At 39.7% G+C, this 60,948-nt stretch overlaps 9 protein-coding genes across 11 annotated transcripts; 6 read left to right on the plus strand and 3 right to left on the minus strand.

The window, feature by feature from the left end:
• The first annotated feature begins 912 nt into the window (after positions 1-912).
• Positions 913-2,462, plus strand: LOC103970205 (UPF0496 protein 3-like). The gene is made up of 2 exons (XM_009383882.3): positions 913-1,127; positions 1,261-2,462. The coding sequence occupies exons 1-2, from the start codon at positions 1,076-1,078 to the stop codon at positions 2,370-2,372; spliced, it is 1,164 nt and encodes a 387-aa protein (XP_009382157.2). The 5' UTR covers positions 913-1,075; the 3' UTR covers positions 2,373-2,462.
• Positions 2,463-13,442: 10,980 nt separating this feature from the next.
• On the plus strand, positions 13,443-16,260 carry LOC135584457 (silicon efflux transporter LSI2-like). 2 transcript variants are annotated; one of them, XM_065175135.1, is made up of 4 exons: positions 13,443-13,599; positions 13,719-15,122; positions 15,223-15,412; positions 15,758-16,260. In XM_065175135.1, exons 2-4 carry the CDS (start codon positions 13,917-13,919, stop codon positions 16,024-16,026), a joined length of 1,665 nt encoding a protein of 554 aa, XP_065031207.1. In that variant the 5' UTR covers positions 13,443-13,599; positions 13,719-13,916; the 3' UTR covers positions 16,027-16,260. The 2 variants fall into 2 exon arrangements, with proteins under 2 accessions (XP_065031207.1, XP_065031206.1); XM_065175134.1 differs by having other exon boundaries at positions 13,448-13,604.
• Positions 16,261-17,485: 1,225 nt separating this feature from the next.
• Positions 17,486-19,127, plus strand: LOC135652306 (protein SENSITIVE TO PROTON RHIZOTOXICITY 2-like). Its single transcript, XM_065173145.1, has one exon. It carries the CDS (start codon positions 17,554-17,556, stop codon positions 18,640-18,642), a length of 1,089 nt encoding a protein of 362 aa, XP_065029217.1. The 5' UTR covers positions 17,486-17,553; the 3' UTR covers positions 18,643-19,127.
• Positions 19,128-24,418: 5,291 nt separating this feature from the next.
• On the minus strand, positions 24,419-24,982 carry LOC135652282 (glycine-rich cell wall structural protein 2-like). Its single transcript, XM_065173118.1, has one exon. The coding sequence runs from the start codon at positions 24,980-24,982 to the stop codon at positions 24,419-24,421; it is 564 nt and encodes a 187-aa protein (XP_065029190.1).
• Positions 24,983-26,331: 1,349 nt separating this feature from the next.
• LOC135652409 (glycine-rich cell wall structural protein 2-like) lies at positions 26,332-27,183 on the minus strand. The gene has a single exon (XM_065173300.1). The coding sequence runs from the start codon at positions 27,137-27,139 to the stop codon at positions 26,504-26,506; it is 636 nt and encodes a 211-aa protein (XP_065029372.1). The 5' UTR covers positions 27,140-27,183; the 3' UTR covers positions 26,332-26,503.
• A 5,689-nt stretch (positions 27,184-32,872) lies between these two features.
• Positions 32,873-33,747, plus strand: LOC135652325 (glycine-rich cell wall structural protein 2-like). Its single transcript, XM_065173168.1, has one exon. The coding sequence runs from the start codon at positions 32,917-32,919 to the stop codon at positions 33,574-33,576; it is 660 nt and encodes a 219-aa protein (XP_065029240.1). The 5' UTR covers positions 32,873-32,916; the 3' UTR covers positions 33,577-33,747.
• Positions 33,748-38,458: 4,711 nt separating this feature from the next.
• LOC103970208 (probable aquaporin TIP1-1) lies at positions 38,459-39,639 on the minus strand. Its single transcript, XM_009383886.2, has 2 exons — positions 39,437-39,639; positions 38,459-39,330 (listed from the first exon to the last, which is right to left on the minus strand). Exons 1-2 carry the CDS (start codon positions 39,567-39,569, stop codon positions 38,711-38,713), a joined length of 753 nt encoding a protein of 250 aa, XP_009382161.1. The 5' UTR covers positions 39,570-39,639; the 3' UTR covers positions 38,459-38,710.
• Positions 39,640-43,709: 4,070 nt separating this feature from the next.
• LOC103970209 (zinc finger protein ZAT5) lies at positions 43,710-45,335 on the plus strand. Its single transcript, XM_009383887.3, has one exon. The coding sequence runs from the start codon at positions 44,315-44,317 to the stop codon at positions 45,176-45,178; it is 864 nt and encodes a 287-aa protein (XP_009382162.2). The 5' UTR covers positions 43,710-44,314; the 3' UTR covers positions 45,179-45,335.
• Positions 45,336-56,735: 11,400 nt separating this feature from the next.
• On the plus strand, positions 56,736-60,552 carry LOC135652491 (protein SOSEKI 3-like). Of its 2 annotated transcripts, XM_065173452.1 has the most exons (8): positions 56,736-56,859; positions 56,970-57,217; positions 57,316-57,385; positions 57,487-57,602; positions 57,734-58,676; positions 59,441-59,723; positions 59,810-59,938; positions 60,153-60,552. In XM_065173452.1, the coding sequence occupies exons 2-7, from the start codon at positions 56,983-56,985 to the stop codon at positions 59,885-59,887; spliced, it is 1,725 nt and encodes a 574-aa protein (XP_065029524.1). In that variant the 5' UTR covers positions 56,736-56,859; positions 56,970-56,982; the 3' UTR covers positions 59,888-59,938; positions 60,153-60,552. The 2 variants fall into 2 exon arrangements, with proteins under 2 accessions (XP_065029524.1, XP_065029523.1); XM_065173451.1 differs by lacking the exon at positions 56,736-56,859 and having other exon boundaries at positions 56,866-57,217; positions 59,441-59,724; positions 59,812-59,938.
• The last annotated feature ends 396 nt before the right edge of the window (positions 60,553-60,948 follow it).

Genomic DNA, 60,948 nt, shown 5'->3' on the forward strand with positions numbered 1-60,948 from the left:
ATGATACAAGGAGGGGAAGAAGACAGTGGAAAATGAGTCGAGGAGAAAGGACAATTTGAATATTATTTGAATTAGGGGGTATGGTTTAAAAAAAATTAAAATGAGGGTAACTATTTAAGTAAAATCTAAAATAAAAATATTTTATAAGAAAATCGCTCAAATTATAATATAAATTCATAAAATAATTATATAATCTATCAGAAGTCCGGAGTCTACGTACTCCAAGGCCTGACAATCGATCGTAGATTTTTCCCTATTTTGATTTTCTAATTATGTTTATGTTTCTCTAGGTTCGAAAAAGAAAATACAAAGGGACGTTAAGAGGAGTAGCAGAATTAAGAAAGCCCACGAAGAGATAGCAGATTTCAATTATGCTAATAGAGCAAACAAATATGTTGCGGCCCGTTGGTATCACACTTTTGAACAAACGGAACACCGTCTGTCTACCTCCTCCCGCAAGAAAGGTCTTCTGAATCGAGATGCCACATGTCATCGTCCTCGGTTGACACGTATCGACAATATCTATCAGCTCCACAAGTAACGGGAGAAAGATTCTCTGGGCCCCATCAGGAGCAGCTTGCACAATCCACACACGATCGGATCAACGCACATCTTACATCTCCATCTGATCGTTGATGGCCGAACTCACGGTCAGTATCGAGAACATCACGCACGCCGGCCTAATTCCCTTATAAACGGACTCATACCTCAATACATGACACTCCCGGGTGTCAAACATAGGTTTCCCTTGAGTACGTGCCACCCTTTGTTCTTCCTTCCAAGCTTCCGCTGTCGATGTGGCCGCTCCTCCACGTCTCGTTTGATTTATGTGGATTGGATGGCAATCTTTCGTCATATAAATCTAAGCTTTGCCAACACCTCAGCCTTCGTCTCAAAGGCTGTTCAAGCAAATAGACTCTTTAAGCTTGCACCATCAGATCCAAAGAAGGCTCCTCGACGACCTAAACCTACAAAAGGATCATTCCCGTTTGCATCTTTCTTTCCTTCTACCTTTTTAATCCTCACTTGCCTTCCTTGTTGATCTTGATCTGACCACCTCGGATAGAAAAAGGAAATGCACATAAGGTTCGGTATCTTTCGAGACTGCAAATGCCAGGTTCGAAGAGGTAATGAATGCTACGTACAAGATCATATAAATAGTCATTCATCTTTATGCGACTTCTCAGTGGGTTTTATGTTATTTTCATTCCATGACACATCCTCCTCCTCCTTTTGACGTCGATCTTTTATGAAACGCAGAAAAATGTGAGGTTGTCGCACCGATCTCGTCTTCAAGCTTCAACCTGTCCGAGGAGTACACCAACGCCTTCCGCACCGAGTCATACCACGAATTCTGGGCACAAGTTTTGGGTCTCGCTTTCGACGACGGTGCAGCCCTCAACCCGAGAGGAAGTGGCACTGCTGCTCGGCTACCTTCTCACCGCCTCCTCGCGGAGCATCTTCTCCACCCCGACCAGCCCACCGTTACCAAAATCCTCGCCCACATTCGAACACGTTATCGCCCTGACATCCATGCCCTCCTCTCCGACTACTACGCCGAGACCGCCGACGCCTCGCTCCTCTGCGGCCTTCTCCTGAAGGACATCGGCCAGATTCGACGCCGGTACCGCCCGTTCAAAGCCGCCCTTCATTCTGTCGTCTACGATAGCCAGTCACATCATGGCCTCCAAACCATCATCGACTACCTAGTCGACATCTCCAAGACCGCCAACCCCTTCCTTTCATCGGCTTCATCTCAAAGTAAATTCCGAGCAGTCCAACAGGGCTGCGCAGACCTGCTCAAGAGGCTCGGTTCACGCCGTAAGAAGGTGACGGCGAAGCTTCGGTTCATCAACCGCCTGAAGCGAGCCTTGGCCGTATCAGCCGTCGTCGTCCTTGCGGCTTCGGCGTCGATAGTCGGTGTTTGTGTAACAATGCACGCTTTGGTGGCCTTGATAGCTCTACCGGTGTTCCTCTCGGCTTCGTCTCGGATGGCCTCGTCGAGGTGGCTGGGCCGGGTGATGGCGCAGCTGGACGCAGCGGCCAAAGGGACGTACATCTTGAACCGGGACTTGGACACCATCAGCCGGCTCGTGGCTCGGTTGGACGACGAGGCCGAGCACATGCTCGCCTTGCTGAGTCTCTGCGAGTGGCACGACGGCCACCGCCGCCAGTTGACGCAGGAGGTGGTGCGGCAAATATCGAAGAACCTCGCGAGCTTCAACCAGCAGCTGGATGAACTGGAGGAACACCTGTACCTCTGCTTCATGACCATCAACAAGGCTAGGAGATTAGTCATGAAGGAGTTGTTGGTGGCCAACGCTAGCAGAGTCGAGAAGAATTCAACGCGTTGTAGTCTTCCAGGCTATTAATGTACAGTGTCAAACTCATTCTTCATGCGCAATAAGTTGATTGGTGTATTCCTGCACTAAGTTTCTATCTTCCAAGGATTATATGAACTGCTAAACCACTCCATAGAGTAATTTGTCATAGCGGAATTCCTTCAATAGCTCGATCAAAGAGACAAATATATGCATACCACTACGTGAAATAGCGACATTTGTTCTGTTTTCAGAACCTTTCATTGTCCAGTGTTCAATCCCGTGCGAGATGTCTTAGAGAAATTGAACTACACGCACGAAACATACCCACATAAACACTCAGATGATCCAAACCATTGACTGCAGACGATCTCGTAGCAATGCCACAGGTTGTACTTACGAAGGTGCTTTTTGGGTGCTTAAAGTACGCTAGTAAATCTTCCACCGTAAGTCATAGTCAGGGCTGACCATATGCAGTCGGTTTTCCAACGGAGACCGTCGGCTGAATCAATTTCGAAATCTCTGAAACGAGTACCGATTGGTTTTCTCCTCCAAATTTTTCTTCACCTTGCGGGGCTTTTTTTGGGGATAAGAAGAAATAACTAACTCAATTTTTAGAGTATGAATTTAAGTAAAAAAAGAGATATTATAAAATATGCTAATTATATATATTTTTTAATTAATAATAAATATAAAAATATTTACTAAATTATTTTATAATTTAAGAGAACATGTTGAAATCATGATATTTATTATTGATATAATCATGATAATATGTTATCATAAATTTTATGATTTAAAATTATGATAATATAGTATCAAAATATTAAGAGAATAATGATAATCTTATAATTATTTTATTTTTTAAATAATATATTTTCTAATATGACCCCGTAAGATAGTGCTCCTATTAGAGATACTGATCTTGGACTAAAGTAGAAAAAAATTGATTGCAAGATAAAAGCTTATTAAAAGCATTTGTAAGTTGACTAGAAGATGAGACTTGAGAGACATGTAGTTCATCATTTTGAACCTTGTTATGAATAAAGTGAAAGTCGATAGCTATATGTTTTATTCGATAATGAAATATAAGATTGGCACATATATGTTGCTTCGATATTGTCACAGTATACAGATGAAAGATTAGAGATTGTGACAAATAGTTCATACGACAATGTTTGAGTCCAACAAAGTTCAATAGTTGTAAAAGTAATCACTTGATATTTGGCCTCTATAGAAGATCTTGCAATAGAACGTTGTTTCTTGAAACTCTAAGAAATTGGATTGTGACTAAGAAATATGATATAAACACTAGTATATGTTCTGCCATTCTTATTACTTGCCCAATTGACATCCGTAAATGCTTGAAGTCATAGAGGAGAATCTTTTATGAGAAATAAGTCATAATCAATAGTGATCTTTAAGTACCGAAGAAGATATTAATAGCTGTCCAACAATTGGAAGTAGACTTGTGTATAAATTGAGAAAATTTATTTACTACATATGCAATATTCGGATGAGTAAATGTTAATTACTATAGACTGCCAACAACTTGACGATACTCAATGGCATTGCTAAGGTTAGCACTATTAGAGAGGGTTAGCACTATTAGAGAGGGTAAACAAAACACATCAAATATTTTGGTGCAATCAAGAAGATCATGAATATACTTCTGTTGAGAAAGAAATAGATCATTTTCCATGTGGATTACTTGAACACTAAGAAAATAGCTAACAAATCCAAAATCTTTGACAAAAACTTATTTTCATGTTGTTGAATAAACTGATTAATAATTATTGATTAATACTAGGAGGAAGGTAAAACTATGTCTAGAACTAGAGTGGGCATGTGATTACTAAGATACGTTGATGTGGCAAATTCAATGATTTTAAAATTGAAGAGGTAAAGAAGCTTGAGTAAAGAGTATGAGACCAATTTGGACCATATGCTGATAATGATGTTTTGTAGTCTCATTATATTCAGGAGTATGTGGAGGGGTGAGAAAATGAGAGATTGGTTTCAAAAAATTTATGAAGTTTTTGATATTTACCACCATTATCAGAGTAATTAGAGTAAAATAAAATAATAGATCATTAAAAGAACCTTTTAATAATAAGCTTGAATTTTATAAAACTGATGAATAATTTAGATTTTTTACTTCATGGAAAATAACCATACTTCTTCGTGGTGAACAAAAATAATATAGTAGTTAAATCCGTCATAAGATTGTATTAGTGAAGGACCCCAAACATCATAATATATAAGTTCAAGAAGTGAATTACTTATGAGATAGGATATAGAAAATAGAAGCTTATGCATTTTATTACATTTGCATAAGTTACCCAAAAAGGAATAAGAAGAAGATGATGATAAAGGTAAATTGTAAGAAAGAACAATATGGTTTAGGACCTTAAAAGAAGAATACCCTAAGCAATCATGCCATTCTTGAAATGGTGCCTTAACGGTGGCTAAAGCAAAGATGGATTTGAATTGTGCAACTATTAGCTACTCGGTAAACTCTATCTCTATTCAGTTCTTCCATGAGATATGCTCCCGAGATCTTTCATGGCAAATGAAGATGATAAGAATTCAATAAAAATATTATTAGAAAAATATTATTTTGAGATAGATATTGGCTTCTTCTTCAAATCAGAAACACAAAGAACATTATAAAGTAAAAAAGATTTTGAAGAAGAGGAAAGATTTATGGAACCGAAATAATTTATTTTGAGACATTTGCTATCACTTATCATGATATCATATGAACTATCATAATATGAATGAAGAGACAGATTATTCAAGTCAAACATGATATGATAAAAAGCTCATGAATTAACAAGCTAGTTTGATGAAGGTTGAAAAGGTTGAAAAGATTGAGTAGCATAGTGAGCAAGCGGTGGTGGTAATAAAACCGAGTAGGTGGTGTAGTAAGATATATAGAATGAGATGAGCATAAAGGCTAAAATATCTATGGAATAATAGTTTATAAGCGAAGATATTTCTTAATAACATGACATTGTAAGTCATCTATTTGACATGTGATTTCGTTGTTGAATTATTGATTAGATTTGTTGATATTTTTATTGTAATATTATTGCAAGTTCTTTTTAGAATAATTATTTGAATGATTATCTTATTGGTCGTGGATATTGACTTTATTGCGTGAATTAGCTTTATTGTTAGAATTAGCAATGGCCGGAGGAGGCAAAAGAGGTGAAGCGTCGTCTCGACTACTTGTGACGTCGTTGGCCTTCTTCGCCACCGACTCCTCAGCGGCCCGTGTCACACCCCGTCCGCAATCCCTCGCCAGAGGTTGGTAGATAAATACGTACGCGAACGTGTATATGTTTGGGCTGGTGATCGAGACATCCTTAATCCCGTCTTCACGCTTTAGCGGTACTCACTGCGTTTGGGGCAAGGCCGGATGGGCCGGTGCTGCACATGCGTCCGACCTCTCAATTACCCACCTGCTCGGTGCATTTGCGGCGGCGTTTGGCAAGGCTCCTCCTGCCCTTCCGCCTGCACCAACTGCGAGTTTGTCCTCAACGAGTGCACTTGCGTCGATCGTGTGGACAACAAGGCCTGCGAGGCCGATTCCTGTGGCTGGCTTGATGGCTTCCCAAAACTAGAGCCGTCGCAGCAGTGGGCGATCGAAGAAACCGGTGGGAAATCAGGGACGACAAAATATAGGAGACAACAGTATAACAAATCTTGTTTAGTTCATCACTAAACTAATAATATATAGGAGATATAATATAGATGGTATGAGAGTTAATAGAAATTGATGTGTGATATAAGCTAATAGATTATTTAAACATCCATTAAAAGTCTGATTACATATAATCTAATAATTTATTGTAGTTGTAATGAGTCAATTTCTGCCCAATAGATGGTTGTAATTGACTGAAGTCACTGAACATTAAAGGGGTAAAAGCCATTCACATACTTTTTTTTTTTTGTTTTTTTAGGATCCGTTGAAAAATTTCAGTTAAGTGTTCTTTTAACAAAAACAAATCTTTCCGAAGGAACACTTCACACTATAAACGAGACCCATACACATACTCAGATGATTTGAATTATCAACCGTGATGACCTTATAGCAATACCATATGTTGTACTGATAGCAACTAAGCTCTCCCATTATAATAGTTGGAATAAATCTCAACTACAGAAGGAATATAGTTGTTCTGTTAAGGAAAATCTTTTCTCCTTACATGTATAAATAGAGAGCATCATATCAAATATAAACATATTTTTTGTTTCATTCTTAATATAGTGTCAGAGCCGGAATGAAATGCTGTGTTCTCTATTTACACACAAAAGAAGTACATAATTCGTATCGATAATTTTCTCTCTCTCAATTTGTTCGTGCTTTTGTCTTTTAAACTAAATGAACAATTGTATCATGCTATAATATCTTCTTATGTATTTACTATCTTGATTTGATCGTAGCCTCAAGACAACAGTTCGATTTATCCCAAGGCACCACATTGCACGTATGAGTTCTTCATGGATACGGAACACACCTAACTGATCTTCCCCTGGCTTGCTATCAAGTCAAATAAGGTAAAGTAAGGCCATCTTATACATGATCGAATCCTTTTTATGTGTGATTGCTTTCTCTCTCAATACGTGATGATTGCATTGTGCATTTGCCGGACTTACATTGCTCTTTACTTGAAGACACAGATCTTTAAATTGCTAGGCCAACAGTTGGTGCATGGAAGGGGCAAAGATGATACCATAGCTGCTACAGGGTGAAAGGATCCGAGTAGCGGTGGTCATTGAATCCAACCACCGGCTTCAATTACCGGCCCCATTTCGAACATTGGTCGGTTCGTAGGTCGGAATCGTAAAAGGCAAAGCCATCTTTTACCTCATAGCTAGGCTGATGTAGAGCATCTAACATCCTCGGTTTGGCATGTCTCGACGTGCTGTACGGACACATCGTCGGTCACACTCCAATAGATGAAGAACAAGAGACGGAAAAGATGGTAGCCTAGACGGCTTACCCCGCATCCATCAAGATCCATTATTCATGAGCTCTTCCTTGTCCGATTCGTGATCCCATAGCAGGTAGCCTATGTCGCATGGTTCAAATCAACACCCAGTACAGAGGTTAAAGACAGTGTGTCCTACGTCTGCTCCAGCTGAGCTTACTATTATGACAAGCTTTATCGTGTAGGTCTCCAAGTGTTAGTGTGGGTCTTTCTCGCAGATGCAAAGACTGCAAGCGGAATTATCACAGCAGTACTAGTGTCGTGATTCTGGACCTAACCCAACCCACCACATGGGAGGCTTGAAAGATTAGACACCAAACGTTGTTGGATATAGAGACTACGGCTTGGAGTGGACGCATCATTGGATATGTGACATCGTACGAGAGGCAAAAAGAAGAAGAAAAGAAGTGTGTTTGAAGGCGAACAGCTGGCCGGTCTCAGTCACTCCACTGAAGAACTTCTCCGGTCGATACTACACTCCAAGATTTCAGGACAATGACACAAGAAAATTGGTAGTCTGGTTGGGGGCGGAGGAAAAATGACTTCTCCTCCACCTCTTTTAATATGTTCTTTTTGTGTGGTACAACGATTCACTCACTACCATTAAATGTCTTATCTACACCTTTTTTTTTTCTTTCGATAAAAATAATTCAAATAGTTTAGATTAGACATAAAAGATAAAATTTATAATTAATTAAATTTTTAGTGCAGGGATAAGAACAAGGAGGTTTGTTTGTTTATGATTGATTTTTTTTACTTTAAAAATTTATACTTTACCTTTTTTATTGATATAAGTATGTCGTCTTAGATGAGTCCAAGATACTATAAAATATTTTTTATTATATATATATTTTTCTTTATCCTTCAAGTATTATAGGTTACCAGCAAATGCGGTATCAGAATTTAATTCGAGAATAACTAACAAAAGTATTTTAACTAAAAAGAAGGGGAGACCAATAAATCTAGAAAAAAAAAATGATAAGTATCGGAGTAAGTGTTTTTAATCAACTTCATCTACCTATCTTCGAAGATGAAAATTAACAATTTGGATAGTTAAAATAAGAACTTTATTTATTTCATAAAGATTATAAAATTTGGTAAAACATAATTTTATTGAGTATGATCTACAAACTAAAGTTTAAAATATGAACTTTATTTATTTTACAAGGATTATAAAATTTGGTAGAAAATAATTTTGTTAATTATGATATATAGGATCTTAAAATTACTAAAGATAAAAAAGATCAAATAAATGAGAACATGTAGAAAGATATAAGAGTACTTTACTTGCTACAATAAGTAATAGATGAATCTCTATTTCCCCGAATTATGTTGGCATCAACATAAATATAAGCATAAAAAAATATTAAAAAGTGTATTTCTAGGTACAAGGTAAAAACTTTAAAGCTTCAAATTAAATTTGAAACTCTTATGTTGAAAGATTCTAAATCTATCATTTATTTTTTTTATAAAAGTATTTTTTATTACGAACGAAATGAGATCTTTTGGTAAAAATCTAAAAGATCAAATAGTAATATAAAAAGTTTCATAGAGTTAATCTTCAAAATTTGATATGATTTCTATTACTATAAAAGCAGCTAATAAAATTAATGAATTAATAGGCTCATTTTTAATTCATAAATAAAAAAATAAATAGATTTTTAAATAAAACTTCAAAACATGCTTTTCAAATAAAGATAGAGGATGATTAAACGAGAGTCAAAAGAACTCCAATTGTGGTAACAAAAAAACCCATCAATATTTTTATTACAAAAAAATTAGACATATTAAAAAAATTATTTATATAAAAAATAAAAATCAAAATATTTCTCTCTGCTTTCATCGTAAAAAATATAGTTATCTTAAAAAAGATTATTGGAACAAAAATAATAGGAAAAAAAGATTACAAATATTTTTTTATGACATATGATGAAGAAGAGTATTCTAGATTTTGATTTTTGGATAATGGATACTATAATCATATGACAGGAGATAAAAATTTATTTTAAAGGCTTGATGATCTAATTAGATTTACAGATAAGAAATAATAGTAAAGTTTAGGTGAAAGAAAAAGGAATAATTATTTGAACTAGTAAAGAAATTTATTGATAATGTGATGATTATTCCTAATTTAAAATAAAATCTCATTAGTAAAGGACAATTGACGAGAAAAGAATATTATGCTTTTTTTATGATGAAAAATATTTGATTTATAATGAAAATGAAAAAAATTGATAACAATTGTGAGGATGATAAAAAAAATAAAATGTTTCTTTTATTATTTTTAGATTTCTCCTTACATCATTCATTATTATTATTATTAATGAATGGACATTATAACATAAAAGATACGATCATTTGAATTATGGTAGACTAGAACTTTTAAATCAAAAGAATATGATAGTTGGTTTGCCTAAAATAAAAAATAAGATATTATTTATGAATTTCATGTTTTTAAAAATAAGATAAAAGATTTTTTAGACAAATTATTCTTGGAGAGCCAAAGATGAAACTTATATACACAAATATTCATGGGTCTATGTAGATTGTTCCACATGAAGAAAATAAATATATATAAAAGCCTAAGATATGAATTTTTTTATTATTTGTTTGTATATGGATGATATGATTTTATTGAAAATTCATCAAATATGCTTATTGAATTTAAGAAAAATATGATGTTAGAATTTCAAATGACTGATGTAGGATTTTTACATTATTTTTTTGGAATGAAAATTATTCAAGATATAAATAATTTTTTATGTTAAGAAAAATATGCTAAAGATTTATTTAAAATGTTTCATATGATAGCTTGTAAGTTAGTGAATATTCTAATAAGTACAAATGATAAACTTATGTTAGATGACATGGTTAAAAAAAAAAGATGAGAAATAGTATAGAAGTTTAATTGGAGGGTTAATTTATCTCGTATATTTAAGGTCAGATATCATATTTGTAGTTAGTTTATTATCCAGATTCATACACAGCACTAGCAAGTATTATTTTGGAGCAGTTAAAAGAGTTCTTAGTTACTTCAAGTGAACTCTTAATTATGGCATCTATTATAAGCAAGTAAATGATTTTAAGTTATATTTTTATATTGATAGTAATGGGGTTGGTTGTGCAAATAAAAATAATAATTTAGGATTTTTGCTCATTCTTGATTCAAGGGTGATTCTATGGATAATAAAAGAGTAAGAATGCATTGCTATCTTAAGCTTTGAGGTGAAGAACGTTATGACTATAAGTACAGCCAAATCAAACAATTTGACTTTTAAGAATTCTTATAGGTCTAAAACAAAAAAGATGAACTAACTAAAATCTACTATAATAATAAGCCTACTATTATAATGACGAAGAATTCTATCTTGCACGGGCACACCAAATGCATCGAACTTTAATATTTCTTTATTTGTAAATTAGTTGATAAAGAAAATTTCAAATAAATTATTGTAGCATTGAAGATGAACTTATTGACATCTTTATTAAAACTTTAGCAAAGGAAAAAAAAATTATTTTTTCTATAGATAATTTCAACTTGTAACTATTTTGAAATAAGAGAATTAGATGCAATAAAAGAGGATTTAGATTAAAAATAAATAAATGAGTGATTAGTTTTTTGGTACATCGATAAGAATGAAAAGATTTATTGAACTATGATTAATTTTTATTATTTAAAAATTTATATTTTATCTTTTTAACTAATATAAATATATATTCTTAGATCAACCCAACACACTACAGATACTTCTCATTCCTTCTATTATTTTCCTAGAGTTTTGCAGAAAGCCAGCTAACATGCCTGTTGAATTCACCACTTAAACCGAAGAATGTGTTACATCATTTCCTTTCCCTTTCGTTTCTGGTCCACTTCTATTATGGCAGCTCAGAGTTACAATGGCACTGTGTATATGCTATTGCTGCTTTCAACCCGAAATGACTTGAGACACCGATTGTTTGTCGCCTGTGCTTAAAATAATGAAGAAAATGACCAGAAGAAATGTGAGTGGGTTAAACATAGGGACAACGTTGTCTTGTTCTCAAATTCACATAGGGAATTACATAGCTGTTCTCGAATTGGCAGTGATAACCTGACCCACAGATCGAATCTGTAATGCAAGTTTAACACCGATCAATTGGGACTTTCATTTAGCTCAGTCCTTTACAGCGTTTAGAACTTACTCCGTCAGTCATCTGCTGTAATTGTATCATTTGATACAAGTATTTGTTCTCGAAACTTGTCATTACTTCTCTCTTATCTTATATCATACTTATAAAAGGAGGTGAAGCCATTCTAAAGGAAGGATTGGACGTCACACCAACTACGATTTTGAAGGAAATAAAACATAAAGCAAAAAGAAATGTCTTCGATAATAGCCAAGTGATTGCATGTACTTATTCCTATTATTATTGTTTGGGGACTTCAAGCTGTAATATGTATTGTTTTGTGTTTTCTTCCTTTCTTATAATCATGCAAAGTTGATCATATCATTCAGTACTTTTATTGATTTGGACCCTTGGATGGATCACATTCCATGATTCCCAAATGCCTACAAAACAACACCCACATAATTGCACACTGTCGTTGTGTTGTTACCGGGGGCGAATGCTTATTGACAGCGTTCGATTGCGATACGGACCTTCGCATCGACATTAAAGAATACTACGTTTTGTAAGCTTACTTTTCGCCATTACTTCTTTACAGCTTTATTCCATCAGGTAACTCCACAATATGAGCTCGGTTGGATTTCTAATTTATCTTCGTATTAATCCACGTATGACATAAGTTAGATCATCACACTTTAGATATCAGACCAAATGATTTGGCGATGACTCATAACAAGTTATATCAGTACTGATTTGGGCACTTCAATATAGGCAGTTCTTCTGCCACTTCATCGTCGACTCGGCACCTAAATCAAACACTCAGTCGGTCTAACTTCTCCTCACTCGTAAAAATCATATTTTCTTCACAATTCTAACTTAATCATCAGAAGAGTGATCGTCAAACATACGTTGATATGATTTTATAGATAACCTATCTGAACTCACTTGATGCTACAGCCAGCCAAATGCTGCATTATTGTTGATGTATGAGATGGCCAATGAGTGGACCCCGTTGGTGACAAAAGCGAGCACATCAAGGGATGGGGGAACACCGGGAAGTCTCCCTCCAGTCCATTGGATGAAAACATTGCCTTGGTCTGTGGCTACTGTGTGTTCCGTGCTTCAATTGGAGGAGACCTCGTGGCACTGACGACGACCGACGATGGCTGTGCCGCAGCGGAGTAGGAGGATGATGGCTGCCATTGGGAGGAAGACAACGACCGGAAGGAGAGAACCAATAATTGAGAAGGGGGGAGTCATTAATTCACGTCTGGACCTCTTCCTACGGCTCCAAAAATGTCGTAAGAGTGTGGGGGCTGTTTGAGGTGCCTCTGCCTGACTCTTTATTGGACAGGTAATATATAATGACTTCGTAAGAGTTACGGTAAAATTATATATATATATGTATATATATATATATATGTATATATATATATATATGTATGTATATATATATATATATATATATATATATATATATATATGTATGTATATATATATATATATATGTATGTATATATATATATATATGTATGTATGTATATATATATATGTATGTATATATATATGTATGTATATATATATGTATGTATATATATATATATGTATGTATATATATATATGTATGTATATATATATATATATATATGTATATATATATATATGCAGTAAGACACTTTAAAATTCTCATTTGATATATTTATAAGTGTTGACTACTTATCTAATTATGATGTTGACGTATCATTACAAGTATCCGAATGTCATTTTCATCATTTATTATATATATATATATATTAATAATAAGTAACTTTAGATGATTTTATTATTGAGTTGGTCTTATTACTAAAAATCAATAGAGGCTCTAAATTTGGCGAATTACTTCATGATTGTTATGATATCAAAAGATGATAACAAAATCAATCGATCGATTCTACATATCTTGGGGTGATTTTTCATGTCCACATAAAAAAGAAAATAGAAGGCCGAAATTTATTGGATTCATTCCAATTTCCTTATAAGCGCTGCCAAACTTGCAATATCAATTCATGTGCCGTGGCCTCACATTCTTCCTCCTTTATGAGGCGTCTTTTGCATCGTCTTGCATGCTGCAACAGCAGGTGGCCCCTCTTCCTAATGCTTGCTGTGGATTTCGACCATTGCTGCTCGATTCAGTTGAGTGAGTGTTTGGATTTCTTTTCCTTTTTGTTTCTCTGGCTCTGAGTTGGCTCTGAGTTCTATGTTCCGTAAAAGTTTTCCTAATCGGCTGTGCTTGCATGGCTCGCTCTTGCAGGAAGACGGACACCCGATCAGCAAGCAGAGCCGTTCTAGTGCTTTGGTCATCATGGAGTGATTAGAATCCGCTTTCTTTTACAAGATTTCCTTTTTGGTAGCTTTGGGCGATCGAAATCGTAATCATGGGTGGCTTGAACTCCATGGGTTGCTGTTGACTGCTTGATCCTTATCTTCCATCTACTTCCCTTGTTGAAAGATGGCCATGGCAGCTCCGGTGAAGGTGGTTCTCGGCTCCATTGCCTTCGGCATATTCTGGGTTTTAGCCGTCTTCCCTGCGGTTCCCTTCCTCCCTATCGGGAGAACCGCAGGCTCCCTCCTCGGCGCCATGCTCATGGTGATCTTCCGCGTCATACCGCCGGAGGAAGCCTACGACGCGATCGACCTCCCCATCCTCGGCCTCCTCTTCGGGACCATGGTCGTCAGCGTCTTCCTGGAGAAGGCCGACATGTTCAAGTACCTGGGCAAGTTGCTCTCCTGGAAGAGCCGGGGCGGCAAGGACTTGCTCGTCCGCATCTGCCTCGTCTCCGCCGTCTCCAGCGCTCTCTTCACAAACGACACCTGCTGCGTCGTCCTCACGGAGTTCATACTGAAGCTCGCGAGGCAGAACAACCTGCCGCCGCAGCCTTTTCTGCTGGCCCTCGCCTCCAGCTCCAACATCGGATCTGCGGCCACTCCGATCGGCAACCCGCAAAACCTGGTCATCGCGGTGCAAAGCGGGATTTCCTTTGAGAAGTTCTTGGCGGGGCTGTTCCCCGCGGTGCTCCTTGGGGGGCTTCTGAATGCGGCCATCCTCCTCTGCTACTTCTGGAAACTGCTGTCGGTCGAGAAGGATGAGGAGGTGGCTTCCGCGGTCGGGGAGGTGGTGGCTGAGGACGACATGACCTTGCACCGGTTCTCGCCGGCTACCATGTCGCACGTTGCTTCTTTGAACTCCCAGGAATTTGGTTCTTCCCTTGAGGCATTCTTCCGGAGCCCATCCTTGTCCGGGGAGTTCGCCCATATCAGTAGCTTAAGGAGCAGGGCCAACAGCATCGACATCGATGTGCAGAACGCATCAAATGTTGGAATCGAGTCAATGAGGGCCTCGGCCGCATCTCGAGACGCAGCAGAGGGTGCTGGAATCGCTCACAGAGAGGAAGGTGTATCATCGAGGAGGGTTTCCAGGACCTACAGCAGCCAAAGATGCGTCTCGAGAGAAGAGGCTTCTCTCCAAGCCGCGGACTCCAAGGAAAGCTCCATGGAGATGTGGAAGAGCAGGATGTGGAAGGCCTGCGTCTATCTTGTGACTATCGGGATGCTCATCTCTCTTCTGATGGGGCTAAACATGTCGTGGACTGCAATCACTGCGGCTCTTGCTCTGGTCGTGCTGGATTTCAAGGATGCTTGCCCTTGCCTGGAGAAGGTAATTTGGATCGCGTTCGATTCGATTGATACAGTGCTTCTTGCAATGTTCATCTTGGGTTTGCCTGAGCCATCCTTGTCTGCTGCACAATCGGAAGCAGGTTTCATACTCCCTCTTAATCTTCTTCTGTGGGATGTTCATAACCGTGGATGGCTTCAACAAAACCGGCATACCGAGTGCTTTGTGGGAGTTCGTGGAACCATATGCTCGCATCGACAGTGCTAGTGGGATCACACTTCTCTCTCTGGTGATTCTTGTGCTCTCAAATGTTGCTTCCAATGTCCCTACAGGTATCTTCTTCTTCCTTTTTCTTTAGTGCCACCTAAGTACGTAGTCGGACTGAACTAAACGTCTCGATGACATTTACTGTTTGGATTTCTCAGAACCTAATTGAACTTAACATTTCAGAACTGAAATCTACATTCCTTTGCTCTAAATTAAGTTGAATGGACTTTAATGAAAGAAGTATTTGGAGAATGCGGCATCTTATGTTTACCGAAAACCAGATCGGCTCACTATAGTAATAGACCACCTCGATCATTTTAATCCATCAAGAATTGGCCGGCCAATCCATGATGAACTGCTGTCGTTAATGTTAGAATGGTTCTCCTCACCCTCTGTTCTGCTCGTTTCAGTTCTGCTGCTGGGCGGAAGAATTGCCGCATCTGCGGCACTTATATCACCCGCTGAGGAGATGCGGGCATGGCTCATACTTGCATGGGTCAGCACGGTGGCCGGCAACCTCTCCTTGTTGGGCTCTGCGGCGAACCTTATAGTGTGTGAGCAAGCTCGGCGAGTTCAGTACTTCGCTTACAACCTCTCCTTCCTCGGCCATCTCCGCTTCGGTGTCCCCTCAACCCTTCTCGTCGCGGGGATTGGTTTGTTCTTGGTCAGGAGTTACTAAATTAGTCTCGACCAGAGTAGATAGATTCTTCATGACTTCGGTGAAATTGGATCAAATCTCATAAGTAGTAGGCATCATTATTGTGAAGGGAAATAATTACGGTGCCATCTGGTTATGATGTGTAAAAGTAATTTGCTTGGTTTTGGTAGAACGAATAGCAGATAATGAAGATGGAAATCTGATTATTTCTGTAATTTTATTATGTTTCAATAATTTATGGTAATTTGAATTTTAGGTTCGTCACCTGCTCTTTAAATAAAATAAAATATAAATATAAATAGAAAGCGTTTCTCACTTGGATTTCCGGATGGGGTCGGTGTTTCCGCTCAGCAACCGTTGGGTCCCATTAGTGGAGCCCAGGACTGGAATAATAAAGAGCCGCCAGCTGTGCGTGAAATACCCTGGATCCTTGTCCGGGTCCACGTCAGCGTACCGTGGAATGCGCAGTAGTCCGCTGGGCCGCGGCACCTCAGGTGTCACGCACAACCGTGGCCATCACGGTTTCACCCACTCGTTCGTTGCATACAGGACGACATGAATCAACCACCGATCGAGATGGGGCCCGCACCGGATCCCAGTTGCGACATGAATGCGAGAGCCCAATGTCATATGCTAACATACCAATCAACAACGTACACCACAGCACAATTTTCCTACGGCAGTCACATAGCATAGTTTGAAATGGGTGTGCGTGTATATTATGATATTTTAGCTTTGTCACACATACGCAGCAAACCATAGATTTGGTTGGTATCTAAGATTGGATGAGTTTAGTACTAAAAGTTAAATCCAAGCATTTTTATTCATGTGACTAAAGATCTATCAAATCTTACTGATGTGAATTTTATGTAGGATGACACTGACGGATAAAAATTTCCGTTCGTCTCATCCAGGCGATGACGGAACCACGTGTCAGTGCATTATTGCTGCAGGTGGGCCATGGACTCGTAAAGTGGGCCCTGTCCCCCAGATCAGCAGCAAGCTGCCAAGCCGCCACGCTGGTGCGGTCGTCCTCACCCCGGAAGCAACTATTACTATATCCCAATCCAGTTTCCAAGTTGGTCTCGACAACGCCTCCTCTCTCTCTCTCTCTCTCTCTCTCTCTCTGCAGAAGTAGGTGTTCTTTCCCATGGCCGCCACAGATATGACCGAATCCAAGATGAGTTGTAAGAGGTTGAGATCACAACAGTAATGGAGAATGGAAATGTTGAAGGAATCAACAAGCCATGCGAGAGAACCTCAAGAGGGAGACACCACGAATGGAGAAAAAGGAAACTGCGCCCGGTCCTCTTTGTACGAGTATTCTAATGCTGCGGAACATAATAGTATATTTCCAATGTCTGTCGTATGTGGGATCGGTGGGCTTTGAGGAAGGCTCAAGCAGGGATGTTCATAACGTCTAAGTTGACTTCCACGCCGAATCCTTCTCTTATATCTTCCCCGTTCTTGCATCCTTCCTTCCCCAAGTCCCATTTCTCTTCTACTATACAAGCCTTGTAATTAGGAGGAGTTGCAGAAGCCCCGGCCATGATTTCAGACACCTCTTCGTGTTTGCAGAGAAGCCCGCAGGACAGCTTCCACATTTATCAAGGGATGGATGATATCCTCTACTCATCCGCCGGAGCCGCTGCTTCTGGCACGGATCAGATCACTTCCTCCCACGCTCTTCTGTATAGCCTCTCGGTCCTTAGAGAAAAGGTGCAGCAATTGGAATCTTGCGTGAGCATGATGACCTCTCCGAATCGAACACAGCAGGAGTCGATAGCCATGGGAGTCTCCTGTGCAGGAATCATGATACAGGAGATCATTCTTGCGGCATCATCACTGAGTTGCACGCTTCCGCAAGTGGGCCCAAGCACTGCCGTTGCATACGAGGAGCCGCCACCGAGTGACATGAAGGTCGAAAGCGCAACAGCATGGATGGATCATTCATCAAATAACAGCCTAGGAATCACTAGGAAGGACGATTTCTTCAGCAGCAATAATCCGAGTGCCAATTCTGCTATTGACGTCGACAATGGTAGCGCTACCAGGGATCAAATTAGAAAGGTGAAACCGCCCCTTGATCGTGCCGGAATGAGGAAGGAATGTTCTCAAGGTCTCTCGTCGAACGGATATACTATAATCGAATTGGATGCGGCTGATCTCTTAGCCAAGTACACGCACTACTGCCAAGTATGCGGCAAAGGGTTTCGGCGTGACGCAAATCTAAGGATGCACATGAGAGCGCACGGGGATGAGTACAAGAGCGCTGCAGCGCTGGCCAACCCGACGAAGAGCAGCAGGAGTAGCAGCTCAGGAGTGGCCCTGAAGTACTCGTGTCCCCACGATGGTTGCAGGTGGAACAGGAAGCACGCCAAGTTCCAGCCCCTCAAGTCGGTGGTGTGCGCGAAGAACCACTACAAGCGGAGCCACTGCCCCAAGATGTACGTGTGCAATCGGTGCAACCTCAAACAGTTCTCGGTGCTGTCGGATCTCCGGACGCACGAGAAGCACTGCGGGGATCTGCGGTGGCGGTGCTCCTGCGGAACCAACTTCTCCAGGAAGGACAAGCTCATGGGTCATGTGGCTTTGTTCGTCGGGCACACTCCAGAACCCTGTCGCTTGCGGGACTAAGTTGAAGTCGGTAGGAAGGTCTCATCTCTCCATCTTCTTTTGCTTGTGGTAGAAACAAAGACTCTGTACTAAATGATTTCATAGAGTTTCTGAAAGTTACTGTGCATAAGTCTGCTTCCAGCTTATACATGTGCTGCAAGAAACTGCTGCTGCTTGAGTTCAATCATATTGGGAACCAGGAACACAAAAGTGGGGAGATGAAAGTTTAGAATACTTCTTTCATCACTCTGATTCCTTCCCTAGCTTTTGTTTCAGTCTCTCCTTCTTCTTCTTTTACAGAAGGTAACTATTATATAAGTTAGAATAGCTATAAAGTTGATGGAAACATTGCCATCTAAATTAGCAACCCTCATCGACTTGCAATTGTAGCCTCTGCATCTCTCGTTGGCCTCTCAAAATATGTATCAAGAGGTAGATAAGTTTAGACATGGTCCTTGTGCTTTTCGTTACATTTTCGATCAATGCAAGTAATAATCTTCATATTATTCTAGTGAAACCACTTGCGAATATACAAAGATATTACCAAATTATCAAATTCTTTCGAAAAATCTATTACCACTGTCACTTTTGAGGTATACTGAATAAGAACGTCTGTGATGTTTCAATTGAGCTTTGCTTATTTTTCGAAGATCTTTGTGCTAAAGTTGTAAGCATTTATGAGTTATATCGTCAAGTTTGAAATGATGTTTCCTCCAACATTTTTTGTCATGATGGTGCATCTTCCAATTCACATAGCAATTGAGGCTAAAACTGGAGGCCTAGTGCTATATAGGTGGATGTATTCGACTGAGAGGTACTATAATCTTATAGTATATTTTTGTTGCATTAATATTTTAAAAAAATACTTATCTAATATATGCTTTCGTCATGTTAGATACATGAGAACATTGAAAAATTATGCGTGGAATATGGCTCATCCAAAAGGTTCCATTGTAGAAGGGAATATTGCTGATGAATGTCTCACATTTTATTCCAGATATATGCATAATATAGAAACAATATTTAATTAGATACCAAGAAATTATGAGGGTGAGATTAAGTTCAAACAAGGAATTGATTATATTTGCAAATTCTGGATGTTCTTTATGTTTAGGTAAAAAAATTAAGTAAGCTTGGTTTCAAGGAGTGGAATTTAGGTCATATATTTGTTTTGTAGGATTACGAAGAAGTTTATCTATTCTTTAAGCGAATAATAATTATAGATTATATATATATATATATATATATATATATATATATATATATATATATATATATATATATATATATATATATATCTTGTTTGGTATTTTCTCCTTATGTATTTAATATAGAGAATGTGAATAATGTAAAAAAGACCACATGAATGCAAAGGTCAATAAGATCCTTGTCATGTGGTTTGAAATATATGCAAGTATATTTATAAATAGTTTTTATTTATAAAATTATTAGTTATTAACTTAATTTTATGCCAAAAATACATTGCTAAGAAATCGATAATCTAACTTATGTCACTAGCGTATAGTCGGATGTCATAAATCACAAGCTTTAGTGGATACATCGTAAATGATTTTTGTTTCTATACGAAGGATCATGAAAATAGGAAGCATTATTTAATTTGTTAGGTTTTAGGTGATTTTATTGAATTTCATTATATAGGATGTTATCAAGTTGTGTTGTTTAAGTGTGATTAGTTTGATCTAGATTCTCCAAAAAGAGGAATTATTGTTGATGATTATAGTTTTACTATAATAGATTTATCTTTTACTCTAAGAGGAGGGATAACTGATCCCTTTGTTGTTGCAAGTCATGTTGAACAAGTTAATATCAATGATTCTACATGGCATATTGTTGTAAAAATTTTCTCTCGAGATTTTTATAATGTAATGACTTCCAATATTAAAAAAATGGAGAAAAAACAAGACAATGAGTCAATTCAACAAAGGGAGTCTTCAAACAACAATGGTTCATACTTGTAATATTAATGAAATACGAAGTCATATTAATGATTTAAATTGGGAGATAAATAATCTTCAAGGATTGACTATTGATACAAGTGAGTTCGAAATATAAGGCAATTGATGACGATTATAGAGAGTATGTATGATATTAAAGATTTCACTGATGATGATGATGATGACGACGACGACGAGGACGACACGGAAGATGTCCGTCTTGTTCAATAAGATTAAGATATTATTTAACTCCAAACATTTTATTACTCTTCAAAGGTCACAGATTTTGAACATATTATCTTTATCTTTCTTTTGAATTCTCTAAGGTCGGTCGTAATGATTTTGAATAGTGTAGCTTCTAATTGTATGTTTCCAACATCATCATTCTGTGTTGATGTTTTAGAATTAAATGCTCATTTAGTTCCGATAGACTCTATTGTTTTTTCTCTACTCATTCTGAAGTATTTTCTTTGATTTCAGCACTCGATCAACCTTTACTTCATGACTATTGGAGACACAACAGAAGTTCCGAATTTGATTGCTTTTGGTTACTGTTGGTCTCTAAGCCATAGTTTTGAGACAGAAAACAATGCAAAGGTCAAAAACTTTCTCTTGCAAGGTCACAGGAGGAAGAGGAATCATCAATGCCAAGCACAATGAGAACACGTCGAGCAAGCACTCGCCGGTCAACTAAAGATGTTTAGTCTGGTGCTATTGGTAAGATGTCTTTCTCTTTTGACATTTTTATTACTCAATGCTATAGTTTTTATATGTTATAAATTTATCATTTAATGTTATTCAATGTGATAAAATTTTTTTATTAGTATCTTATTCCAACGAAAAGAAAGGAATAGGATAAACACGTTAGATCAAACCGTTGATTGATTTTCTAATGGTAAACCTTTAGGGAGGACAATCCACTGCTTAATCACCCAAATTATCTTGAGGAATCCTTATTATACTCCTTTTAATGTCAAGAATGGTGATAACATCGAACAACATAAGAAGAATAAGATTTACAAATTAGTATCTTTGTGTGCATGATGATTTAATGTTATATTTTCATAATTTGATTCCTGATATTTATAATTTAAGTACAAAAGAATCAATCATAAAGAATGTGTATCATGATCCTCATACATAAATGAAGCATAAAACCGAAACAAAATACTTTAATGTGAATGCCACTTATCAAGAAAAAAAATATCTTCATACAATTCCGCATGATCGATCGAAATGATTCGTAAATTAATTTAGTTCTCAAATATTTCAGTGACGTCTTTGTATTCATGCCATAATTTCACAAAATAGGCCATGCTTCAAGATCCAAAAGTTATGAACGAAATTTTTTTTGTTATTATATTCGATACTAATATTTTAATTTTTTTAATGTTAGATAAGATGCATAGGTAAGGAACCATCCAAGAATTAATTTTTTTTTGAGGTAACACACAAGGACAAAATGAGGAATAAGTGGGTTGATGATTATGCGAAACAAGTTGTGGTATGAACGATTTATTATTGTTTATATTTATATTTAATCAGATGATACTTATTTAAAAATATTATGTTGTTAATGTAAGAAAAACACAATGAGATGATTGTTTATCATTGATTCTCATTTGTAAATGAAGATGAGATATCTGAAAGAGCCTGGAAATTACAAACAAACAAGAAAGGAAAAAATGTTGAAAGATATATACTTAAATGACATTGGCTTCACTACCATGTAGGATACAAAGCGAGATTAGATTATATATATATATATATATATATATATATATTCAGGTGTCTTAAATGCTTTATATTTCTGTATTGTATCTTGAACGGGCTTCTAGAATGTTGTATAAATCTATCAATCTATTCTCCATTGATAAACTTCAAAGTTAAGCACGTAATATATTTTGATTTGTGTTTGTATGGGGAAAGACATGTAGTAAAGTGTCGTAGCTACTAATTTATATGACTGAAAACGTTTCGTCTATCATCTTTGAGATAGCGGCGAGTGGTGTGATATAAGATGATCAAAAATAAAATGTATAACGAGAGGTGATAAAGTCAAAGAGACTTCAAAAAATAAAGTGGTAGCAAAGATGCTAACTCATTTTCTAAACAATGATTTGTTTAACTTTTTAATTAATTTAAATAATAGTTTAATAAATTTAGAAAAGCAAATGTAGAATAACAAAATAAAGAAAAACATAAGGGGTTAGTAGGCTAACTTTGGATGGATGGATCGAAAATGAAGTATCTTAAAATCTAGTCCTAAATAATATATAATCAAGGGACTAGATCAATTATATTTTCTGAGTTAATATATCATTTAAGTTTTGAGGATAAAGAATATTTCTCCCTTAAATATTTTTTAATATAATAGAAAAAGATCTATTACTCTCGACCGTAGATGATGAAACGATTATCGTACGGATAGTACGATAGAAGAAGTGACATGGTGGTGGTTATCAATGGGGGTGCATTGATGATGATGATGTTATTGCTGATTTAGGTGATGGTGCTACTATTATGATAGTAATTGTATTATTGTGATGATTGAAGATGAAGAAGAAGGATGACAACAAGGAGAAAAATGAAAAGAATAGATAAAGTTGGGCCTCTCACTCTCTCTTCATTTATGCATCTCACATAAGGTTATTGGCTACAAGTTTTCAACTTTTCATTCCCTTTTAAATTGTGGGGTTTATAATATTTTTATAAGAATGAATGTCTGAATACCATATGACTTATTCCAGAAAAGTGGTGGATAGGGATCCATAGGATAGGGTCAAGTTTCTACTTTTACATAAATGTCACATACACCATTCTAAAAAGAGAGGGGGTTAGAGATTCATAGGATATTTATTTCAAAATCCTCTACTATGTGCACTTTAAGATTTATGCATAATGTTCGATCACTTACGACCTAATACAAATATGTCTTACATAAATTCTATTACAATCTAATAAAAAATTATATATATATATATATATAAGATAAATATATATCATAATATTATTAGCTGAAATTGTTTAAGTCATGAGACACGTTTGTAGCAAAGTTATGGACTCATATTGAGTTGCCTAAGTCATGATGCACCCATACGCTAATTTTTCGGACTTAGTTGAAATTGTCTAAATCATGACGTACTCTTGTAATATGCATCCGCAAAGAGTCAGTTAATTTTTAACCTTTCTCAAGTCGCATAGGACTTATAAAAGAAAAAGTTGATTAGTTCGAAAATAAGCGACAGACGAGTTCCGATGTCTCACGAAGATGCATTACAAGTAATTTAAGTGAACATCTTAAGTGTAAGAGAGAAAAAATAAAAAAACTAAACGAATAGTTATAAGTATGTAAATAACTGCTCACCGAATGTCGAGCACGAAGGCATTTATGCTCATATGGTTTCACAAACTAAAATTTATCCTCTTTGACCCTTGTAATGATGTGACAGTGTTACGATTCCATCAGTCTTTCACTCATATAGCTTTATATGGTTTTATAAATGATGTATAAGATCGAAGTATACAGTTGATCCTTCATTCCTGCTTCACTCGTGGGTGTCTCCTCGTTGATGATCCTCTCTTGTTTCTATCTCATGATCATTTATCGTCATTCTATAATGGCAATGTGACTTTAGAAAGCTTGAAGATCATATTCCCTGTGAGGAACCTTTGCTTCTTTTTATAAATGATGAAGGTGAGATTAAGATCAAATAAGTATAAGCATAAAAATGTTTGTGCATTTTTATAAGCATAAGGTGAGATTGAGATGTTTGTTCATTCTTTAAGTAAGTAATAATTATTGCTCATATTTTTATTTATATATTTTGTTCGATATTCTCTCACAATATTTTCTCGCCGCCACCACCGCCGCCTCCGCCGCCCTTGCCGTATCCTCCAGCGTTCCCGGCACCAGCACCCTCACAATAACCGGAGCCATACCCACGCCCATAACCAGAGCTAGAGCCGGCACCTCCCCCTTTTCCCCCGCCACCGCAATCTCCGCCTCCTCCTCTGCCGTACCCTCCGGCACTCCCTCCACCGGCACCCTCATCATAACCGGATCCATAACCAGAACCTTCACCGCCCCCTTCTCCATCGCCCCCACCGGCACCCTCATCATAACCAGAGCCATACCCAGATCCATATCCGGACCCATGACCAGCTCCGCCACCGCCTCCTCCTTGGCCGTACCCTCCAGCACTCCCCCCACCGGCACCCTCACAATGTCCAGAGCCATACCCAGATCCATATCTGGACGCCCGACCAGTTTCACCTCCTCCACCCCTGCCCCCGCCACCTCCGGCGCTAGTTCCTGTAAGGGATCTAACAGCGAAGGTGAGCTTGAGGTTCAGAAGTACGATGAAGGCAAGAGTCCAAAGCCTAACACGAGTTCTGCTAAGCATTGCAGCTGAACTAGCAGTGAACTGAGAGATGAAACGTGGTGGTGGAGGGAGGTAGCCGAAGAGTACTTACAAGGCTTGGTTGCATGGGTAACAGTCCAAATCCGACGCCTTAATGCGCGTATAGTATTGCAGAGTCGTGTGAAACCGAGGGCCGGGAAGGAACTCTTTTTGACACTGCGGCCCCGACCTTCTCTTTTCCCTCCTTTCTTTCATGATCAGCTGGGATTTATTATCATTGGGAAGGCCAGCCATCGATGCATCACTTTGGACATTGTTTATATATATATATATATATATATATATATAAAATCTTGATTTTTCTTTCAAAGTAAAGGCTCGCATTATTTTCATTTACAATAATAGGTAAAGAGAAAATATGACTAAGCAAAGTGGTTAAAGGCCTTCGGAAGTGTATATTATTTAAAGACGAACAAACAGCGTTGTGGACTTAACCAAAATAAAACCCGACATCATCTGAAAATGACTCAAAAAAATAAAACGAGGTAAGGAAAAATTGCATACCCCAATTAGAAGCTACAACTACTAACATCACAAAACACAAAACAAAATAAATTCAGCTTACACATAAATTAGTGGACCTCATGTGTTTACTTTTTGTTCATCACTTAGATTAACGATAAAAGAAAACACAAAAAAAGACTTTTTTGTTTTTGCTTTTCCCATCTACTGCAGAGAAGCATGAATGGAGATAGAATCTGATACTAGGCATGACGGACCAGTTTTCTTCTAGCTTCTGCACGATAATTCATGTTCTTCTTTATAAGCCATACAAAACACTCCATCGAACAGTTGATCCTCGATGTTGTTCTCTAGCATGAGGCTGTAGAGGATTTGCAGTTGTTGATTTAGATAATTTGCACTAATATTCAACGAAACTAGTAATTAATTAGATTGAAAACTCTAATAAGCAACTTAACGGTATTGATATCAAAGTTTTGCTCTCTGACCGGGACTATTCATATAATAATAATAAGTGTGGGACGAGCAGAGGAATAAGAGACCACATAAAATACGTACATGCATGAATGATAGCAGTGCGTGCGTAAAGTATGCGAATCGGAAGATACATGCATGAGAAAGGGGATACGAATGATACGGCCAGAGTTCTCTATTCCGATGCAACACGGGATTTAATAGATAAGATACTAGATATGTTCAAAATCCAAGGAAGCGACTCAGATTACATGTAATTTTAGCTTTTATCTGTCTTTCATTTTTAGGAACTGAGGAACCCGTTCGTGATACTTGATATGATGAACATGCTGCTTAATTCAGTCTTGGCTTTGGCCAGTGTATTACTCCAAGCAAATTGGAACGAGAAACGAGACTTGCAATAAGCATTCTTTATATATTTATTATAAGCAAGAAAGCAAGTTCCACTTATACGGTGTTACACAAGCATCACTTATTTCATCATCTCCACGCATCATACTGTGCTTCTGCTGATACAACCTTAAAGCTCTTATTCCTGCTACCTTCCAACATCTGTATTGCGTAAATCTAGTGGTGGCCATTTCCTCCACCGCTACCGTAGCCAGAACCGGAACCGGAACCGTAGCCGGAGCCGGAGCCGGAGCCCGTGCCAGAGCCCGTTCCGCCGCCACCTCCACCGCCTCCGCCACTGCCATAACCTCCGCCCTGACCACCACCAGCGCCCGAACCGTAGCCTGAGCCTGAGCCAGAGCCATAGCCAGCGCCTGAACCATCACCTTGTCCACCGCCTCCACCGCCGCCGCCGCCGCCACCGCGACCCCTGCCATATCCTCCAGCGTTTCCGGAACCAGCACCCTCTCCATAACCGGAGCCATACCCACTCCCATCACCAGAGCCGGAGCCTTCACCTCCGCCTTCTCCCCCGCCACCGCCACCGCCACCGCCGCCACCTCTACCTCTTCCATACCCTCCAGCACTGCCCCCACCGGCACCCTCACCATATCCAGCGCCGGAGCCGGAGCCGGAGCCATATCCGGACCCCCCATCACCACTTCCACCACCTCCACCTTCACCTCCTCCACCGCCGCCGCCACCACCAGCGGCGCTAGTTCCAACTAGGGATCTAGCAGCGAAGGTGAGCTCGAGGCTCAGAAGAGCGAGGAAGGCAAGAGCCCAAAGCCTAACACGAGTTCTACAAGCCATTGCAGCTCAGATAGCAGTGAACTGAGAGATGAGATGTGGTAGCGACGAGGGGTGGAGGGGTATTTATAGCAGTCTTGCATGGCTAGGCTAACAGTCCAAACCCGATTTCACAATGCACGTAGATTTAAGGCTCCGACCCGAAGAAAGTCGTGTGAAATTAGCGACTTTGGAAAGTCGTCGGGCAGCCGGTGGGTGGTTTCTTTTTTGACACTTGAGGTCGCAGCACATGTCACCGGCCTTTCTTTTTCCTCTTTGTCTTCTTCAAGTCTCATGCTCACTATGTTGGAGGCATTCTGGCCACCGGACTGCCTGATCCGATGCATTATAATAATCGCCCGATGATACTGATCCCGGGTAAAAAGGGATCGTCATTGGTATGCGTAACATACAGGTAGTGATGGAACGAGTGATCCATGGTAATTTTAGATGATGGGTTGGCGTCAACCAAACAAAGTCGCTGACAAATACCAGCACTGATCCTCCATCACTCATTGTAGCCATGTGGACAACCATGTTGAACATAACACCTAAAGGAAGTCAGTCTCTCGAGGAAACCGTGCCGACGCCAAGAAGAAGAAGAAGAAGAAGAAGAAGAAGAAGAAGAATAAAAGAAAGCATGAGTCCGGGTTTACTATTTGCGTTCGTTTGTGTTCCAAGTGGCCAACTGCACCACCTACCGACAGAATCCGAGTCGACTGCGTAGTCACCAGCGAGCTGCGTGCATTTCCGGTTGCACTGCTGGCCGAATTCCTGGTTTTCTATGGACATGTATTCCAAATCGGGTTTCAACTCTCCTCCTTTGACTCACTCAGCTAACCGGAGACAGTGGGGATAATGAATGCTTCGCTTGGGAATCATTATTCTTCGCTTTACATGTGATAAATAGATCAATTAGAAATTAAAATATTCATACTAACAAATAACAAGCTTGTGTTAAAATTAAGGAGAATTAGTATTTCAGACATAATAACAGATCAAAAAAAAAAACACAGTTATTCTAATAATATATGTTCTAAACCTTTACAAAGAATTTTACTCATGCAGGCTTTATTTCGAGGAGAATGAATAGTGATTCAACATTAATCAAGATCACTGGACACAATCTGACAACCGGCTAATCGAATTAATACAGAAATTATAATAGCCATGCTTTAATATTTATCGCGGCAAAAAAATCTATTTGCCTATCATGCTTCCATGTCAACCATGTCTTGCATTCGGATCTCACGCTATTGCCTGTGATGCTTCTCTGTCTCTCTTGCATCGTAAGTTCATAATCAAGACGGATCGCATACACTTGTCATTTAATTTATACTGAACACCAAGACCATAGCAGAAGATAGCGAGAAGTCATGATTCCCACCACCATAACTTTCACCACATGACATATGATAAAATTTGGGATGGATTGGGAATGCCGATGCTTAGCTAAATATATTATTAGCCACCTATGTCAGCTGATCAACACTCTTACTTTAGTAGTTGACTCCAATTAATTAAGTGAAACAAGGCACGAGTATTTGCAGAGATGTCGCGTGTACTACAGTGTTAAGCCATGCAGTCGTCCCATTTCCGCTTCAAGTACGTTGCGGGACGTGGGTTTCTAATGTTAAATTTACAAGGTCGAGTTAGAGTAGCAGCAGTAGCAGCTAGTGGCTGTATCTTGACTAATCTTGTAGCTTCATCTTCAGAAAATTATTCTTGATAATCACAATAGCTGTTTTTTCTCTTAAATGCCCTATTATTTTGCTTGTCAACGCATCTCCTACCTACGTACGCCCTATTTGGATTGAAGTTATCGTGATGATCAAGAAAGATGGGATTGTGCGTCGGTGACACTCATCAAGACTATGAGCTCAGGCAATTCCATGGACGCGAAAGTCAGATCACCTCGGAGTTCGCAGTCAACGAAGGATTACATCCTACTCCCATTGCTTTCAAGGAAAGACCGGGCCTCCTCCTAATCCACATTGCCTTTGACTAACGAGGCATTACACGATCTGTCAGAACCCATAGAGTCTACGCGTGTCGAGAGATGTGCACCAACTTGGAAAACAAGGTCGTCCCTTCGATGCTCGTAGCTGGAAATGGCATCCAGCTACACGAACAGCTTAAACTATCAAAAGGATCGTAGCCAAATACGGCAAAGGATTGTGTCATATTCGTTGGTCTCGATCTTATCAAACTGGATCTTTTCCTTGTACAAGTAGAGAGATTTGTTTCCATGTTTCGTGTGATAATAATGTATTTTGACATCATGTTGCAAGATCAGGACACCAACTAAGGAGCGTAAGTCCACTAGCACAATCCCTTGAATGGCGTATACGGAATTCTAATATGTGTTTTGGATTCACATCATATTAGAAATTAAAAAAAAATATAATATTATATTAAAAAATATCTCAAAAAATGATGGGCAACAAGAAATTATAGAAAAAAGCATCGAGGAGAATAAAAAATCTTTTAAAAAAATTTTATTGAACATAAAACTTATAATCTTTCTTATCCCAAATTGTATGTCTAAAACAAACATCAAACTTCTAATTTATAGATTTTAACTATGATAAAAACTCATAACTAAGACTCATAATCTAAAATCTTATCTAATCGTATGATCATCTCTAACCACAAAGTTTAATTTATATTCCAGCATCCTCCCTTAAATTAAATTTTAGAAAAATATTAAAAAACCTAAAAGCTTGATATAATATCTCAAAAACCATATTCTAGGCATAGTTTTGTCAGGCCCATATGGTTTCTACTTGAGTCATGCTCTAATTGAATTCTTTCGGAAAACTCTTTCTCTCTCAATCCGAATGACCTTGGCAAGAGATTTGTATGAACAAGAACACATGAGATATTTCTCTCGGGACACTCCTCTTGCTCGGGTGAGGTCGTTTACTCCGGTCTTTCGAAGGATGAGGTCCTTGGCCTTAAACGGTCGCGGGCGGACTCTACGGTTGTAGAGTCAGACTGTGGCCTTTTTTGCACGCAAGAGTGCGTAGTTGTGCCTCGACCCTTCTTAAAGTTTGATGCAATATCCCAGAGATCGTATTCCGGGTATGGTGTTGTTAGACCTATATAGTTTTTACTAAAGTCTCGTTTTAATCGAATTCTCTCGGAGAACTCTTTCTTTCTCCATCCGAATGACCATGGCAAGAGATTTGACATCACATTTCTGGGATATTGCATCAAGCTTCTAGATTTTTTAATATTTTTCTAAAATTTAATTTAAGGAAAGATACTGGTATATAAATTAAACTTTGTTATTAGATATGATCTTACGATTAGATAAGATTTTAGATCATGAGTCTTAGTCAAGATATGAGTTTTTATCATAGTTGAAGTCTATAAATAAGAAGCTGATGTTTGATAAAAAATTTAAAAGATTTTTTATTCTTCTTGATACTCTTTTGTATAATTTCCTGTTAACCATCATTTTTTGAGATATTTTTAATATAATATCAATTTTTTTAATTTCTAATATGATGTGAATCCAAAAAACAGGCTAGAATTTCTTATACGCCAGTTCAAGGGGTTGTGCTATTACGCTCCTTAGTTTGTGTCCTGATCTTGCAACGTGATGTCAAAATACATTATTATCATACCAAACATGAAAACAAATCTCTTTACTTGTTCGAGGAAAAGATCCAGTTTGATAAGATCGAGACCAACAAATATGACACAATCCTTTGCCGTATTTGGCTACAATCCTTTTGATAGTTTAAGCTGTTTGTGTAGCTGGATGCCATATCCAGCTACGAGCATCGAAGGAACGACCTTGTTTTCCAAGTTGTTGCACATCTCTCGACACGCGTGGACTCTATGGGTTCTGACACATCGTGTAATGCCTCGTTAGTCAAAGGCAATGTGGATTAGGAGGAGGCCCCGTCTTTACTTGAAAGCAATGGGAGTGGGATGTAATCCTGCGTTGAGTGCGAACTCCGAGGTGATCTGACTTTCGCGTCCATGGAATTGCCTGAGCTCATAGTCTTGCTGAGTGTCACCGACGCACCATCCCATCTTTCTTGATCATCACGATAACTTCAATCCAAATAGGGCGTACGTAGGTAGGAGATGCGTTGACAAGCAAAATAATAGGGCAATTAAAAGAGAAACAGCTATTGTGTCCACGTAAGAAGAATAGTTTTCTGAAGATGAAGCTACAAGATTAGTCAAGACACAGCCACTAGCTGCTGCTGCTAGTCTAACTCGACCTTCTAAATTTAACATTAGAAACCCACGTTCCGCGACGTACTTGTAGTACATGCGACATCTCTACAAATACTCGTGCCTTGTTTCACTTAATTAATTGGAGTCAACTACTAAAGTAATCGTGTTGATCAGCTGACATAGGTGGCTAATAATATATTTAGCTAAGCATCGGCATTCCCAATGCATCCCAAATTTTATCATATGTCATGTGGCGAAAGTTATGGTGGTGGGAATCATGACTTCTCGCTATCTTCTGCCCGGTCTTGGTGTTCATTATAAATCAAATGACAAGTGTATGCGATCCGTCTTGACTATGAACTTACGATGCAAGAGAGACAGAGAAGCATCGCAGGCAATAGCGTGAGGTCCGAATGCAAGCCATGGTTGACATGGAAGCATGACAGGCAATTAGATTTTTTTGCCGTGATAAATATTAAAGCATGGCTATTATAATTTCTGTATTAATTCAATTAGCCGGTTGTCAGATTGTGTCCAGTGATCTTGATTAATGTTGAATCACTATTCATTCTCCTCGAAATAAAGCCTGCATGAGTAATTCTTTGTAGAGGTTTAGAACATATATTATTAGAATAACTGTGTTTTTTTTTTGATCTGTTATTATGTCTGAAATACTAATGCTCCTTAATTTTGACACAAACTTGTTATTTGTTAGTATGAATATTTTAATTTCTAATCGATCTATTTATCACATGTAAAGCGAAGAATAATGATTCCCAAGTGAAGCATTCCAGTTAGCTGAGTGAGTCAAACGAGGAGAGTTGAAACCCGATTTGGAATACATGTCTATAGAAAACCAAGAATTCGGCCAGCAGTGCAACCGGAAATGCACGCAGCTCGCTGGTGACTACGCAGTCGACTCGGATTCTGTCGGTAGGTGGTGCAGTTGGCCACTTGGAACACAAACGAACGCAAATAGTAAACCCGGACTCATGCTTTCTTTTATTCTTCTTCTTCTTCTTCTTCTTCTTCTTCTTGGCGTCGGCACGGTTTCCTCGAGAGACTGACTTCCTTTAGGTGTTACGTTCAACATCGTTGTCCACATGGCTACAATGAGTGATGGAGGATTAGTGCTGGTATTTGTCAGCTACTTTGTTTGGTTGACGCCAACCCATCATCTAAAATTACCATGGATCACTCGTTCCATCACTACCAGTATGTTACGCATACCAATGACGATCCCTTTTTACCCGGGATCAGTATCATCGGGCGATTATTATAATGCATCGGATCAGGCAGTCCGGTGGCGAGAATGCCTCCAACATAGTGAGCATGAGACTTGAAGAAGACAAAGAGGAAAAAGAAAGGCCGGTGACATGTGCTGCGACCTCAAGTGTCAAAAAAGAAACCACCCACCGGCTGCCCGACGACTTTCCAAAGTCGCTAATTTCACACGACTTTCTTCGGGTCGGAGCCTTAAATCTACGTGCATTGTGAAATCGGGTTTGGACTGTTAGCCTAGCCATGCAAGACTGCTATAAATACCCCTCCACCCCTCGTCGATACCACATCTCATCTCTCAGTTCACTGCTATCTGAGCTGCAATGGCTTGTAGAACTCGTGTTAGGCTTTGGGCTCTTGCCTTCCTCGCTCTTCTGAGCCTCGAGCTCACCTTCGCTGCTAGATCCCTAGTTGGAACTAGCGCCGCTGGTGGTGGCGGCGGCGGTGGAGGAGGTGAAGGTGGAGGTGGTGGAAGTGGTGATGGGGGGTCCGGATATGGCTCCGGCTCCGGCTCCGGCGCTGGATATGGTGAGGGTGCCGGTGGGGGCAGTGCTGGAGGGTATGGAAGAGGTAGAGGTGGCGGCGGTGGCGGTGGCGGTGGCGGTGGCGGGGGAGAAGGCGGAGGTGAAGGCTCCGGCTCTGGTGATGGGAGTGGGTATGGCTCCGGTTATGGAGAGGGTGCTGGTTCCGGAAACGCTGGAGGATATGGCAGGGGTCGCGGTGGCGGCGGCGGCGGCGGTGGAGGCGGTGGACAAGGTGATGGTTCAGGCGCTGGCTATGGCTCTGGCTCAGGCTCAGGCTCAGGCTCAGGCTCAGGCTACGGTTCGGGCGCTGGTGGTGGTCAGGGCGGAGGTTATGGCAGTGGCGGAGGCGGTGGAGGCGGCGGCGGAACGGGCTCTGGCACGGGCTCCGGCTCCGGCTCCGGCTACGGTTCCGGTTCCGGTTCTGGCTACGGTAGCGGTGGAGGAAATGGCCACCACTAGATTTACGCATACAGATGTTGGAAGGTAGCAGGAATAAAAGCTTTAAGGTTGTATCAGCAGAAGTACAGTATGATGCGTGGAGATGATGAAATAAGTGATGCTTGTGTAACACCGTATAAGTGGAACTTGCTTTATTGCTTATAATAAATATATCAAGAATGCTTATTGCAAGTCTTGTTTCTCGTTCCAATTTGCTTGGAGTAATACACTGGCCAAAGCCAAGACTGAATTAAGCAGCATGTTCATCATATCAAGTATCACGAACGGGTTCCTCAGTTCCTAAAAATGAAAGACAGATAAAAAGCTAAGATTACATGTAATCTGAGTCGCTTCCTTGGATTTTGAACATATCTAGCATCTTATCTATTAAATCCCGTGTTGCATCGGAATAGAGAACTCTGGCCGTATCATTCGTATCCCCTTTCTCATGCATGTTTCTTCCGATTCGCATACTGTACGCACGCACACTGCTATCATTCATGCATGTACGTATTTTATGTGGTCTCTTATTCCTCTGCTCGTCCCACACTTATTATTATTATATGAATAGTCCCGGTCACAGAGCAAAACTTTGATATCAATACCGTTAAGTTGCTTATTAGAGTTTTCAATCTAATTAATTACTAGTTTCGTTGAATATTAGTGCAAATTCAAATAAACTTTTGTTTTATTTATTTTGATTTTAAAAAAATTTTATGTCTTATCAATTAATGGACCATGTGAAAAAATATTAGATTATATGATCATATCTAATTAGGTAAGGTATATTATAAATATGATTGGATTCTAATTATATTTATCGATCAAGAAAAAAGGAACTCTAATTATAATAGAATTTCAGAGAAAATGATCTTGATAAGAATGATTCTCTTAATAATTTATCTTAGACTCTTTGCACTTGTCTATAAAAGAATAGGAGCTCCTAAGGATGAAATAATAACTTATTTCCTTTGTTCATAATTCATCATTCGTACGGATCCTATAAAAGATAAGAAAAGAAAATAAGATAAGTCTATTTTTCTTTTTAAATCAAAATCGCTACAGCTTTCAAATCCGACAATGATGCACTCGTAGATTAAATAAAGATTTTGAATGACATCAAAAAGTATGTATCATATATTTAATATTCTATTATTTGATTTTAATTTTTAAAATTAAAATTTTTCATATAATAATCATAATTTTTATGGGGAATAAGATTAGTAAAGATGGAAAGAAAAGAATAATGTACTTCCATCTCTAACTTCTATTGATTATTAATGGACATTCGTTGTCCATTTAACAGGAGATATATGTAACCCAATATATAAACATCTGTATTTATATAACTTTGACTTGGGGCCATTGTTTTGTCTGTCATTTGCACCTGGATTCAACCCCACATATCCTCTTCGAATGCGCCTTTGCTCAATCTTTTTGGGATCTTCTCTGGCAATTTCTAAACATTCGATTTCAGCTCTTCCCTACTTGGCATCAAGGGGACTGGATTGCAGAATACTTATCGCTTGACAAACCATCCCGTGACAAGCTTCTTTGCATCATTGTTACTGCTTTTTAGGCCTTGTGGAACAATCGCAACGAAGCTAAATATTAGCTTCCGCTCTGCCAATCCTGCTTCCCTATTTAGAAAGGTCATGTTAACTGCTAATGATTCTTACATGGTCTCCCAGGATCCTAAGAGCACTGTTGAGGGTGCTGCTGCTAACCTAGAGGAACTTTAGGTAAGCTATGATTTCTGTTTAGAGTTTGATGGTTCATTTATTTCTTTTGATCTTGCTGTAGGTGTAGGGTTTCTTATCAAGAGCTTAACTAACCAACCCCCATGGCTGGGCGGAGGAGCCTGCAAAGCAGCATGCTGCCTACTGATAGCTGAAACTTTGCTGCTTCTCTACAGCTTGCATTTTTCTCGATCACGTCTGACTCCATGCAAGTTGTTGTCTGGTTTTTACGATGTCCCTCTTATAATAAATATTTTCTTATTGACAAACTTAAGGTCGTGAAAGTTACTAATATTAGTAGAACCTCTAACAAGGTATGCCACTCAATGAGTATTTTTTTTTAGGTCTCCTAGTTCTCTCGTTTTCTGTTTTTTTATGATCCATAAGCTCAAAAGTTTGTACTTGATCGTGATCGAATCGAAAGTCCTACTTCTATAATACTAATTCATGAATATTTGATCTATAACTAACTTAAGTGTCAAAGAATCTATGTCGGGTGTGATGGTTTGCGAACAATTGAGATGTTGAATCAGGTTGGACCAACTTCATCGTGTGCAAGTAAGCCATCAATATGTGCAAGTAAAATCAAGATATTTTTATGGAAACTATTTTAGAAGAGATTACCTATTATAAAATGGTTATCTGGAATCATGTGCTCAGTCTGTCATACGGGTGCAAACTCTATTGATCATATATTTCATTTTGCTCAAGCCTATTGGGAAAAGCTTCGACATGGTACAATATTCTTAATGAATTAAACCATTATAGATTCATTATTCTTCTCCTTAGTTCTTGAGTTTATCTTATCATAATATATCAACAGGGTGCAATATTCTTAGTGAATTGAACTGGACCAATCATTAACTGAAACCAAGTTTTCTCTTAGATTGTCATTGCTAATTCGTCGATGATTTATGAGATCATAGTTTATGAGGAACAACTATAACATAAAAAATGTCGAGATAGTCCATGCTACGGGGATTATTATTATTGTTTTGTGATATGTCTTTAAGTATGTTATATTTTTATTAGAATATTATTATTTTAAGCTATTAAGTTAGAGTAAATATTTGAATAAGTATGTGTTATGCATAATTGGTACCATAGTTCTTTTTTATGGTATCAACATACGATTAATACATGTTAATTAGAAATTATTTATTATGATTATATATGTGTCTTACAAGATATACTCATTCGTCTATTAATCTTTTCGGTTGATACTCTATTCATTCATGACATAAACCATTGTAATTACTAATATTGATTTGACATACAATTATAAGCTTTCGTCCAACTCTATCATATTTCTTATTGGACATTTCTTCCAACTCTACCATAGTTCTTCTATGTGGCATCAATATATGATTAATACATTTTAGTTATAAATTATTTATTGTGACTATACATGTGTCATAAAAGACATGTTGGTTCGTCTATTAATTTGATGTTTTACTCATGTAATTATTAATATTGATTTGACATATTATTATAAGCGTTTTAAAACTCTATCATTTTTCTTATTAGACATTTGTGCTTAGAAAAAACTATGGTTTTATTCGAAGATAGCACGGTGTGGTGTTATGAGTGAGAGTTAAAATTTTATTTAAGGTGAAGATGGATTCAATAATTTTAAATATATAAATTTAAATAAAAAAAATTTTATTTTACTAAAAAATAATTTTATTTATGCATGAATCATTTTTTTTTTCAAAAATCAAACTATGTCAAATCGGAACGTCATAGCAAATTATCATGTTTTAACATTATAACTCTCTTTACTTCTACAAATAATAAACTAATTCAGTACATTTTCAACCCAAAAAGAAAAAAATTAAGTCAATCAAATCGCTACATTTTTTTGTTTTTTTTGTTTTGGTACAGCAGCAGAATGGTGGATCACAACTATTGTCGGGTGTGGTTTCTGTCTTGGGCTCACTCGACCAACTCATCACCTCCTATTGCTTTCTATGTGGTTCCTACGCATCACAGCAAACCTAATTATTCCCACCGAGGTCGGGAACCAATGGCGGACACTTCTTTCATGTTTGGATCACAGTGCTACGAGTAAGTTTCGTCTTGATGAGCAATTAAGACTGTCCTAAGCATTCATTTAAATCCACCGATCAATCAAGTTATCTCTGTAGTTCCAGGTTTCCCTTCCCCAGCATGATGTCTCAGTTCCTACTCACCGTAGAGCTGCGTCATGTCTGCGGATTCACGTGAACTTGCACTATACTGCTTCATGACTGTAGCAGGGAAGGAAAAGAACAGTAAGCCACCTCATGCGGTACTGTGCTGCTTCATTACCCTGCAAAGGAAAGAGACCAGACGAGAGAGGGTGACCGGACAGCCCTTCGCAGGCCCACAGGGAGAAGATAGAGACTCGGCTCTCAATGGAGGCCACTTCTTGCCCGCTGGTCGGTGGACAATCGATAAGCTCACCGCCCGGCTTCGCTGCCACTCGGTCACCTGTGTCAGCCAATCCGATGGTCACTCCATAAACCTACCTGTTTGATTATTCCAAAGCGGGAGATGAGGACGAGCGCATGGAGACAAGTCATCATGTCAATGATATCGCGAAAGAGATTATTCGTGGGCGTGCCCGGTCCGGTTCGGTTCGGTCCGGCCTGACATTAAATAAAACTCTGAACCAGAGCACATACAGAAAATTAAGTGTGTGATTGAGGGAATAAACCTGCACAAACACAACACGACATGGATATATATATTGTAGACGTGCTAACAACAATGTGATTAGACAAGAGTAGTGTGACTGGCCTTGTGCCAGCTCCTAATGCAATCATGCATACACTGTTCTTAAACATGTTTGGCTCTACTGTTGTCGTCTCCACGATGATAAGTGCGCCAACACATGGTTTTCAGATGTGCTTTGAATTTGAGATCATTCATCTTTTCTTATTCTGGACAAGAGACTTGAATTGCTCAAACCGCCCCCCACTGCGGCATGCATGCACAGACTGCAAGACTTAAGTTTTGACGCTTCTTTTGGTACTCCTAAACTTTATGAGTGAACGATATGTTATGTGAATTCATCGAACTAAACTTTTATTGATCGTATTACTTTATTTTCTTTATGCGGGACTAATTCTTCTACGTCAAGTCCGTCAGTGCAAGGAGGCACGATATTTGGATGCTTAGAGTTGGACACTCCGATCGAAAGGAAATCGGATTATAGGGAAAGGTGCGTACAACCATCGCGATCATCAATTTAATGCATCACAAGGATGTAGCTCTCAGGCTTTTACACGAAAGAGAACACCATCTTGGATCACGGACTCAAACGAAAGAGGAGCGGAAATTAGGGATAAACAACACGTTGATGAAAGCAAAGAGCAAGGACTTTTTGGAACGTGGAGGAGACGACCACGACGTGCAGGGCCCGAAACGCCACCTCAGTAATCGGCGGTGGGGAGCTGCTCGTGGGAGTGGCTGATGAAGAAGATCTCGTAGACGATACCGGCAAGAGCGCCGCCGATGAGTGGTCCGAGCCAGTACACCCACTGGTGGGTCCACGACCAGCTGACGAGAGCCGGGCCGAAGGACACGGCGGGGTTCATGGAGGCGCCATCGAAGGGCCCGCCCACAAGGATATTGGCGCCGACGATGAAGCCGATGGCGATGGGGGCGATGGTGCCGAGACTTCCCTTCTTGGGGTCCACGGCGGTGGCGTAGACGGTGTACACGAGGCCGAAGGTCATGACGATCTCCAGCACGAGCGCCTCCCACACGCTCACCCCGGTCAGCCCGAAGGTGCCGGTCTCGAGCCCGCCGGTGGAGAAGCGGAGCAGGAGGCAGGCCACGGTGGAGCCCAGCAGCTGGGCGATCCAGTAGAGGATGCCTCGTAGCAGCGTGATGTTGCCGCCCACGAAGGCGCCGAAGGTCACGGCCGGGTTCACGTGCCCACCCGAGATGTTAGCTCCCACGGACACCGCCACAAACAGGGCGAAGCCGTGCGCCAGCGCCGCCGCGATCAGCCCCTCGGGCGTCGCAGCCCCGTCGCTCGTCAACTTGTCTGTACGCAGGCGACCGAACGTTAGCATCCAAGAAGACCACGAAAAGCTGAGGCATCCAACGAAAGACAAGATACAGGAAGAAGTTGACAAAGAAGTAGAACGCACTGTAGGCCATGCCGGAGCCTTGGCCGGCGAAGACGAAGATGAAGGTGCATATGAACTCGGCGAGCGCGGCCTTGAGTGCAGTCGGGTGGGTTGCCTCGGCCGTAGTCCCGATGGCTATCTGAGTGATCGGCATTCTTCTTCCTGCCCTCTAAAACCCTCACCACCGAGGAGCTCTTCCGCTTCAATAATGTAGTGAGCGGAGAGAGCCGAATACACCCGGCAATATATACAGCGCGAGGAAGAGAGAGATGACCGGGAGTAGCCGGTGGTTGGTAAATGAATACCTTGTGTTTTCTCTCTTTAATATTATTCATTATTGTTGCTATAATTATTCGACTGTTGTCTCTCTCAACGAAGTGGACTCGATTAATAAGATCCACGTGATCCGGCCCCACGCCAACTATATATTTGGTACAGCTCAGCTTCGTCCGCCCAAGAGCTGCACTGACGCCACGTGTCCTGGTCGGTCCGACCAAGGGCCATTCGTCGATTAGGGAATCCACCACAGTCGCGCTGATGTGACCGGCACCATCTTTTCGGGGATCGGCTGTTCAATCCCGGGTAGCTTCCCGAAGCCATGGGTGACGTGTGCATCGCATACTGCTCTTGATGCCGTGCATTAGCCAGAATAAACGGGAAGCATTGGCTGGAGCAAGTGTCTCCTGTCTAAGTACGGGACGTGATCAGAGGTTGTGGTATGCGATCCACTTTCTGTATTGATGCCGGAATTACGATTACATATCTATTTATCTGAATGGACTATATATTTTCTGATGATAAGTACGCTATAAATGATGGGGTCTATCTTCATGAGTTGATATTATCTCCGTAATGGTAGCGACATTATGGTCGGAGAGGGGCCGCAATTCATATTTCCATCAAGTAGTTGATACTGTCTTAATCAAAATTAAAAGGTCTGTAAACCCCAAATAAACAGACTTAGTAAACTTGTGGCGGATAAATAATTCAAAAAAGACAAGATATTTGCTAGCTGCTACGCGAAGCCGTGGAACAAAGATAAAGAACAGTACCTGCCCTCATCAGTGAGGAGATGAACAAGAAGATGGACTAGCTGTCAAGGGAAACCCCATTCGCATGTGCTACAGCACACATTCCACGCTGTCCCATAGGACAGCAGTGTCAACACTGCCGCCCACTTGACACTAGCGAGACGGAGACATCTTAAATGCTATGGGCGATAACATCCACAGGTTAGGATATGAAGTTTGAATCCACTCTGTCCTCTCGTCATTCACGAGAAAGTAAAGACACAGCATGTCGAGCGATCTCGTGGGTCAATACGGAGGAAATGATGTGAGAAAGTTATGGTAGAAAATGATTTGAGTTCGACTCGACTTCTTTTGAGATGGAACATTAACTCGACTAGATGCATTACATTGGGTAATAAACATACATATAACACTCATCGAATACACTTACTGTGTATTCGATGTTAGTATTAGATTATGTGAACCTTTATAATCAGATAAAATATATAATAGAACTAATTAGATTCTGATAATAGATATTAGTAAAAAAAAATTATATTATAATAGGATTATGTTTTTGATCGGAGGAACTCTCCGATAAGATGCAGCCCAGCCCAATAAGCATCCCAAAATGGGGCCCATGAAAAGCCAGACATGGGCTCATTCGCGAGCCCGTGCGGTAGCCTGCGATCAATCTCATTTCATGGTCATCCTGCATGCACAATAGGTGTCACGGTAAGGGCGTATGATATCTATTTCGGATGCAGTTCAACAGAATTAGCTGCAATTAAGAGAACCATGCCATCGATAAAGGAAACCGGTACATGGGAAGCATGGGTTCCACGTCCGATTATGAAGCCTTTGGAAGAAGAGGATGATGAAGAAGATGTAGTGAGTGCCGATAACTGAGAATGTCAGATTGACGAATTCAACAGAGAAGAAACACAATCCGGTGATTGCACATGCTCCCGCCATGCATACAAGTAGTATGGCAGGGACATCATCAGAGCTAATGATAGATCTAAGCAGTCCTTGTCATGTTGCAACATCATTAACATACGAACATTAGGTCCGCCAAAGTATTCTGTTTCGCTCCCCAGTCCTGCAAGTCCATCAGTGTTGCTGTTGTGGTACTCAAATATTAAGCGATGTGGAGCTGTCATGGAATAAGATCACAAGCCAGGCTGCCTGCTGTGGAAGGCCAGCATCGCCACAGCTCTTTATTCACCATCAAGCGACGTACCCATAAAGCTACAGATTACTATTATTATTTTGAGCGATGCGCCCGAGGGTGCTGCTAACTTAGCGGCGAAAGCGCGTCTCCTCCGTGGCAATTGGCTCCTATTCGCCAGCTTCCCTCTTCCCATGGATGCAACTGTACCCTTTGGACCGTCATGAGATACGTATACATGTGACACTTCACATGTTCTCCCCGTTAGAGAGCCTCTTAAAGGTTATATGCAAAAGGAAGAGACGGTGCAACTCTTTGGGTTGTTCTGTACACTACACTCCCAAAAAGAAACCCTCATAGTAAATAAAGTTCATGGAACAGATGATTCTCAAGAAAATAAAGGAAGATTGGAAAAAGATTGAAAATTTCTGAATTTTTTGGAGGTTCCCAATGAGAAAAAGATGAGCTTTTTAGACCGATCGATGTGATGCAACCCAAATCCAGTGAGAAGATTAAGGGGGAGAGTAATAACGGAGATGCTTAATATTGGGTAGAACTACTGATCCAAGCAGAAGCCAGTAGGTACGACGTCACATGATTCAACATGTACTTGTCTCCATATCCAAGTGGTACACAATTAAGTTCAACAAATCTACCTGCCGCTTCTAACCGCCCTCTTCCCACTTCCACTGCAAGACATGTTTAAGTCAGAGTTGTACCAAACCCTCCACACAATCTCAATTGCCTGTATTATTATTATTATTATTATTATTATTATTATTATGCCTTCTTAATCACTTCCTCCTATACTGGATGTGAGTTGAAGCAACAGCGTTTTAATGCAGAGGAGGTATGACGTTCTACGGTGTCCTTAAACACCCTACAGCTTAAAAGTCCATTACGGATGGCAACACCTGTGTCCCAACTCGCAAGGCTATTTTGATTACTTTGCAAGGGAAGAATTGCGGTTGGATAATTAGGTGAGAGACTGCATGTGATGGCACAAAAGGGAAGACATGCAACAGAAGTGGTGAGCACACATTAGCGAATTAAGATGTGGCATCAACTTCCCCATACCCACACTCCTAATCCACCACACTGCTTAGGCTGAACCCGTAAGAGAGGAACAAAAGAAAGCTAGCAATGATTGGGAGACTACGAAAGAAATGATGCCAAACTAAGAGGGATTGGCATCTTCACCCACGATGCATGTATAGTTTACATGCTCTCTCGCAGTGAAGCTAGCAGCAGAGCTTAGGATCTTGCGTGCTTGGCAATGTTTGCCAACTAGCCGTACCGATATACGCCAGGAGGGAATCTATCATTTAATATGGTTTAGGTAGGGGAGAGAGTGAAATAACTAGTGGGAACGTGAGCAGAGTGAAGTGGGAAGAAAGGAGAGAGAGAGGAATCGATCAACCCCACCAACTGATGTCTCACGACTTAATGTTCCGAGAAGCTGAAGCTTTCATGCCTCACACAACCAACCAAAACGAGCTACTTAGCTTCGCTCGTCTCCGCCTCCCATTGACTTAGAACATCGTAGGAACATGCGTTACACACCAACCGGATATATAAATGTGTGTGCCATCATTTACCAACAAACCGTCCATTTGTTTGAAGCCGTGAATCCTGTGGCTAATCATCGTGATTCCGTATTTTAAAGCCACAAAGTTCTACCCCAGTCTCTAATCATGCAAGAGAGAGAAATCTCTTCCAGCGCAAATCCAGTTAATTGCTTAGCCAAATTACATCTGCCGAGTCATAGTTAAACGAGTCCTGCAAAAGCATATGTTCTCGACTGCTGCTGGTCTGAACAATTTGTGGTACTGATACATGCGTCCGCCGATTTGACTTTATCGGTCTCTGTTGCGATGTTTGCAGAACAATTAGTACCGCACGATCGCAGAGGACGTGACGAAAGGAATACGAGCTACTTCTCGAGAACCGAAGAAGAGTGCTCGTCGACGAGGATAGCTGGTCCTTTACTTGATAAACCACTAGAAGCAATCCATCAACATACACGTGTGCCTTGCTTGCACCACTTGCCGTCACCTTCATCTTTACCTCCGTCGAGGGGTTCGCATAACCAGCCCATGGCAAACTGCACCCAGTTGAGCGAGCAAGGAAGGAAAGGCTCACCACACAAGGCATCGGTGAGGTCGCTCGAGAGACGGTCGCGTTCTCGACTTTGTTACTGACTCACCTGCACACTCTTTTCACCACCACCTGTGATGGGAGGAATTGAAGAGGCACATGACTTGCATGGTGCCAACCTTTTCTTCGAGTCTTCGTTGTCACCATCTCCTCTGCCCTCTGACAGTTTGTGTGGCCAACTCCTATCTTTACAAATCTTAGCTAAGCGAGAAAGAGTGCACACAAACTCCAGGATTAGGCATTTCGTTTGGTGTTGTGGAGTCCGTCCCCTCTGTCCTTTGCTATTGTTCCTCGCCTGCTCCTCCCTTCACTCCACACCTCTCCTGTGTCCACCTAATTTCCCCCATATTTAGGGCTTAAACCCATGTCTGCAAACGAGTGAGGACAATTCATGGCTGTGTTCTCCTCTTAGAATAGCAAGGGGCGGCCATTTGACTCCCATCTGTTGCCGTATAAATATATACATAGAGACACATCCTCCATAAGCATTGTTAGTATTGAGCACCTTCTCCACTCACTCTCTCTTGGTTTCTCCACCTCTTCCCCCTGGTTCCAAGGGAGATGGAAGCTCCAGAGGAAGCCTTGGCCTCCAACAGCAGCGACAGCATATCCAACGGCGAATTCGTTCATGCTGTGGTCAAGGGCAAGCGCACCAAGCGTCAGAGGACGCAGCCGCCGCCGCCGATGCCACAGGTCCCGTCCACCGGGGTAGCCGACTCGTCCTCCGCCTCCTCGGCCGAGGCCGCCTCCGGGACCATCACCGAGGAGGAGGAGGACATGGCGAATTGCCTCATCCTTCTCGCCCAGGGCCGCGCCTTTGACACCGGGCCTAAGCCGGAAGAGCACAAGGACGAAGCTGGAGGCGGCGGCGGTGGGTCCGAGAAGTTTACGAGCCGAAAGTTGATCGAGGCGGCGACGACGACCAACGGCAAGGCTGGAATTTACGTGTATGAGTGCAAGACGTGCAGCAAATGCTTCCCGTCGTTCCAGGCGCTCGGCGGGCACCGCACCAGCCACAAGAAGCACAAGCTGGCTGCCACCACCACGACGGCGGAGGAGAAGAAGCTCGAGGTCACCGACGACATGCTGCAGATCAGCATGAATTCTTTCTCGAAGCCATTTGCGAGCAGCAGCCAGACTCCCACGAAGCCGAAGGTCCACGAGTGCTCCATATGCGGATCGGAGTTCAGCTCCGGGCAGGCGCTCGGAGGACACATGAGGCGGCACAGGCCGCTGGCCATCGCCGACAGCCAAGAAGCCAAGAAGGACAAGAGCTTTCTTTCCTTGGACCTAAACCTCCCCGCTCCCGCCGACGACGAGCTCCAGAGGCCGCCTTCCCCGACGCTGGCATTGGCCACCAAGAGGCCTTTCATCTTCTCGGCGTCGGCATCGGCACCGGCCTTAGTGGTGGATTGCCATTACTAAGGAGGCCGCTTTGGGCTAATGGAAGCAAAGCTGTCCAGTAGCACAAATTCTTTCCTTGCTCTGTTCGATCACAACTTGGGCTAATGTGGCTTATGTGAATAACTCTTAATATTTCTTTGCAAGTTCATATCGATTAATTGATCCAAATTTCTTCGAATTCTTTGATCCATTTAGCTCTTTGTCGTCTTCCCTTTTCTTTTTTCCCCATTTAAGATGGATATATGTTTTGCCTTTTGGGAGGAGGAGAGAGGAGAGGTGCCATTGCGTTCACGTAAAGGGAGAGAGTCTCTTTCCCTTTTTTTGCCCCCTCTCGCTTTCAACGAGTTAGATGAGTTTGGTTTCTCCACCACCCAGATTAGGTTCGGCCTCCCACGAGTTTGTTTCGTTTGTAAGACATCCATGGAGTGATAGATATCTGGTGAGGCCAACTTGTACACTCTCATCGCCTTTTCACTTTCCATGACTCCTTCAAGCTTCATACTCTTCTTCATCTTGGTTGACTATTAGCCACCGCGTCCACAGCATGCACTAAATAATTAGCCGAGAACGTAGTTAGATGCATCTATTCACATTGTAAACGAGCGTCGCAGATAAGCGGCAGTGCCCGAACAGTTCCCAATAGTATTTTTACTGGGAGCGCTTTATACCCAAAGTGCACGCAATCACATCTCATCGCAAACGTGAGGCCGAGTTGCCCCCGTCGTTTGCCTAACGCCACACCGATGAACCCATCGCCCGTCGCTCCCAACCAGCAGAGTCCGACGTCTCATCTGAATCAGCACACGTGAATCACGAAGCCCTCTCACTGTGGCTTTAATTATTGTGATGGACCGAGTACAATCGAAGAGAAACCATACTCCTCCGCTGCACCTTTCGTTGCTTGCTCGTTTCCAAGCTGTGATTACATGACATGCTCCCATGTAGTGTGTGTGTGTGTGTGTGACCACTACATGAGAGTTAAGTGCACGTTTGGAGACTGAGTTGGCCTGCCGAGTATTATAGTGCACTGCTGCCTTCTCGAGTGGTGGTGGCATGGCACCACCACTCAAGGAAGTGCAGCTAAGCTGCCAGTTGTGAAGGAGCAAGCTCTCGTGTGCTTCGCACTCTCAGCTATGCTTCTGCTAACACCGTCGAGAGTAATCTAATAGTTCGCGTCGTGGAATTGGAATTAGCTACGGCGGCAGTGGTTGCAAGTCGTCGCTAGCTAAAGATTCGCTCGGCCAGTGTGGCATTTGCCGTTTACTATTGGTGGCAGCATTAAATCGGAAATGAGTTTGCATATGCTTCTACTTTATTTAGCCCATTAAGCATCGAGATGTTTATTTTTATGGAGGTACGCGAAGAAAAGGGCATTCGGAACTGCAATTTGAAATTACACATTACCGATCTGCTAATGCCTGCTCGAATTTTTGGAAAGGCATCGGTTTATAATGGGCCTTTGTTGGGCCTCATCCTCGGGGCAACGCTACGGCATTTTTGTTTATATGAATAATTTAGTTGCATGTAATAAAGTTTTCTCAAATAGTCAATTATTTCATGATTTTCGCATAAATTAGCTAATTTATTATGAGTTGTTGGGACCCTCTCCTCTATGAAAATAATAGACGTATGATACTTTAGGTGACAAGCATACGGTGATATTCGTCTTATTTCTTCTACCTTTTCTTTTATCAACAAAATCTCGTGTTTCGCATATGTTGGGATAAACAGAAGAAGGAATTTTGTATATAAGCAAATACAAGCAGGTCGTAACATATATCAAAATTAAATAAAATCATAATAAAATATGATATCAAGATTTACGGTAAAAATTCCTCCAACGTGAAGGGTAAAAATCATGGGGCAAACTAGAGAAAATCCATTGAATATATAAATATCAAAGTCTCTTACCCAAAACCTAAGCAACAATTACAAGAGAATAACTATGATACAAGAATTACGTCATCGTGCACTATATCCAAAATCTCCCCAAATTTGATCTAATCTGAAATGAGAATACTACCTGGATAATTGAAAACAGTCTCTTTACGTTATCATTGTTTTCTTCCATTTTCTTCTCTTGTTTTTCTATCATTTCCTACTACTGTTGCTTCTCTATTTTTCACTCATCGTTGTTTTCTTTTTCTTTGCTAGTAGTCACAATTCTTAGTTAAAAGGATTAAGGTTTTAGATTAAATAAGAAGGGGTTAAAGCTAAAATAGGTTATGGATAATTAAAACCCACTACAAGCTATTAGCCCAACACCCTGGACAAATGACCTAAACATTACGCGAGAAACATAACTATGTGAATGCATGAGGTATAGTTAAAAAGAAAATTAAATATTATGCTGGAAACACCAAACAAAGTTCTACACAGAAATTGTTCGTGACATGATTGAATATAAATAACCATCTTTCCATGGTTTTTCTTCCTTGTATTATGCTTTGTGTTGTCAATCAACCGAATCGTCTGTGGTTCAATGTTTTTGTTCTCCGGATCCTTGTGTTGACTGGTAGCCGAACGAGTACAGGAAGGAGAAGAGAGAGTCATCAGGATGGGGACATTCACGGGAGGCTCTCTCCCCAGCGCACATTGTAGATAAGAGGGTTGGAGCCGACTGGGTTCACGTTTTGGTTATTTAACCCTCTTCACTGCACATTGTGGCTACAGGGTTGGAGCCCAATTGCTTCGTCATCTTTACTAGAGTGCATGATCAATAAGCTTTAAGGATAGTTTCTTGTTCTCGAGCTACTTAAAAACGTACATAGCAAAAGATTCTTTTCCTTCTTCTTGTTGATCAAATGCCAATGTACAAGTGATGGAGGGCCAGTGTCGCTGGACCTCAGGGTCTCAGGAGTCCTGATGGTGATTTAGTTGGTGGGTCTGTCCTACCTTCCTTCGACACATAGATGCGTTCTTACCTCGATGAAATCTGCAAGAGTAAATAGGATCGCTGGTAACACTATTCTCTTCTCCGATACTCGAGTTAGAAGGTACCCTATCGTATGAGGTGAAGCTTCTTGAGCTCCATATTGAGAGAGAGAGAGAGAGAGAGAGAGTTTATACAACATCAGTTTTATATATTCTATACTAATTAAAACTTATCATAAATACATTGAATCTTTATGCCTTCAATACATACTTTCAAAATACTTACCAAAAAAAACAATGAATGGGTATCAAATATATACTTTATACGTATAAAGTTTATACAACATCAGTTTTATATATTCTTTAAATCATAGCATGCTAATAAAACTTTTCAAAGCACGATACATTTTTCATAACAAAAATATAAGTATAATTAATGTCTCATATCAGAGTATAACATATTGTAATGTAAGGAGTACAATTTATATAAATATAACTAAGGGTTCACAAACATAATAAATATAGCTAATATGTACATAACGTAAGTCTTAGTAGTATTAATGGCTACAACTATGTTATATCCCTGTGCCAAAGCCTAAAATCATGTTTAACCCTCATGGTACAAGCAACATATATCTACTTGTGTCAGGGTTTTAAAAAACCTAGTTATAAACAAATACCAATATTTAACCCCCATTAATAGGATCATGCTCACTAGACAATTGTCATGTCATTGAAAATAACATATCAATTACTTTTAACATACTAAAAATTTTAATATCTCTTTTTGTATTTATTTCAAAACCAATGAAATCATATCACTTAATGTGTCATCCGTGACCGACAAACAAAATCTTTCCTCATCCAAGTAAAAAACAAAAAGAGATTTTCATGAGAATTATTTACCATTTTGAATCAAAACTATGTGATCAATATGGTATTAATTGGTTTTTTAAAAAAATTAAAAAATAATATATAAAAAATAATTAATTATAACTATTTTATTTATTATTAATAGGAGAATTATTTTTCTAATAGTGACTCGACACATATTAATAATACACAATCAATTATTCAAGGGCAAGATTCTATGATCAAGGTGGACACTAACTAACTCAAAAGTAACACTTATATCAGAAATGACAAAGAAGGAACATTCTACTAAATATTCTTCACTATTAGCACTTTACAAAAGTTATCTTGACGATCAAAAAATTATTGTTTATTAAATTTATTCTACTCTTATCAATTATTAACTTGAGTATTAAAAAGATCAGACAGAAAATTTTATTCGACCACTATCTTTATGCAAGTCAATGGTAAAGTATGCATCCAAGTTCACCTCATTTCCCATGCATTCTAGCCACCTTAACAATCATGTCAAACCTCTCATGTACATCGATTCTAACCAAGTGGTCATGTGTTATAACCTTCCACCTACAATGACACCCTCCTCAAATCATAGGCTAACTTAGAAAGCCAACGAAGGAATTCATTTTCTACTCTTGAAAGCTGTCATCCTATTTTTCTTTTAAGTAACACCTATGCATAACATAGCTAACATCTATCATTTCAACTTAGAAACTGTTGCTTAATCAGGTGTGCCATTGTCCTGCAAGTATAGGGTTCGGCTACCCATATTTTTATTTATTTATTTATTATTTAACAAAAGCTTGTTCAAAAGAAATTATCCTTTTTCGATATGGTTGATATTGAATTGTTGAGATCTATTTTAACGGTGTAGCTATTAAGATCTCACGAATCCAAAATGAAAAAAAAAAAGAAGCTTTTTAATGTAGTGAAAATATATTATTTTCCGAGGGATATTCCATTTAATTTATCTTGGTTTGTTAAAGTTGAATTTATTAGAAAATACATTGCCGAACCTTCTTTAAATGAATTCTTGAAACGATGTAGCTTATTAAAAGAACAAGAAAATAAATTATTCGTGGCATCATACATTAGAAAAACAGCAAAGCATCCAAAACTTGAGGTTGATTTGTTGGGGCTCCTCTTCAGAGAGAAGCTCCTTCGAAAAAGTGTTGGGTTTGCTGCTTGGAGTGGCAAGCAAGCAGTATTCTTTGTGAAAGGCGAAAGAATAATAATTCACTTTGTGTAGAGTCGCTTGTACAATAAACAGCTTAAATATATTAAACTATCTTTTTCCTATTTATTTCCCTCAACATAATAGAGGATTTTTCTCAATAAAAAAATTTCCTCATATAGTTGGGGAAATCTTATCTTCCCCGCAAGATGGTACTCGCTATTACGATTGCTATTGCTGTGAGGGCACATGCGTTCCTTTCGTTCCCCTTAAATCCGTTCTTTGTTCCCCTTAAGTCCGTGGACGTCCTTCGTTCCCCTTAAGTCCGCCGACGTCCTTTGTTCCCCTTAAGTCCATCGACTATTGGCAAATCAACGAAGACTATCACGGTGAAGAAGATGAGGATTGGCCGTGGAGCCTCTTAGAAATTTGGTTGCAGTAACGTTGGTCGCTGGTCGAAGACAAGGGCGAAGATAAGAACAATTATCGAAGAAGCTTTATTGAAGAAGCTTTATTAAAGAAGTGAAATAACTTAAATACATTAAGTTGTCCCTCTCCTATTTATAACGAAGGATTTTCCTTAATATAGTAATTGCCTTTCTTCAGTCTTTTCTGATCTCATTACATATTCTTGGTGAGATCCTAAATGTTCTACCGGAGACTTTAAAATTCATGTTTAATCGATTTTGTTCTCAATGGTGTAAGTAATCATTATTTCTTTTTGGAAAGTTATCCTAAATGTTGTACTGGGGACTTGATTACCAATCGTTAAATTACGTGATTTTATCTAATGAAATAAAATATATTATAAATATAATTAAATAAAATATATTATAAATTAACTAAAGCATCTCCAGTGCTTCGTATATACTTAGATTGTTTTTTTTTGGGTAATTCTTTGATTTCCTAAAGAGGTCAGAAATAAATGTTGTTACCCATTCAAGTACCGAGGCAAAATATCGTGTTCTTGCTAATACTATATTATAATTGTTTTGGTTATACTGATTACTTCAAGATTCAATAGCCTTATTCCAATCTCTAACATAAATTTATTATGATAATTCTAGTGTCATTCAAATCGCTCACAATGATATCAAATCATATTAAGATTGATTGTCATTTTACACATAATCTTCAACTTGGTAATCTACAACTTTGCTCAATCAATACTGAAGATCAAATGATAGATATATTTGCCAAACCATTATTACCGCGACGATTTAGTTTCCTAGTTTTCAAACTTAAACTAGTTTATACTAAGTCATCTTAAATTTACATGAGCATGTCAAAGTATGTACCACGGTAATAATCATCATATATGGTTCCTATCATACAAGAGGATTTTTAACATATTTTATTTTTTAATTTGTGAAATTGATTTGATTGGCTTTCACTCTATAAATAAAGTTATAATGTACACAAAAATGTGTACAAATAAAAAACAGGTTTCTTATACCATCTTTCACTAACAATCGGATCAATTATGTTTGAAAGCACCATGATTTTAATCTAGTCGTGGGGCAGGTGATGTCAATAGGAGACGTATATTCTCTGGGGTCCGATGGAGATGACATCTTATCTCGCTTGCAAAGTCTGCAAGTAGGACTTGCAAGACAAAGGGAGATCAGGAGGGTTGATGGGCAATCCTCCTCCTCTCCAATGCTTACATAAAAGGATGTTCATTGTGAGTAGAGCGAGTCTCATGAGCTCCAAGTCAGTGAAAAGAGAAAGAAAGAATTTTATAACCAAATAAAGGTGAGAGTTTCTCTTTATGCTCTTGAGGTGAATGGATGTAAATGACTTTTTGGATGGAACTCCATGCAGGTTGCAACGTTTGAATCTGGGGCGCTTGCATTGATGAAGTGGAGAGAGAGAGAGAGAGAGAGAGAGAGAGAGAGAGAAATAATGTTTTAAATAAACGATATTTTGTTGATGTGAGCGTCGGTCATGTGTGGTCGTCTGCTGTGTTGCATACTCTTTCCTCGTCAAATTTGCCGTGTAGGATATGGAATTCAAACTTATAATCTATCATGATAAATAATTCTAAATTGATGTTGTTAGTAATGTATTTAAGTTTTTTCACTTATTCAATAAAGCTTCTTCAATAAAATTTTTTTAATAATTATTTTTATCTTTTATTCTTTTCATCATGGTATCTAGCCAAATGTAAGAGCGAAGTTTCGCTTTTCTCACCGCTCTAATACCATGATGAAAATAATAAAAGATAAGAATAATTATTGAAGAAGTGAAAAAACTTAAATACATTAACATATTCCCTCTCCTATTTATACAGGAATAAGGATTTCATTCGACATAGGATTTTCCTCAACAGAATATAGAGATTTTATCGTATAGTTAAAAAATCTTATCTTCTATCGATTAGAACAAACATATATATATTAAATTCTGACAGTGTTCATGTTCGATATAACCACTGATCCAGCGGCTATAACTGCTACTCGGAAGCAGTCGAGTGGTGTTGTGTTCTTCCTTCGAAAGTACAAACCCCGAAGTCAGAAGTCGACTCATCACGAGCCATGTTGCGGGAGCAGCTTCACTACCCTTTTGTCGCTGGAAGCCTTTGTCAGACGCACGCACACCCCTTTCCCCTTTTCTTTTGGCTTTACCCAATACCCACCACCGCGTGCGGAGCAGTCAAAAAAAGACGGTGGAGCTGTCGCCGTGCGTCCTACGCCCTCGAGAACGTCTCGAGCTTGGTGAAAGGGAAGCGTGGCGAGTATGGACTTCTGCCTGCTCTCCTTGCAGCGGCAAAAGCGCGCGGACGCCGTGATTCATTGTTCGTTCCATGCTGCAGTGGCGCAAGTTTTCTGGGAGTTAATACTATTTCATTCCATGCTTCTCTTTCTATCTCTCGTCGTTCATTGTTCACTGCCGCATAATACATGTTTTTGTTCATCCCTAAACTCTACTTGTGTTCCAACCTTTCACGAGACGATCGAGTTCTTTCTTTTCGGCCATCGAACTCCGTCTCATCTCATTCCATCTCGTTCATCATTCACGCAATGAGAGTCTGGTTGGCTCGCATAACATTTACTATCGAAATAAATGATCGAGATCCCTCTTGTCTCTTATTTCGAATACTACCCTTCGTACCGGGTGATACATACCGGTTCGTCAATAAATCGATACGTGGACTGTTCGTTACCGAATCGTATCATCGATTGGGGTTATTTTCATCCTGTTACCATCCAAAATCGATCAGTGATGATTGATTTTGACAATCACCACACGCTACCGGGTGGTATTAGTCGAGAGAGAAAAAATAAGAAGGAGAAGAAAAGGGAGAACCTGGAGATCCAGAGCCACTCTCCCTCAACGATCTCAATCTGTCGTCGCCCTCCCTCGTTAGACGTCACAGAGGAGATGTCGCCTTTTCCTCGTCTAAGGCGACGAGGCCTCAGTATCATCGGTGACTTCTTCTCATCCGCGTGGGGAGAAGAAGTCTCGACAATGTCACAAGGAGAAGAAACCAAGTGTCGTCAAGGCAACGTTTCTTCTCCCCACGCGAGCAGAAGAAACGAGGTGATGGTCACCTAGTCGCCCTTTTTTTCCTAGGAGAAGGAAACATCAACTTCTTCTATATATATATATATATAACAGTATACTCATACTGTACCGTATCGAGCTTAGCTCAATACTTTGGTACAATACGAAATTACCAACCTTGAATTATATATTATCCTATGTAGTTAGCTACTTTTAATATCCTGATCCTTGCACTTTAAAATGTTACATTTACGTTCATATAATTATAAAAGTAAAACATCTATGTCTATTTAACCTAATGATGTTTGTTTTATCAACGTAAACTAAAAAAAAAAAGGCAAAAAGATAATTTTAAATTTTTAATTAGTGGTGACAGATAGCATCGGTGGTGACGGACGATGGCGTCGTGGATGAGTGTTGTAGATGAGAAGAGAGACGATGAGAGATGAGAGTCACTTTGCATTTGTGTCGACGTCGACGCAATTCCCGAGTGACCCTTTCATTGCTCTGCATTTGTGTCGACGTTGACACAATTGCCAAGTAATGAAATAGTCATTTGACATTTATATTGACACAATGCATATGCCGAGCGATGCCACTCGATAACTGCGCTAATGCATATACAAAACAACATTGCTCAGTATATGCATCGATGGCCCTTTCGTGGCTCAACGACTTCGTTGACACTAACACATGTATAGAACGTATTGAGCGACAAAAGGGCTGCCCGACAATTACGTTAGCATCGACATAGATGCAGAACCGCCCTCACCTCTTGTCATCGTGCTCTTTATCTACAACATCTACTCATAGCCCCCAACTGCATCGTCGTCCATCACCATCAAATGAAATACTAAAATTATCTTTTTATTTTTTTTAATAATAAAATCGATGATGTTAAGATAAATATATCTAGATGTTTAACTTTTATAACTACGAGAATATCAATATAATTTTTTAAAAATATAAGAATCAAAATATTAAAAATAACAAACTGAAATTAGTACCCGACAATCGCATAGGCATCTTGTGACCCATCGATCGTCCTGTGATCCATCAATATAAAGCTCAACACGGTTAGTATCATTCATCATCACATCTAAATCACTCTCGTGGGCATCTTCCATCATTATCACATCACATGAATCTTCACGTCCGTACTCATGACTCGGATTTCCTAATAATTTTCAAGATTGTGCTCGGCTTTTCGTGAATCGTATCGAGTTCATATCTGTCCAAAGAGGGCGTTACATTCTTACACTGCTGACACGCGTACACGTCCTCATAACTACAATATTTAGTTCCATGCAGAGACCACTAACATAAGTCGCATTTACCCCACACGAGACCACTAACATAAAGTACTGACATCCACTTTTGGTCCAAATTGGACCCTTATGTCGATCTCCAACTTTCCTCTGCTTAGATCATTGCCATCACAGCTTATGTTGAATCAAAGATCGATGTGCCTCTTATATTCACTTTATCTGACATAAAGCTTCATATTAATGATTAAAGCCACGACGGCCGCTTCGTGTATGAAGCCACGGCTTCACTCAACTTATAACTAAGGATAGATAAGGGACCGAGAAGGGTGTGAGATGTGGCAACCCCTACTTAACTGGGAATTTAAATCCAATATGATCGGTGAAAGATTTATTTTTATTAGAAACTTCTCGTTTTAATCCGTATAAATTATATTGATGACATATTTTGAGCACATTAACATAAATAAAATTATTTTAAATAATTTATCAGAAAACACTCATAATATCATACTTTTATCCGGTAGTGTCCCCACAATTGATTTTTACCCATCGATTTTATTTCTTTAAAAAAATATCATATTATTTAAAGCCACATATCTACGAGTTGGTTTGGTTCAATCTAATCATCATAATTTGAGTTAGATAAGTTTAGATCAAATTAGTTTGGATTGGATCGAGTTTTGTTAAATCTATAAACAAATATAACTTAAGTGTGATATAAGTGTAACTCCAGTGTAATCAAGATATCTTCGTTAAATCGATCTAATTTTTTTTAGAAATACTAGCACATGATTTTGAGATATTTAGTATTATTTTTTAAAATTTTTGTTATTTTAGGATAAATTGAATGTAACTTTTTTTAAGGTAAACTACAGGAAAGGGAGAGAGAGAAGATCCAGTGAGAGCAGAGAGAAAAGGAAATTAGGAGAGAGAGAAAAAGAAAGATACATTAGAACTAAAGTGGGTGGGTGAGGAAGCAAAGGTGGATTAAGAGGAGGACGAGGGAGCAAGAGAGAGAGATGAGGAGGAGGAGATAGAATGGAAAGAGAAAGCTATGTTAGAGTTGCAGAGAGAAGATGAGGAGACGAAGATGTAAAGAGAGGAAGAGATGAAGTGAGATGAGAAGACGGAGATAGAGACGGATGAGGATGCAAAAGGAAAGGGTTAGAAGGAGAAAGACAATGTGAATGAGGAAAAATAGAAGAGTGGAACAAGGAGTAGGAGCAATCGAGAAAAGGTGGAAGGAGAAGACGATGAAATAAGATAAGGGAGATGAGATTAATTTAAAAAAATAAGAGATACTCTAAGGTTTAATTGATTCAATTAAATGGTTGTGACTTAATCAAATCGATTTGATTTAATTTTAATTTAAATTAATTTATTTAATCCTACAAAATTAACTCAAATCTAGTAAGTATAATCAATATTTTTTTTTATAATTATATTAAAATTATTTTGATTAAAATAAAATAAAAGATAAAAATAAAATACGAAGGCACCATCTCCTTAAAAACCGACTAGGAGGGATTTTTTTCGATAATTTATTTAATTATTTTTATGTTTCATATTACATTCGGGAGAGAGGAGTCTATTTTAATTATTTTTACATCAGTGTTAGACCTCATTTATCACATCATGACTACGTCAATACAGAGAAGATAATAGTAGCGAAGAAAAGTCAACCACGACCTTTTGACGAAGCTTTGAATTATCCAGCGGTCGAGGAGGTGAGCGTTAGTCGGGAAGTCCTATTAAAACGGGATAAGATCGAATCAACAGGATGTCCGAATCTTAAAGTGTGGTCATCCTACGTGTCATCTCTCGTTGGACGATGGACAATTAAATCGTTCCAAGAAGAGTCGTCGGGCCTTCCTTTTTCCTTCCACGGCACTCTCCCAGTGAGTAATTAATGCCTCCGCTACTCCCTCCAAAGCAGCCGTACCTCTTCCTACCTCACCCTCCTCGGCAAACTCCATCAGACTTTTTGCTGGGAATGCAGTGGAGAAGCGGTAAACCCTGACCATTTCTCGCTTCTCTACTTTGTCTTGACGTTCCGCATCTATAAGCATTTCAAAAATCCCACGTTGACCGACCCCATTCTCTCCCGTTCTGAGTGTAGGAGAAGGTTGGAGATGGAGGGGCGAGTGAGGAAGCACGGCGGCCAGACCAGCCCGGAGAGCGCCCGAGCTTGGGTGGAGCCGCCAGTGCCGCCCTCTCTTCCGCCGCATGCGAAGCTTCCGCCTCCGCCGTCGCCTCCCCAGGGGTGGAAAATCCCCGTTGTGTATTACCTCTGCCGGAACCGCCACCTCGAGCATCCCCACTTCATCGAAGTTCCCTTGTCTTCCCTCGATGGCCTGTACCTGAGAGGTCAGTTGTTCTAATCAGACATAAGCCACTCGAAAAGGTTGGATTTTTCACGAACTGTATTGCTCTGGCTGGGGTTTACGTCGTGTTTTGCTTTGTAGATGTGATCAATCGGCTCAATATGTTGAGAGGAAAGGGCATGCCCGCCATGTATTCGTGGTCTTGCAAGAGGTAGTGAGGCACCGCGATGTCATAAAAACCCTTCCTTTTTTTTCGCTTTGAAAACCATTTTACATTTGTCTGTGTTCTTACCTACGAACATGATGGTTCAGGAGCTACAAAAATGGGTTCGTGTGGCATGACCTCGCCGAGGATGATCTCGTGCTCCCGGCCAATGGCAACGAGTACGTTCTCAAGGGTTCTGAGCTCTTGGACCAGTCTCCTTCAGGTGCCCTTTAATGGAAAGCATAGTTTTTTCTTTCAAGAAACCTCTTTTGGAGCTGTACTTGTGATAGAAAGCTAAGGAAGAACGTTAGATTTCTAAACCACTGTCGTTGTCCGGTACTGTTGCTCATTTAGATCGAATTCATCAAAGCAATGGCAACCCGAGGTTGCCAAATCTGAAGCCCCAACAGCAGGAGAACTCCGCACTTTCAAGAACTCAAGAAGCCGCCGCTTCTTCCTCCTCTTCCCCTGCCTTAACTGTACTCAAAGATCTCAAGCCATCGCCGTCACTGCCTTCCCCTCGAGACGACGAGCATTCCCCCTTGCTTCGTCAGCCCGGTTTGCCAACCAACATATCTCCGGATCGTGGACCCCGTAGGCCTTCCTCGTGGGAGAACAGTTCGTCGGTCGCCGCAGAGTACCGAGCATACAAGCCCGTTGGTGCGGCAGATGCTTCAACCCAGACCGAAGATGGCGGAGGGAGAAATGCCCATGGAAGTCATGCCACCTGCATTAGAGGAATCTCAACTGATGACGGCTCAATAGATCTTGAATTCGAGGAGAAGCGGTGGAACCGTGACATGCGATCCAAAGAGGGCTCAGAGACAGGTGGGTATGAAATTTCCCCTGCCCCAACTTTGTCGAGCGAGTCATCCTCTAGTGGGAAGACAGAGACCTTGGAATCTTTGATAAGAGCTGATGCCGGTAAGGTTAACAGCTTTCGGATACTTGAAGAGGAGGAAGTCCTCTTTGATACAGGGCCAAAGGTGAGGTCAACCAATGTGCTGATGCAATTGATTACATGTGGGTCAATCTCTGTGAAGGATCACCACAGCTTCGGACTAGTGCCAACCTACAAGCCGAGGTTCTCCCATGCGAAGTTCCCTTCGCCGATGTTTGGTGGATCAATGACCCTCGGAGAGATTGATTACCTGTCAGAGGATCCGAGGCTAATAAGAATGAGACTAGATGAGAAGGAATATTTCAGTGGGAGCTTAATTGAGACTAAGAAGCACAAGGATACAGTAGGGCAAATTATGCCCACCCTCAAACGTTCTTCTTCATATAATGCAGATAGGTACGTTTGGCTTATGGTGCCCATGTTCATACCCAAAGCTTAATCTATGTTTCTTTTCTTAATAGATCTTTTTGAGGAAAAGTTTAATGCTCTTTTGCAGTAGTCACTTCTAAATCAGATAGCTACAGATTCTTGGTCAATCTAAATTAGTTAAAGCACCTAAAGTACAAAACCAGGAGCTATGCAGTTGACAGTGTGAGTAACATTGTGACCAAGAAAGATTAAATAGTTTCCTGAAGATGGAGGACTTGTCCATCAGTTCCTAAGTCTACATAGGTCGATGCACAGTACTTAAGATAGTATAAATAGTGAAGTATAGCTATTGTTTGAGCCATATTTCGTGTGAAAGAATTTTAAACATGTCATTTTGAGTTGTTGAATTGTCTATTCAACTATGGTATAATGAGGTTATTCATTTTTGAAAATAGGGAATTTACTGCATAGTACTCTGAAAATTTCAAGCCTAGCATAGAGAATTCAACTCTCTGAGCTTGCAGTACTAGAAAGTGAATGCTATCAAGAATATGGCAGGATAAGCTGATATTTGAGTTCCAGTCATATTTTGTATGAAATATGATCTCGTCTTCTATGATGTAGAACTAACTATTATGTTAAATTTGTTCTTTTCCTTAGTTCTTATCCTAGTGTTTCAGCAATATACATTCATCCAAGTGGTTAGGCCCTGTAGTAGCTTGCAATAGTGCTACTGTTTCTTTTGGTAATGCTACATTAGAACTTGATATAGATAACTCGGTGACTCTCAGGAATAGCAAGACACCAGACTCTAAGCAGGACATCGAAAAGCTAGTGGATTCATCGCGATCGAAGTGCCTCCCGCGTGCAATTAAGATGACATCGAACAAGCAGCCCAAAAATGAAGCACATAGGTCATCTATTTCAGATGGCCCAAGGAAATCTTCTGTTGGGCAAGACTGCAAGGAACTGCCAATAGGTGAATACCAAAAGATCACCTTATCAGTCAATGCATCATCCACCAGCGTAGAATCTTTTAAGGAACGAAAGGAGAAGGTGATCAAGATTGAGGAAAGTTACGTTGTCTCTCATTGCCCTTGTCACCTGTTATTATGACCTTGCGCTGCTTCATCTCTTGATAGATTATACTTGTCTCCTGCAGACTTATGTCAGGGGCTCGTGTTACAATTCAGTCTAGAGCTCCATGCGATGATAGTGAGGGTGGTTCTGATTCTTGAATGGATCTCGGCGATGAATCATCCAGTGTATTATCGTCAACCTGTTGAGAGGTGAGCATGGAGAAGGCTGTTATCATATGTGCATTTTCATTCAGGTTATTCAATCCAGTATTTGCAAGAAATTCCATTTCTATCCTCCCAACCTTGCTTTATCTGCAATTGTTTCTATTGTGCAATGATGGAAGTTGTCTTTCACCCGCTTTTTCTGTGCCTTTGAGATAAATATTTCTCTTTAATGAATCTCGTCACTTCCATCTTCATCTAGGTTTTCTCTTAGTCCAAAAGAAGGTAATGTTCAACGTGCCATCAGCAACCAGTAGAAAAGTTGCCATCGTCATCTCGGCCGACTGGATTATGGCAATCACTCTTGTCCACCAACTCTAGTGATTCAACATCAAGAGTTGGTTTCAAATTCTGTCATCTCTTTGCGGATTGTACGAGCTGCATCGTGTAGGAAAATGACTTAGATTATGTTGATGATGATGATGTAATATACATCCTTGTTCACTGGTCTCTACTCTGTTATTTGGAAAGATTGCTCTTTGTAAGAACTAGCTAGATTCAAGAAATCTTCCAACTGACGAGACTTACAAGGATATCAGGCTATTGTATCCCAATGGATGTAATCTATGAAACCTTTGGAAATGCAACTTGTGTTGATTTTAGATGCTAGTATTTTTATATTACATAGGCTTTTGAAAACTGATCCAACTTTGGGAAAAAAGATATAATTGGAAGTTTATGATTTTTCATTTAACTTTCGAGGTCAAGGGGTGTATATATCTTTATTTTTACAAGGTATTTTTTTACTATGTTATATTTTGCTCATATCACATAAGGTATATTTACATCATACAAAGTTCCAATCATATAATGTTTGATAAGAGAATACTATCTTCATCAATTTAGGGATAGTTCATTCAATATGTCAGATTTTGATAAATATATTATCATTTTTAACATTCTCCTTGCACTAATTTTTAAGGATGGAACAAACTCCTATCCTCACTTTTTCTCGATACCATGAATATTGGCTGTGCTTTATATATAACGAGATTTCT

This window comes from Musa acuminata, chromosome BXJ3-11 (genome assembly GCF_036884655.1).
Source record: "Musa acuminata AAA Group cultivar baxijiao chromosome BXJ3-11, Cavendish_Baxijiao_AAA, whole genome shotgun sequence".
Taxonomy (NCBI): Eukaryota; Viridiplantae; Streptophyta; class Magnoliopsida; order Zingiberales; family Musaceae; genus Musa; species Musa acuminata.

Excerpts from the sequence above, each read along its gene's own strand:
- LOC103970205 (XM_009383882.3), top strand. The coding sequence starts at position 1,076 with ATGCACATAAGGTTCGGTATCTTTCGAGACTGCAAATGCCAGGTTCGA. Across the intron at positions 1,128-1,260 it reads CAAATGCCAGGTTCGAAGAG|AAAAATGTGAGGTTGTCGCA; the intron begins GTAATGAATGCT and ends TATGAAACGCAG.
- LOC135584457 (XM_065175135.1), top strand. The coding sequence starts at position 13,917 with ATGGCCATGGCAGCTCCGGTGAAGGTGGTTCTCGGCTCCATTGCCTTC. Across the intron at positions 15,123-15,222 it reads CTTGCCCTTGCCTGGAGAAG|GTTTCATACTCCCTCTTAAT; the intron begins GTAATTTGGATC and ends AATCGGAAGCAG. Across the intron at positions 15,413-15,757 it reads TGCTTCCAATGTCCCTACAG|TTCTGCTGCTGGGCGGAAGA; the intron begins GTATCTTCTTCT and ends TGCTCGTTTCAG.
- LOC135652306 (XM_065173145.1), top strand. The coding sequence starts at position 17,554 with ATGATTTCAGACACCTCTTCGTGTTTGCAGAGAAGCCCGCAGGACAGC.
- LOC135652282 (XM_065173118.1), bottom strand. The coding sequence starts at position 24,982 with ATGCTTAGCAGAACTCGTGTTAGGCTTTGGACTCTTGCCTTCATCGTA.
- LOC135652409 (XM_065173300.1), bottom strand. The coding sequence starts at position 27,139 with ATGGCTTGTAGAACTCGTGTTAGGCTTTGGGCTCTTGCCTTCCTCGCT.
- LOC135652325 (XM_065173168.1), top strand. The coding sequence starts at position 32,917 with ATGGCTTGTAGAACTCGTGTTAGGCTTTGGGCTCTTGCCTTCCTCGCT.
- LOC103970208 (XM_009383886.2), bottom strand. The coding sequence starts at position 39,569 with ATGCCGATCACTCAGATAGCCATCGGGACTACGGCCGAGGCAACCCAC. Across the intron at positions 39,331-39,436 it reads AGGCTCCGGCATGGCCTACA|ACAAGTTGACGAGCGACGGG; the intron begins GTGCGTTCTACT and ends GCCTGCGTACAG.
- LOC103970209 (XM_009383887.3), top strand. The coding sequence starts at position 44,315 with ATGGAAGCTCCAGAGGAAGCCTTGGCCTCCAACAGCAGCGACAGCATA.
- LOC135652491 (XM_065173451.1), top strand. The coding sequence starts at position 56,983 with ATGGAGGGGCGAGTGAGGAAGCACGGCGGCCAGACCAGCCCGGAGAGC. Across the intron at positions 57,386-57,486 it reads TATTCGTGGTCTTGCAAGAG|GAGCTACAAAAATGGGTTCG; the intron begins GTAGTGAGGCAC and ends ATGATGGTTCAG. Across the intron at positions 59,725-59,811 it reads GGTGATCAAGATTGAGGAAA|ACTTATGTCAGGGGCTCGTG; the intron begins GTTACGTTGTCT and ends TGTCTCCTGCAG.